The sequence below is a fragment of the Vidua macroura genome, chromosome 1, assembly GCF_024509145.1.
Source record: "Vidua macroura isolate BioBank_ID:100142 chromosome 1, ASM2450914v1, whole genome shotgun sequence".
Lineage (NCBI taxonomy): Eukaryota > Metazoa > Chordata > Aves > Passeriformes > Viduidae > Vidua > Vidua macroura.
Window position 1 is genome coordinate 96,356,844 of NC_071571.1, and position 71,635 is coordinate 96,428,478.

At 39.7% G+C, this 71,635-nt stretch overlaps 2 protein-coding genes across 10 annotated transcripts; one reads left to right on the forward strand and one right to left on the reverse strand.

Annotated features, from left to right (window-relative positions):
* Window positions 1-17,208: 17,208 nt before the first annotated feature.
* On the reverse strand, window positions 17,209-38,801 carry C1H18orf63 (chromosome 1 C18orf63 homolog). 8 transcript variants are annotated; one of them, XR_008437593.1, is made up of 16 exons: window positions 38,588-38,801; window positions 36,358-36,521; window positions 35,801-35,879; window positions 33,690-33,746; window positions 32,243-32,354; window positions 31,253-31,294; window positions 30,224-30,300; window positions 28,718-28,827; window positions 27,978-28,074; window positions 27,795-27,880; window positions 27,040-27,223; window positions 24,667-25,743; window positions 23,561-23,677; window positions 21,909-21,999; window positions 18,513-18,649; window positions 17,209-17,686 (listed from the first exon to the last, which is right to left on the reverse strand). XR_008437593.1 is itself a non-coding variant. In XM_053980750.1 (15 exons), exons 2-14 carry the CDS (start codon window positions 36,489-36,491, stop codon window positions 21,940-21,942), a joined length of 2,229 nt encoding a protein of 742 aa, XP_053836725.1. In that variant the 5' UTR covers window positions 36,492-36,521; window positions 38,588-38,801; the 3' UTR covers window positions 17,209-18,649; window positions 21,909-21,939. The 8 variants fall into 8 exon arrangements, 7 of the variants coding, with proteins under 7 accessions (XP_053836725.1, XP_053836708.1, XP_053836715.1 ...); XM_053980750.1 differs by having other exon boundaries at window positions 17,209-18,649; window positions 21,909-21,996; XM_053980733.1 differs by having other exon boundaries at window positions 17,209-18,649.
* Window positions 38,802-40,114: 1,313 nt separating this feature from the next.
* On the forward strand, window positions 40,115-54,529 carry LOC128811682 (cytochrome b5). Of its 2 annotated transcripts, none has more exons than XM_053985487.1 (5): window positions 40,115-40,315; window positions 49,701-49,829; window positions 51,522-51,551; window positions 52,538-52,572; window positions 53,433-54,529. In XM_053985487.1, the coding sequence occupies exons 1-5, from the start codon at window positions 40,172-40,174 to the stop codon at window positions 53,509-53,511; spliced, it is 417 nt and encodes a 138-aa protein (XP_053841462.1). In that variant the 5' UTR covers window positions 40,115-40,171; the 3' UTR covers window positions 53,512-54,529. The 2 variants fall into 2 exon arrangements, with proteins under 2 accessions (XP_053841462.1, XP_053841472.1); XM_053985497.1 differs by lacking the exon at window positions 40,115-40,315 and adding an exon at window positions 48,190-48,420.
* The last annotated feature ends 17,106 nt before the right edge of the window (window positions 54,530-71,635 follow it).

Consider the following 71,635-nt stretch of genomic DNA (forward strand, 5'->3'; position numbering starts at 1 on the left):
TACACCTGTCTGGGCACTTGGATGAAAGTCTGGTAGCTGGAGTGTGCAACTACAGAGCTATAAATATTTAAACTGGCTGCTCTGAGTGCATGCTCTCAAGCTGCAAAGATGCTGGAAAGCAGAGCACAGCTGGAGCAATGCCAAATCAATAGGTATGGGCTTTTAAAGGGTGCTTGTATGGATCTCTGCAGATACTTCTGGTACTGTGAAATGCTTGCTATTAAAAGCAGAAGACAACAGTGGCTTTTCATTACAAGAAGCAAGCCCTACAAAAAAAATCACATCCTCTTGCATAGAAGCATGGAACATTGTTATGAGGAGAGGCTGAGAGGACTGGGCTTGTTTAGCTTTAAGCAGTGACTCCTGTGTACAGCTAATGGAGGCATGTACAGGAGATGGAGCCAAACTCTCCTTGGAAGTGCACAATAGCAGGACAAGAGACAACAGGCACAAGCAGGAACACAGGAAATTCCAGCTTGGTATTAAGAAAAGGTTTTATACAGTGAAAAGTCTCAAGAACTGGAACAGTGTTCCAAAGAAGTTGTAGAGTGTATGTCCTCGGAGATATCTAAGCTTGACTGGACAAAACCCTAAGAAATCCAGTCTAACTGGTCCACCTCTGAGCAAGAGCTTGGGCTGGGTGGCTTTTATGCCTCAGTGCCAGCATGGAGCCTTTCAAAAATGTTAAACACAGTTTGAAAATCAGAGAAACATAATGGCCTTTGCAAAGTATTGTTACTCAAAATACCTAAATGTTTCTTTTAACTTTGGCTCTTATTCATGTGAAGAAGCCAAAAGCATGTATTTGGTCTCCATCTAACAGGTGGCCCATCCAGTTTGCAGGCAATCTTCTTCAACAGATTTCATACTCTGGCCTAGCCAAAGCCAACTCAAGCTAGCTGAGGAAGCTGAGGAATGGGAAGAACAAGGGCTTTGTGAATGCCAAGGAACAGCAGAGTTGCATTGCTAATAGGATGAATCCTCTGCAAAATTCTTGAATCCCAAAACAATCTCCATCTGAACTTCTAGGAAAATATGATCATGGTTTAAATATTTTGGTATCTGTCCCAGGCCAATTGGATAAGGGCCTGACTGTGCCAGGGGCTGAACAAGACCAGGGTAATAAGCAATGCCTGAATTTGCATTCATATTTGGGCTTCTCTGGCCCTTCAGAGCTGCAAGTTGATATCAGTATAATCTATGTCCACTGCAACACCTGAACATGAGGAAAAAATCAGAATAATGCCAAATAGTTTGGTGTATTCTTTTATGTGGCTTAGATTCTCTCCCAAGCAGAACCTCAGTCCTGAGAAAAAGCCAGTACTCCTCCTTTATCCCAAGCAGAATTGCAAGAAAAAAAAAAAAAAAAAAAAAAACAAAAAAAAAAACAGCCAAACACTGGAGGTACAAAAATTTTAAAAAGTAGCTGTCACATTACTAGCAGAGAATTATGAAATGACTTCTGTAGGAATATGAAAATAAATGACCTTTAGTTGTTCAGATGAATAAAACATAGCACAATTCTAAATAATGTATCATTGAAGTTATAAGCTTTGATAGTATTGCCTTTTTTCCCCAAAGAAGCACTATATGTTGCAGATACAAAAGGGTTGTTATTTTGTGTTTAGTGTTGGTTTTTTTAAAAACATTATGCCAAGTTTCTGTTTTCAAACACATGCCCATGCTGGGAAGAAATGGGCATGTATCCATCTTGCCTTCAGGCCAAACCATTTAACCAGAACTGGGAATACTGACAAACTTTCTCAACCCTTCTCTCTCTCTCCAGTGCAATTGTATAAAGTAACCCTTTTCAGAGCTCTCTATGAAAATGACCAGTATAAATATCACACACTGTGTTTCCATTTATCAAGTGGAAAATTATTTTTAACACACTTCTAGAGAAAGGTAACAGGTAAGTAGCCAATGTTCTTATAGCCATATTAAAGGGGAATGTGTCAGTCTATAAATCAATAGCTGGCTCGATGCCATTTGCTTCTGAATGTAAACCAACAATTTTTTGCAGAGCTCTGCTCACAGCAGCTGAGCATCAATGCTAAGTAATGTGTAGCTATTAGGGAAAACTGAGCATGACACACAAATCACGGAGCCCCTGATGAAGATTTCTGCACATGGCTGCTTCTTCTAATCACCAGCAGAATTTAATGAGACACCTGCAGTTTATACACACTCTTGTTCCAACATAAATTGCCCTGAGAACACAAAGTCTTCTTTTAAAAAATATACTTCAGTAAACCATAAACCACAGAGAGTTCATTGTCACTAATAACATACTCCTCATTAATTTATAATGGCATGAAATAATAGTCCTTCATACATAACCTACAACAGATCTGAAGATAAGGTTGAAGGGTGTTAAGATCTCCTAATTAGCAGTTTTCTACCATTTAGATTTTCATTAATAAAACAATGCTGAAGACCTCAAAATTGACCACCTGCAAGGCTGCAAAACCACTATTTCTTCATAAATCTGACCCATATGAGATGAGGTAGAGGGCTGGATGTGTCCCATGGGTCTCTAAATAGGAACAGGCTCAGGCAGCCTGGGATTCCTCCTCTGCTTGAAGCTGCAAGGGCATTCAGCTGTAGGCACAGATGCTCCAGCCTTGCCTTCATTCTCTCATTGTAGTGAGAGGGCAGCTTGGATTGCCAAAAAATCATTGAGGCAGTTCATCAGAAGGCCAGAAAGGATAAAGGCTAAGTATACCTTGTCAGAACTTATCAGATCTGTAGAGAGGGGGCAATAACCCCCTTGTTTTTTAATCAGCGCTGTGTTCTTTGCCGCTTGGAGGGGGAAACAGAGAACAGTGTCTGCTAAAAGCAAAACCAAATCTGACTCCTTTGAGTCAGTGGGCTCAGAGAGAGAGTAAAAGCTTGTTGCTGAGAATTAGGGATATTGTCATCCACCAAGTCAGCAGCTGGAAATTGCTGGCAGGAATTGCTGAATCTCTGGGGCACCCTGGGGTTTTAGTGTCATGAATCAGAACTTGAAGTGGCCATAGCACAGAAGCCTATCAAACTCTCTTCAGCAGGTGCACAGGCTTCACAGGAATTCTGATACAAGCTGTTTTGTGACCATTGACAACAGCATTTTGACTTTTTAACATCCAGGATGAATACATGAGGATCTTTGGTGTAATTTTGTTGCAAATATCTGAGTGTTACTTTAGGATCCTCCTCAGAAGGCCCCTCAGAAATTGTGAGCACATTATAAACTGTGATGCCAGCCTGCTGCTTGTAGGAGGAAAAAGATTTGCGGCATTAGTTAGTGAATCAGCATTTAATAGCAATATTGAAAAAAAGTGATGGGAATTTCACTCTGCTCCACTTCTGTGGTCAGAAATAATCTATTTGTCAGTGGCTGCCTGTCTGGCATTTCCTATCCCCTTCCCTCCTTGGACAATAGCTGCGTTTCCCACTGTGCCAGCTGATATAAATAGACACATCTCCAATGAAGTTAATGGAGCTGGGGCTTTTCACATGGTCTAAGGACCTGGTGCTGAACATTTAAAACTGGCTGTGCAGTTGCATCAGTTATCAAATGAGACATGTCAGCAACTCTCGAGTCAGACAAAAGAGTTGAAACAGCCCTGCTATCAGAAAAACCACAAATGCTGTCACAAAAACAGTTCTGGTGAAACTGGTATCTTTTCCAATATGTTACTTATGGAATAAAAAAAGGGCAGTGCATTTTTATTCTTCTCACGTTATTCAGAGATTTTCTCATCACCAGAACAAGAAAGTGTCAGAGTAAGTGCATTTGAAAAACGATTTTTTAATAAAGTAAATGAAGCCTTCTTTGGGAATGGGAGTGAAAGAGAATAATGTTCATGGAATTTTCATTAAAGAAAACTTCTTTGCAAAATAGTACATACCATTGGGAGAGAAAAATTAGCAGTCAGATCCTCACTGGTTGCAATCTGGCATGGTTCTAGTGACAGACTAACATCTCGTCTAGTGTTGCAAGTGAAATTACACAGTCAAGTTGTGCTCTGAGACATGCATTTGTTATGAACTACCTCATATTTGTTACTGATTACCTCAGGGCAGAGAAGTAAATTCATTTTTATTAATGAGAAATGTGCAGGTAACATCTAGGAGTGAACTCCTCGAGGGTTTGGCCTTCCCTAAAAAAAACCCCAAAAAAAAACAGCCTACAAAAAATACAGGAAGAAAAGCATCCTTGACCTTTGGGACAGCATCTTCACCCTGAAGCTGCGAGCATTACCATGTCTTGCCTTGCCGCCCTGGGCTGGCATCCTGCCTGCCCAGCAAAGCACAGCCCAAGGTAGTGCTGGCATTGACAGCTCTAAAGCCCCAACCATGTCCATGGTCTGCAGCACTGGAAAGAAATCAGGTGGTGGGGATCTCCGTGGAGATGTCTGTGCCTCTCTCCTTCACTCTTTTCGGAAGGGGGAAGAGGAGTTGCAGCAAACCCTCCACTAGAGCTGCAGGGACTGGAGGTGACATAGGGTGGCTCAGGCACCCAGAACAGCCTCCCTGGGGTCAGGAGCAGGCTCATTGCCAGCTCATTCCCTTTCCTTTGCAGGCTGGAAAGGTGAGGTGACATCTGGCAGTGTTCCAGAGGGAAGCAGATGATGAAATGTGTTGAAACATATATGCAACAAACAGAGAAACAGGTGAATAGACATCAAATACAAAGAATAGAAACCCTTTTTCCTATCAGCTAAATCACAGCTGAGGGGCACAAATTAATTCCATTAGGAACCCCAGAATGCCTGAGAAACATGGGAAAAATTTGAAACTGAGCAGAAAATCTATTCAGGGTGAAGCCATTGAGAGAGCTGGGGACAGAAATTACTCCAAGGTGTGGAGCAGAGCCAGGGAAAACAGAAAACAGTTGATCAAACCCTACAGAAGCCTTTGGGGATAAATTGCTCTAGAGAAGTGCAGTGCTCATGAGGATTGGATTCAAGAGTGCTTCAGTATCTTTTCTAGTGTAAAGCCTCCTCAGCCAGCTGCTTGGGAATGTTTTAGCACCTTTTTAAAGAATGAGAAATACAAATTAATCAAAGCAAATACTTTGAAAAAAAAAGTATCTGCTTTGAAAAATATCCACAAGAATACAAAAATTGCATGGAACTAGTACATTTTTTTGTCCAAATTACCTACTATGCTTAATGTCTAGAATCTGTTGATCTGTGGCTTCTCAGCAAAAGGAGCAGTCCTGCAAATGCCTAAATTTTAATACATAAGAATAGCCCCAGTTTGTGAGCTGCCTCAAAGCATAATTTCCCCACAGTTTCAAAAACTGTTTTGCAAAACTGGCATTGTAGTAGTCCCAACTCAAATAATGATTTACAGAGAACAGACCCATCATTTGGGAGCTGGATATTTTGAGCAAAGGGGGACTTTGAGATAAACTCTCCATAACACTGGGGATTCCTCTGTTGCTGTGAATGACATCACAGCAAAATGACATTTATGCATTATGCTGCATAAAACAAACTTCTAATTTTTGTGTCACTCTTTAAGGCATTTACAAATACTTACATGCTCTACATTAACAGAGTTTAATAGCTTTAAAATATTTTTAATAAACAAAATCTTCACATTTTTCAGTACTGAGATCAAAGCATAAGCAATTCCTATAAGCATTTTATTTGAACCAGCGTTAGAAACCAATTTGGCATTTGTTGTACCATTTGCCTCATTCTTATGTAGAAGCCTCCTATTCTGTTTTGTATATAATTTTATTTATTACTGTAATTTTGGCTGCAACTAATCACACACATTAAAAATCATCTAACTTTGAATAAGTCTTTATAAAATTTTTGATGCTCTGTGCTGCTCATTCTTGATAACTGATGTATTAATGTGCACCTGATTTAAAATGCATAGTGCAAATACAAAGTGCTAATTACAGCAATCCAAACTGCAATCAAGGTTTTCATGGCTCTGCAGTGAGTGGCATGGCATTCACCAGCTGTAGCCTAGGCTACATATAAGCCCTTGTTCCCTAATGTATTCCCAGGGAACAGCTTCCCTGGGAGCAGGGCAGGAGGCTTACTGTGTTCCCTGAGAATAAATGGCACTGCAAGACCATAAGAACTCAAATCTTGATGTCTACTTTCTCACCAACCTGAGTCTTAAACAACCCCTCAAGACAAGTACACCCTCTACCCTCCAAAAATACATCAGGCCATCCTCTTGCTAAATGATACTAAATTTTCCTACAATTGAGATATATATATTTAGATACACAATTAGATATGGCCCATAATTGCAGATTCAGAGCCTTCTTAGTCCTCTGAGATGCCTGATCCCCCGTGTCCTTGGGAAGTGCTCTGCAGCCTTTGAATCAAGCCTGGGATTTCCCCAGCGTAGCTGGCACAGCTCTGTAAGCTTATGCTTGGAAGCAATTGCTAGATCAGATCCTTAATTTGTACTTGACAATGTTCAACTCATACACACAGTAGGTGGATGGGGGAGTTTGAGGGCTTTCAAATTGTGTGGAGGAAAGGAAAAAATAGACTTTGTTCTGTATTTAGCATTTGAAAATGATAAATCTCTTATATTCCCTAAGTTGCAACATGGATGTGGAGTGAGAGAGATTTAGATCTTAATCTTTTTACTGAAGCAAAATAATTAAAAGGGTTTCACAAACTCATTTATTTCTACATGAAATATTCTATTTCAGGAATGCTTGAGAAAGTGTTTCAGAAGTTAGCGATTTAATGCAAGCAGCTGCATACTGATAACAGGCACTGCAGTTTTAGATCACAGGAATCCACGCAGCAAAGGAACCAATTCTTCTAATTTTGAAAAACAACAAAACCCCACTGGCTAGAGTGCTTGCCTGAAATTAAAGCATGCATCTACTTATTTTGCTAGAGAAAGTTAAAAAATGGGTTGAAAGAGATGAAGCTCTTTTAATATCGCGCAGATTATAATTTATTGCTAGGAGAAGAGCCACTGAATTCTTCCTCCTCTAATTACTATTAATTTGTGAGTTTTGGGCAGAAGATGTACCACGGTTCGTGTAGATATTTGAAATACTGACATTTTTCTTACTATCCAAGCTGTTCCCACAGAGGGGTGATTGGATTACTTGTGCTCCCCACCCTCGCTGCAGCACCAACCAGGGCAGTCCTGAGGGGTGTCTGTTGACTGAACTCAGAGCACAGACTCCACCACCACAAACATCTGATGAAATAAGTGTGTGGAATTAAATCTTTGCCATGTGGTAACCTGTTCTTGCACTTTAAACCTTGACGGCTCAGTTTTATCAAATGATAAAATGCTTTTATCACACGAGTCAATGCTTAGATGGAAAATGTGATTGGGAGAACTGGTGATAGCTTACCAGTCAGTTTGCTCAATCCATTTTTCTGTCCTTAGACTTGTCAAGCATGAAGACAATCAAATCCTGGCAGCATTTGCATTTGATGTCCATCCAGACCAACTTACTGAGTAATAGAATTATCTTGGTCTGACATTTGAGGTCACCAAAAGGGTTTCTGGGCCAAAGACGCCACCATTAAAACATCTCAGTCGAGTTGGCTCCTTGATGGCCCATCAGGATAAAAACAGCTTCTTTCTGCTGTGAGGAGTTTTCACCTACAGATGTCTATTGTAACATGTGGGCCCATGATTTTCTTGGCAACTTTTCAAAACTGGCCTTTTTGAAAATTATTTCCATACTCACTGAATAGTTGGATGTTCAGTTTGGCAGAGTTGAAGAAAAAATATCTGTGAAAGGGAATTCAGAGTTCAGAAAGCCACACTCATGTTATCAGTATTTTAATTTGCCCCAAGCTCAGGCTTAAATCCAGAAGGAATTGTTGAATATTGTAATCTTCTGTAGATCACAGGCTTTAATACAGTTACCCTTTGATAAGCCTCAAAATTGTTTGTTTGATTAGTAATTTCTTCCATGTGAGATTGCATTGTTGATTTGAAGACATCCAGACGTGGAAAGCCCTTCACTTCTCTTCCCAGTTTGTTCCAGTGGCTAATCACCCTTACTTGTTTCTCAGTTAAGTCTGCCTGATGCTGGCTTCCAGCCTCCTATTCTTCCAGTGTCTTTCTCATGAAGTAAGACAGCTTTGGCTAAGGCAGGGTCAGGCACTGGCATGCTATGTCCACTCAAGCAAAATGCTCTGCAAGAATGCTTGTTGGCATTTTTAATTGAAAAACTCTTTGCATATTTATTTAAATGAATTGAAATTTTAAAAACCCAGAAAAACAAACCACAGCAGATTAGTGTTTTATACAGAATTTTAAAAGGCATTGTGCTCTATAAACATGTGGTTTTATTTTAATGTTTCTCTAGGCAGGTATTACTGAGAACTGACAAAATAAAAAAAACCCTATGTATTTGCTCTTCTGCTTTCTGTGATGAACATCTGCATTCTCTTCTACCTCAAGTGTCTGTTTATGAAGTTAGAGAAATCCTCTACATAAGCAGTAGGCCAGAACGGTACTGAAATCCCAAAAGAAACTCCAGATGACAGTCTGACTAAAGAGAATGAAATAAAGCTCAAAGCTTCACCTATCTCTAATAAAACTCATTCCAAAAAAAACCCTTAAAGACCCAGCCATAGCATTAAATAACTATATTTTTATTAGAAAGCTGTTTCCTCTCTGCAAAATTTACTCTGAAATCAGGATGGACAGAGAAGCTTAGTCCTCAGATACCCAGAAAAAATAGGAATGACTCAAAAATACTAAACATACAGTAGATAGAAGAATTAAAAAATTTGTGTCTGCATCAGCTGGAACTGATGGAAGTTTTGCTCTCAGTGCAAAGACATGCTTTACTACTTTGAAATATTTCTGTTTCACAGTCCCCTGAGATTCAAGGACTGTCAATGTCACCCCCTGTCAACACCACTGTTGTGGGGTGGATCCACTGGCTCTGTGTTTGCAGGCTGGGTTGAGAAGGATGGCAAGATAAGGACATGCCAACAATCGAAGACAATCCACCAACCTCAGAGCCCACAGAGATGCTAAATAAGGCAGAGCCCAGGGGCAAGGGCAGGAAAAGTAAAAATATTTAAAAAGCCTCCAAACAGGGTTTAGCCTCCCAAGAACTACTCTTGAAAGTTATTGTCATCTTTCTAACTCAAGTTTCAAAGACCCCTACAAACCAGACTGGCCAAGATCTCTTTTAATAACTGATTCAATAGTCTAACTTCTTGTTTTTGTTCTCCACGATGGAAGAACAACACTGCACTTAAGCAATTGTTGTGAATGAATCAATTACACAATTACCATTAGTGCAGTTGTCCAATTAAGCCTTTTCACAGAGCTAAAGGAAATCAAAGACAATCCACGCACATTAATATGCTGTACCTTTTCTGCAGGATGCTCTGGCATTGCATTAAGTGCTATTTCCAAAGACTGCCTGCAGCAGATTTTAACTCTAGTTGCGTTGAATAAAGAAAAGATAATGTTACTTCAACCTCTTACAGTCATCTGGGTTTTGTTTTCATCATATTTCAGAAATATTCACATGCTTTCCATACATTCTGTAAGGGTATTTTTGTAACATAAAGTTATCTTTTCTAAGGTCATTTATTTTCATTTTGATGTAGTCATGCTGATGAATGGGAGACAAAGGGGCATGAGAACTTCCCCATTTAATCACAAACTATAAGCAATAAAATGTCCTCCCCAAGTACTAAGAATAGTTTGTGTCCAAATTTTATGTATGGAAACCTAGCTGCTTGCAGGGCTACTGATGAGTGTCAGTCATAGATCCAGCTCCTCTGGGATTTTTAAGCCTTTGATGCCCTCTGTGCACCTGCTCTCTGGGCAGGTCTGGTACTGCCTAAAGCTGTGCAGGCAGCACAGCCACCACAAACCTTCCTGTTAAGATGGTTTCTGTGTCAGCTCTAGCTCTGGCAGGGATGGGGAGGTTGTGCTGGCATGTCACCTCATCTTGGGATGCTAGAGGATCTGTTTCCAGATATCCAAATGCACAACTGGAGGAACATACATTTTGGCAGTGATCACAGATCATTGTGCATGAAAGGCTGTAGGAGCTGTAAGAAAGGTAGTGGTGCAGTCAAGGGAAGAACATCATCTGTCTGAAATCAGCAGCACATTCCCTTAATCTTGCATGCTGAAAAAATCACTGCTCTAAAAGACATGCCTCAAACTCCCTCTTTCAAAGGTCTTTTCAAAGTAAATACCAAAAGTGTAAAAAACTGGAAAACTTCTTGGAGATCCTCCCTGGATCTTTGTTTGGACAGATACAATTATGGAAGTCAAGTCAGGGGTAAGAAAACACTGATTAGTGACAGAGATTTCTGTCTGGGAAAGTATGAAAACATCAAGCTGGAGTAAGACTGTGAGAGAGACCAAGCCTTGTGGGAGAAGTCGGCACTGTCTGGTTTTCTGGGACGCACAGGGCTGCTCATAAATAGACTTCTGGCATGTACTCACAGACAGAATTAGCTGGTCCTGGGCCCTTCCTGGCCTGGGAGGGAATCATCTCCATGTAACTCATGTAGCAGCATCAACCAAACTGCATCACTTGAAGCCTGTGATGGGGAAATGGAGGGATGGGCATCAGAACATTATGGGAGGCATCCTGCTGTCCAGAGCCGGGGTACCAAGTGGGATCAGCACTTTAGAGCAAAAAATTTGCATTCAAACAAAGACCATTTCTGTTAAGATCTTTTCTCATACTGTATGCAAGGGGAGTCCGAGGCACAGAAGGCAGAGTCCTGCTGTCAGACCAGGCCTGCAGCTGTGTCACACTGCCTGAGAGCCCTCCATCCCAGGGATGTCCACCTCAGGAGATGATGGTGTTGGTACTGCATAGCTGGGCTGACACTCCTGGCCAGAGAGATGCTGGCAGGCACAGAGACACCCTGGAGCAGGTACAGGGACACCTTGGGCAGGGACACCCCGAGGAGCTGCAGCTGTGGGTGATGCACTTGGGAAGAGAGCAGGAGGAAAAGCAGTGAGCAGCAAAACGTCATCACAAATGGGAGTTGGCAGCTTTGTGAGACAACACACTGTAAGCACAAGCAAGAAGCAATAGAAGTTGGTGCAAAAAGACCAAGGAAAAAAAAGACATGTACAAAGACATGAGCAAATACATGTGCTGAATACCTATGCTCACAGTTTTGTTTTAAGTCAAAATATTTTTTTTCCCTCCAAGAAAAAATGTTAGAAGGAAAAGATAAAAGAAATCGAATGTGTTTGGTGATGAACAAAACCCCTCAATCTCAAAAAGTTAGATTTCCTTTTTAAAAGACACCTGGCTCGGATGCTCTGAATGCATTTAATCACAACTGTTTTATTAAGCAAGATTGAGCAACCTAAACCATATGAAAATTGTTACTGGCCCAAACATGATGCACTAGGAATGAGAGCCAGTCCCATTAATTATGTCCTGTAGAGCATTCCCAAATGTGCATTATTCACACTGTAGTTCTAAGCACGTTGTAGCTCATGAGGCAGAGGTGGGAAGACCCTCATTTGGATGGAGGCAGAGAACTGCACCTTTGGACTGAGCAAGCATAAACTCGTGGGAGAGAGGAGTGACAAAAATTACACAGAATTCAGTAAGACTGATTAATTGCCTTTAATGCAAGTACCACCATAATCATAAAGGGAGATCTGATTAAATGTGCAGGGAGCTGGATGGGAACTGTGACACAGAACCAGTTGTAAATTTTGATACTCACCAGCTCTCTGTTTCTGTCCATAGTTTGTGCCTCCAAAAATGTCTGTCCTGCTTGAGTATAAGCTCATCAGAACTGCAAGTACCACATCCACTGATGCTCTATGACTCTTAAATTTTTACAGACTTTCTGAGCTTATGTGACTGTTATACCTGAAAATGAAAATGCAACATATTATATCTTGATAAAATAGTGGGTTATTGAATAAGTGTTTTAGCCTAAGTTCATAAAAATACAAAAAAAAATCCCTGGTGCACTGTAAACTTTTTTTTTTTTTTTTTTTTTTTTTTTTTTTTTTTTTTTTTTTTTTTGTAATGAACATGTTAAAAGGCTACTGCTATTATTCTGAATTATTTAAAATACTTGCCCTGATTATGCAGTAGCAGGCATGTGCAGTTGATCTGAAGGAGCTAAACTTTGCATCAAATTCCCCCTGGGTGCTGTGTGAAACTGCACAATAAATGAGTGTTGCTGTAACTTAAACAGATACTGACTCTCAGAGACAGGAAAATAAAAATATTCTGGTGTTAAAACATGGCCCTGACAGGTCTATTACACTCTTCACAAAGTCTGATCGTTTTCCTCTAACAGTAGCTCTCTTAAAAAGTAATGATGCATACTTTCCATGCTATCTTATTACTGATGCACAACTCAGTGTGTTCAGATGAGATTCCAGCTAGGCAGGTACTCAGTCAGGGGGGCGTATTTCCCCTCGGCAGGGAATGGGCTTAGATCACCAAAAAACTTTCCTTCTCTTCACCTTTTTCTGTTTAATCTACAGGAACTTTCTCTGAGCTCTCTCTTTTCCTTTCCAGTTGTCAATATGACTGTGTTAGATCTGCATCTTGGGTTTAAAATTCCATATAATAGCATAAAAATATTTTTTTTTAAACTGAAGTTTGGAAAAAGCCCAGATATTTCAAAAGAAATCTTTTTCTATAGCACATGTTAAAATTTCCATTAATAATTAAAAAGATCCCAGTAGATGAGAACTTTTCTCCATAAAGGTGCAAAAGTTAAGGCATTCAGAGTATTGAAACTTCCAGCATAATTGTTACAACAAATTCCCTCAGGCTTATTATCACTAACTAAAAATGCAGCAAATAAGTAGCTTTTAGCCTTTTAATATAAGTCATTTAAAATAAATTGATCTCTGTACTTGTATATCAAACATGTAAATCAGCTTTCTAAAGGAGAGTCTCTGTGATTTAACTCAACTTCTTGCCCACTCCCACCCAGCTGGCTCCCTCCAGCCCATAAAAGGGCCTAGGAAAATAGGTAAAATTAGCATTCTGGTACAAAGGACAGCAGATCTGGCTGTGCCAGGGGAGTGCAGGTTACAAGGGAGTGTGGTTCAGGACCCTTCACCCAGCTGTAGCCTCAGACTTCAGTAGATGCAGGCATGCCAGTGGCCAAGGGATGTGTGCTTATCCAGTATTCCCAGTGCACATGATATCCCCAAACTGGTGTTGTTTTTCCCTCTACAGCTGAATGGTGGCTCATACTGTGTGCACTTATACTGCTAACATCAACTGACTTATCTCTAAATGGGAATTAATGAATATGTATGATTAATGCCAAGCTGGGCTGGCTGGGTGCCCAGGTATTGGGAGCTATGTGTTTTCCATTACTGGAATGCATTTATTTTCACTGGATGGGCAGATTTGGATTTTATTGTTAATCTTTCTAAATTAAAAAAAAACAAAAAACAAAAAAAAAACCAAAAAAACAAAAAAAAAAACAAACAAACAAAAAAAAAACACCTGCAGAGGCAGAGTATTCAACGAGTAGTATGAGACTGAAAAATAATAACCTGGGACAATGTGTTCACTTTGAGTGGCATTTTACTTAGGGCATTCCTACAGGAGCTGCAAAATCTGATATACAATGAAAAGACTTTGTCAGTCTTCAAAGCATCCAAACTCCCAGAAACCACAACCTTATGGAACTGAACCTTACTTAAATCTGTCTTGCAATACAAGGAGAGCTACAGAATTGTCCTGGTTAACAAATGTTTGAATTTACACATACTTCAGTACTTTACAGTGCCGGCCACACACATTAAGAGCTGCACAGTAAGCTGCAGAATGTTATCTGCTTTACCAGGGTTCCATTTTAATTCTTCACATATTATTTTCCATTTATACAATGGAAGTTGATGAAGTTAATGTTCTGATTTTTTTTTTTTATTTTGAAGACTAAGAACTACATGTTATGATCTTGAATTATGATTTACCACCCCTTTTTCCCTCTTCAGCAGAGGTTTAATTTAGTTTCATTTACCTCATGTGCTTTGAAATATCCCAGAGACGTGAAGCTTCAGTTGCAATAAAAATATTTCTGCTGCATAATGTAATAAAAAAGGTGACATAAAAAATTAAATCGGTACCTTTCTTTTTTGGATGTGTGGAAATAGGGGTTTCTTGCTTGCACTTCCCAGGAGAATAACCCTTCTTATTTTTATTCTGGAAAACACTTTGGCATTGAGCAGTTTTAGCTGATTTGATAAAATAATGGAATGTTTTGAAAAGGGCCATAAAGATCGTTCCAACGCCTTCTCTCATGGGCAGGGACACCTTCCACTAGACCAGGTTGCTCAGGGCCCCTTCCAACCTGGCCTTGAACACTTCCAGGGATGGGGCACCCACAGCTTCTCTGGGAAGCTCACTCCAGTGCCTCACCATGCTCACAGTAACATCTCCTAACATCTGATCCAAACCTGCCTCTTTCAGTTTAATGCCATTACTCTGTGTCCTATCACTCTGTGTCCTTGTAAACAGCCCCTCTCCTGCACTCTTGTACCCTTTGGCTGCAAAGCTGCTGTGAGGAACCCCCAGAGCCTTCTCTCCTCCAGCCTGAATAACCACAGCTCCCTCAGCCTGTCCCCATAGCAGAGATGCTCCAGTGCTCTGATCATCCTCGGGGCCCTACTCTGGAACTGCTTCAAAAGGTCCACTTGCTTCTTGTGTTGGTAGGCTCAGAGCTGGATGCAGCACTCCAGGTGAGGTCTCATGGGAGCAGAGGGGGATAATCCCCTCCCTCAACCTGCTGGTCACCATTCCCTGGTACTCACTGGCTGCACTGAGACAGGTGGCCAACTGCTTTGCAAGACAAATGTTCCTTCTTGCCAAAATCTGTGCTGTGATACTATGCATAATTAAGGGAAATGCATTTTATTGGCCTGTGGAAGCTGAGAAGCACGTAACAACATGCTCTGTGTTTATTTATATTGAAGTTCAGCTTTGGGTCATCCACCCAGGTGACCACTTTCAACTCCCAGGTACCTGCTTTGCACAGACCAGTGTTGGACCAGGTAGGTCCTGACACACAGAGAAGAGTCAAAGTTTTACCTTCACTACTGAGTTGGCATCACCCAAGATTTCATGCCATAACCATGCTGCAATCTGCAGCTATCAGCACACTTCTCTTACTGTTGATTTATTTAGATACCAGCTGATGGTTTAATAGTATTTAATTAAGCTCAGTACAGTTAAACTTTTTTTTTTTTTTTTTTTTTTTTTTTTTTTTTTTTTTTTTTGGCTAAGCTTTGACAGCCACTCCTGTCATTGCAAATTGAGTTTTGTATTGTGGACAAGGGAATCAGGGAAACAAGATGAAAATTATTCCTCTTGCACCACCCCCTGGTACTTGGCAACAGGGAACTTCCTAATGGTGCTGCCCAATCTGAACTGTCTGTACTAGAATAATATTTTTCACATGACACACATTCAGTATATTTTTTAAACATCTCTAATGAAGCACAGCCATATGTATGTATGTGCATATTCACACGTGCTCTAATACACACAGATGTGTGTGCATGTTTATGTATAAACATACACACATATTTAGCTGTTAACACCACGGAACAGAAGTGTCTCTCTGAAAGTGATTATTTAATCCCAGACAAAGAGCTTCCTGCAAGAAGATCAGACATATTAGCCTTCAATACTTTTGAACTTCTCCCGCTGGAACAAGCTTAAATCTCTTCTACATATTGGGTTAAATAAGGAATTTGTGGTCACTGTTTTGAACAATAAGAAATGGTTGCAAGAATCTGTGTGTGTTCCTGGTGGATCTGTAAGCTCTTTGAAAACAGTTTTCACATATTTTCCAGCAAAGTTGGACTGCCTTGTTCCAGAGTCTAACACTACCCTGGGGGGATAAGATGTACACTGTTTGCATTGAGTTCTGCACAGATCCAAGGGAAAACAGACTTGCTCATCCTGGCTGCAAATTTTTAAGTGAGAGGTTGAGCTGCTACTCTGTGCTGTGCATGGGTCAACAGAACCACTCAGATTTGCAGAGACAGAAGAATACTGTATGGTTTTTAGGGTTAGGATAAGATGATTTCCTGAGCTAGTTCAGTATATGCCACAATTCTTCAGTACTTGGTTTTCCATGAAGGTAGGATGATCATGCTGGTGCAACAAAACATGCAGCCCAAAGTTCTTAAAGTGCTGTATTTGCTAAGTTACTTTGTGATACAGTGACATAATACTTCCAGAGATCTTAATCTGTGGAATTTTTTAAAACCATCTGGTTTGAACCACAAGCTGGTATGAAGCTGGCACCAAAGGAACTAAACAGCAAGCTTCCCTGCAGTTGTAAGCACCTATAAGATAATCTGTAAACTTTTAAATTGAGATTTGACAGAAGGCTTGAGCGTACGCCAATTTGAAGTATATAAAAATTCCCTCTGGCTTACATCTGTGAAGACGAGGGAGGATAAGAACAGTGTCAGCTTAGGAATACACTTGAGGAAAAATCACTCTCTGGAAATGCATGTTTACTAAATATTGTGAACTCATCATGAATACTTCAACTCAACAAATATTTGCTGAATCCTCTAATACAGAGGCCAAAGAAAGCTTTGGCAAATGTAAATCTGAATTGACTTAGATATAGAATCAGATGATTTGAGAACTGATGGCGAAGCTATAAAACACTATAAAACCCATCAAATGTCAATGGGCAAGTGATAATTTTTGCCAGTTGACCTCTTCACCAGCTTCTCATACATGGGAATTGTTTTAACCTTTTACATTTTCATTTGTTCCTATGTACATTTATATATTTTGGGACCTGTGGAGTAGTCTGTTTTGAGAAACTAAGCATGCAGATATCACATGTGGAAGCTCCATGTGATCCTGGATGTTGAGGGTTCCTGTGCTTTGACAGGTTCTGGCTCCTGCCAGAAGTGAGGGTGTTCTGCCCAGTTAGTGAGAACTGATTAAAAGCAGAAACTGTGGTGGGCTCTTACATATAAACAGTGGAGAGTATCACCAAATCCTCCCAAGGCACTCACAGCACTAATCCTTCCTTCCCACTAGTGGCATTTCCACCAACACCACTCCTGCACCCAGCGCAGTTCCGCTCACTATCAACACCTTCCCATGCATTTACAAGGAGTGGGTGGGTGGGGTGGAGTAACAAGGTTCTTCCCCACAGTTTAGACCAGGAAGTAGCTGGCAATTTTGCACAGAGGAGTAACTCTATAGTTTATTTAAGTGGAACACACTCGAGCTGAGATAAATAAATTCTTCTATATTTTCAGTTTTATAACAGATAACACAAAATGTAGTAAACATTTAAAAATGCAAAAACAGTACAAAATTACTTCTGTGATAATACAAGACAAATGCTGGCAACCAGCAGCATTTTAAAAGCAACAATAGGAAACAGATCAGGAAAAGCACTAATTTATATAGCATGGCAGAAATGCAACTAATCTACAGGCTTTTCCATGTAAGACAGGAAAAAGATCAGTTACATACAGTTAAACCTATGAAAGGTGACTAAACCAGAGCATTTGAAAAGTAGCCTTGCATACCAGCTTCTAGACAAAAGGTAAATATAATTTGATTTCTTGCTGAGCATATTGCACTAACTTCTTTTCTTATTTGTCTTGGCTTGATTTTTTTCTTTTTTGTATTATGTATGAGAAAATGACATGTTGCTGAAGAGCTCACTTCCTTGTAAACAGTGGCACCATGAAATTAGAGCTATGTTGACAGTCACCGTTCAAGAAAAAAAACAAAATAAAAGAAAAATTGTCATAGTAGTAGGACAAAATCCAACTTGGAAAAATGAAGTGAAGAGAAATACAGCTGTTGCAACATAAACCTAAAAAAAAAAGTTAAATGAAGGGCATAAAGTCCCATTGTATCAAGCCCTTTAGAAAAAAAAGATTTGCAAATGTATGTCTAAAACAAGTGTTAAACTATAGTTCTGTAACATCTGAGTTTAGGAGCTAGTGTGACATTGGATTCTTATTTTCTATAAGAGTATGGAACATACCATAATAGTATGCACTTCAAAGCAGTGATTATGAGGCAACAATCTTATATACATGTATATATTTGTTTCTGCATGTTGAAGTAGGTCACTGAAGTCACACTTATAGCAATAAAATTACTCAAAGGGCACCTACAGGTTCTCTATGAGCTCCTGAAGAATGGGGTTGTCAATTAAACTTTAAAAAATCTTTTACAGAGCAGTTTAATATCTGAAAAGTCATCAAAAAAATACAACAAAAATTAATGCAGCTTGAGTCAAATCCAGTCTTTAAATTATTCCCGTAGGAATAAAGTTGTTTATTTTTCAAATCATTTGACTTGACAAGGGAAACTTATTTGGGAACTGATGAATCAAACTGGCCCAGATACTGTAACAAAGAATTAAATATTTTATCTTTAAAAACACGACTAGAAACAACAAAATAATTTGGAAGAATGATTAACTGTGTAAGCAAGCAGCAGGACATACATAATGTGATTTAAAAACTAAACAATTTAGTTAAATTTTCAAAAGCATTAGAGGCTTATTAACCTGAACTGTCTGAAGAAGTTGATGGTATTTGACTGTATTTAACCCTCATTTTTTTTTCCAGAAACAGCTACCAATGACAAACAACAAAATACATGAAGTTCAGAGATTCTCAAGTGTGTTACTGCCCTCTTGGGAACCTGAAAGGAGGAAAGCATAGAAAAAATTTACATCATAGAAGAAAACAAAAGCTGAGAACTCTATGGCTAATATGAAGGAAAAAATATTGCTGTATTCCCACATCTGTATTTGCATTCTTTTTACAAAGTTTATGTTCAGGGCATTCAAATTAAATGTCTGCATTTTTATACAGAACAAGAAAGAATTCTCTTCATCATAAATATGTGGTATTATGCACATATATGTACACATATATGCATAAAGGATATTTATCCTTTCTCTTAGATCTTGTTTTTTTAGATTTAAACCCCTCAAAATATCACAGTCAGTTGTGGTGTTGGAAGAAGGAACTTCTGTTGCAGAAGTCTATTCACACCTTTTTAAACTTTGGCTGAGGTCAGGCAGCTAAACTACATTCTTAACTCTACGAGAAAGTAAGAGATGGAATCTTAAGATATCATTCTTTAGCATTTATAAATGGTCAACCATGCAATAAATTAAGTATTGACCTGAATCAACCCCATAGAAATGGAAAATGGACCGGATAACAGAAAAAAAAAAATCATAATAGCAACTTTTTTTGGGTACTGAGGTACCCACAACCTACTGATGTACACAGTCCAAAGGTTATTTCTGCTACTAGATCTGATTAGGATATTTTCCCCCATCATAAAATAAATTGCTTTTTCATTGCAAGATTGAACATTTTCAGAATCCTTTTTTTAATGAAGACAAATATTTTCACTACATAGGAAAGATACTATTTTAGCCTACTATTTCACATGAAGAAAGCATTTAAAAGATAGCTTTGTTGAAATTTCTGCAGAATAGCCTTCGAATTATAAGATAAATTCCTAAATGTAGGCTTGAAGGATGCACCTTTTGGAAGAAACAGTCCAATAGATCTCAGCCCAAGACTGCTGAGAATTTTTTATATAATTCCAATTGTGTGGACCTCCTACCTTACTATTATATTCACACAATATCCTTACAGTAATAGCAGCAAATACTTTCAGGTGAAATCCTGCTATTATTGTCTGTGATGAATTTGTGTCTTCTCGTTTGCTAAATGAAATTTGGCAACTGAAACAAAGGCCAGTAGTATCTCACTACAACACAGGAGCAGAACAACAGGAAGAGTTTTGCAGATCAGTAGAAAAAGCTTGGAAGCTTCAGAGCTGACATTTTTAATGTCTGTTCTTCCACCAACAATTGCAATGCTGCAAATGCTTTTTTAAAAAACATTTTTCTGTAGTAGTATGTGCTGTGCTTTGGAAGCTCTGCTCTTTTGATTTGTCATAGAAAACAAATTTCGCTTTCACAGTAGTTCGTGACCTTGAAAATGATAAGGTGACTTTTATTAATAAGGAACTAGGCTTGGAGACTGTTAGTGTTAGAATAAAATGTTCAGCTTAAAATGTTAAATACTTCTCTCACATTGCTTTATTAACACACTCCAACAAAACAAAGAAAAAAATTAGGAATATACTGTGATTTCCTGGATAAGTCAAGAGGCTGTGCAACTTGGCACATAAGTCATAAAAACTAACCCTTTTTGTAAGATAATTGTAAAAAATGTTTTTTTTGTCATGAATTATAGAACAAAGTCCTTTCTGCTGACTACATCACTGAATTCCAGTGTTAAGGACTTCTCACACATAAATCTCGCTACGCAGTAAATTGGAAAACTCACAAGTAATTCCCAAGCGTTCAAATGAAAACATGCACTCTGAATGCATGTGTAGTAGTACATAATATAGGAATTTAGAGTCCAGCTTTACAGAACCAAAACTGTAGGCAAGAGTCCAACAGCAGAAGTTGTTTTAGCTCTAGTTTTCTTTTTAAATCATCAGCACTAATGAAGAACCCTTACCAGTGGGATTCTTGGAAATCATATTTTAAACACTGTATGGAAAACACTGTTTTCTCTCAGGGGTTTAAGCACTGTCTACCATGATCAACTTGATGCTGTGGCATTTAACTCATAAATAAGAAAAAAATCAGAGTTAACAAAAGTAAAGTTCTGACCATTCACAGAGACACCACTTCTGCTCATCAGTCCTCAGTGAAAGTCACAGACTTTGGACCTGTGGCATATCTGTGCTGATCACTAGAATAGATCACCTCTGAAGAAGGATCATGCCTGAACTGCCTGGCTTGAAGCAGGAGAGATGGAATGCTAAACCCAGGGATGGAATACGCTGAATACCAAAGTGTGAAGGCCAAAGATGGAAAGCTTCCATCCATACCAGAGACTTTCTTTCTTTAGGAAAAGCAGACAACTGATATATTTGTTCACTGGAGGAAATATATCCCACAAAGGAAAGGAAGGACATAAAGTGCATCTCTGAGACAAAATGCACATTTGGCTACTTGTTATCACTTCCATTAAAGCTAAAAGCCAGGTTCAAACATGCACAGTTTATATTTTGCATCTTTATTGCTCTGTCTTTCTATATGCTTTGTATAATATACATTTTTTGTGCTGTTCTGTCTGTGTGACCATCTTGCTTACATCAATATTTTAATCTGAATAAATATACTTCCATTTACCTCTGAAACAGTTAACTGTATAGGCTACCCTTTCCTGCACATTTTATTACTGATAACTTGTGATAGGCATTCGGTCCTTCAACCTGGTGAGCTTCTCATGCTATGTCCTAATGCTGTATTCTTGATATTCAAAGGAACATTCAAAGGACAAGCTTGTTTTATCCTGCAAGACTATTATTGACAACCACCCACAATGTGGGTTGAAATATCTTGTAACAAAACTAAATTTATTCAGTTTTTATGACAGAAAATTTTGTCCTGTGATTAGATCTCAGCAACACAAGAGCATTTAGACACATTTCTTGTAATGATATCAAATAATATACACAGCTCCACTTTAATGGTTTTTGGTTTTAACTTCAGCTCAGATTCAAGGGAAACTTTGAAGCCCAAAAACCAGGTTTATTTTAATCTGAGAGAAAAATGAGCCACTCAAAAATGGTTTGACAAATTTATGTCAAACTCTAAGTTCTAGGAAGTACAAAATGCCTTTTTTTAAACATAGTTTGTTTCACAAAAAAAGTACAATGTTTTATTTGCTAGTGTCCTTTGCAATTTAGTTACCTCAGTTACCTCATCAGTTTGCTCTAGAAGCCATTTCTATAGTAAAGTGATTCTTTTGTAGACAGCTGATACCATCATCATGATCCAAAAGCGCAGGAACTATTACAGACATGCGATACTGTTTTAAAAAAAGAAAATATTTTAAATTTCTAATAAACATACCCAGAGTTTTCTCTCAATGCTCCAGAACACCTTAAGTAGAAGTTTTACTTCTTCTGGCTCTCTTTAACTTTGAATAACCTTCTTCTTTCTGCTTACAAAAACAAGATAAACAGAAAAGGGCAAAAGCCAATAAAGCAAATGAAGCAGCAATACTAAGCTAAAAGTTCAACTAAAAAAAGTTGTTTCTGATTGAAATTCTTATTTGAATAAGAAGCAATTAATAAAAATTTCTGTTTTCTAATATAAATAATTTGAAGTATGTTTATAAGTACAGTGGCTAAATAATTAGGAACATGGCTACTTTGAAAATACCCTTTATATGTTGGCAACCATGACTTTCAAAACCAGCTGTCATTTCTGATGATCAGTAATGACAAAGGCTTTTTCTTCAGAGATGTGTTTAGCAGTCTCCCCATTTAGCACCATTATATTTTAATAGGGGGACAGGAGGAATCAGCCCAATAAGCATCAGAGAGTCCATCCCGACCCCAATTAACAGACAAGCCTCTTTTCTTTTCCTGACACACCAACGAAACTTCCTGAGAGCTGTGCATCCACCTCTCTTGAGTCCAGCAATGGCAGCACTGCAGTGGCAGCGTGACAGTGAGAACTTGCTGCGTCCTGACACTTCCCAAAAGTAGCTTGCAGGGCTCAGGCAGGTACCTGTGCTACTCACAGCCTGCCTGGAGAGCGAGGAATGCATGGGGCACTTCTGACTCCTGACTAGGACAGGGCAGAGCCCCTTCCCCATTCCAACAGTGCTGCCAGAGCAGCTACAAGCTCTCCAAGCTCACAAGCCCTGGTGTGTCTGAGTCATTCCCAGCAGCAGGCAAAGGACTTCATTAATTCATATTGTGGTGAAAGTCTCCCCTCAAAACCCAGACCCCTGGAGCTGTTATTCCTATAAACAGCTATTTTTAGTTGCTGTTTTTCTTCTCTTTGTGAGAGTGACTCTACTGCTGTAGCACTGCAGTGCTGGGCCTGTAACCACTGACTCAGTTGTGGCCCTGTGGAAGGGCCTTTCCCAGCTGCAGTTGGATGGGGCCAGCTTAGAGCAGCTGGGCTGGCTCTTCCCACACAGACTCCTCTCTTCCTTGCTGCAGCTCAAGCTCTGGGGTATGAGTGTGTTCCTGCAGGAGGCCCCTGGGGTTGCTGCACTGGCCTTTTCTGATCTGCACGGAGAGCACAGACTGTGTTCCTTTAATTACAGTTAAAACATCCTGAATTGCCCTGTACTTGGCTTTAAAAGCATAACTAAACAAAAAGTAATTTCTACAGAATGTTGCTAAAGTCCTTGAGATGAAAATCTCACAGAGCCACTGAAAATGCCCAGAGTTATATTGGGCAGGATAGAACTTTTCTGTAGAATCAGAAAATCTGTTTCAGAAATAGTGACATCATTAAACATTTCAGTAGCATCTTTTGCTGGAGACAAACATTTTAAATGAACTCTTCAAGTGACAGTCTCATACCCAATGGTTACTGTTACTTTTATCCTGGTTAAGGTTAATTTTATCCAGATAGGTCAGTAAGATTTCTTAGCCTGCCCATTTTAATTGGAACATACAAAAAATTTTTAAATATTTTTTTTGTCTCTTAATTCAGGTCCTTCTGGACTAGATTATGGAGTGTATGTGTGTGGGGAGGTTTACCTGTCTTCTTCTGGCACAACTTTTCTTTACAGATGCTTCCATGTTGCTCTCCTTGACTGGCAAAGTCGGTTTTGAGGTCAGTGTTTCACAGGTCAGATACTTGTTCCCTGTAATCATCTTAAAGCACAGAAGTTTATACCTTCATTAGAAAAACACCCCACAACATTTTGAACAAGATCTCTAACTTTTAAAATTACCTGCTTTTTCAAAAGGTGCCCTCATCACACAAAGCTGAGATAACCCACTAAATTACATTGTATAGATGAAAAACATGATAAGCCCAAGACATTTCATCCAGGTACCAAATGTATGGAATATCATCCTTGTAAAAATTACACTGAAATCAGCTCAACTATTTTTTTAATTGAAATGCAGGGAGAAGCACAGAAAAATTAGGTGGTAAAGTACTTCTAGCTGTCACCTAATCATAACTCTTACTCAAAATAGAGCTAACTTCAAAGATAGATCACCTTGCTTTGGGTCCCATTCAGTCAAGTTCTGAGAAAATGGAAGGCTAGCAAACTCAAAAACCTCTCTCTGCAACTTGTTCTAGTAGCTGACTAGCTGTTCTCACACTGAGGATTTTTTTCCTCATGTCCAGAGGGATTTTTTTCCTGTTGCAACTTGTGCTTTTTGTGAAATTATAATTAAACTTGTATTTGCAAAACTTACATGTTTGTCTAACAGCACAATGCCTTACACACAACTGCTGTCAGCACTACACAATTGATGAGGTTTGAGATTCATTCCAGGAGGAAGGAAATATTCCATTATTGTGGTTTTATATGGAGACTGAACACCAAAAAAATGTCACCATGTTAACCTCACACAGACCTGGATAAACTGTCTAAAACAAAGGAAAACTAATTACACCACCATAAAAGTCTCAAATTAAAGACGTGTTTATTTCAAAAAACACAGCAAATCATCTTCCCTTTCAGGGAAAAAAAAAAAACCAGCAGTGGCTGAAAACATTAAGTTATATGGTAGAATTTTAGGAAACTATATTGAGAGTGATGGTAGAACATGATGAAAGTCATGCTCTTTATTGCTTAACGTTGTTTTTGAATTTGTGGGAAGCAGTGAGAATGAGCCCTTTACTCTACCTGTTCAAAGTTAGGTTTGGAATTATGACTGGTTGTCTCAGCAGTACAGTCCTTAGAGTGGCATGCTGCTTTGTTTTCTTCACTTTTAGCCATGCACACTGTATCTTTGAAGACAGATTCATGAATATTTAACCTAGATCCTTTATTTGATCTCTTTGTTTGTTGCAGGGACAAACTGGAATTTGTCATTTCACTGTCTAATTTACAAATCTGCAAATGCACTTCCGTCGACTGGTGTTGTTCCTCAAGAAATTGAGCAGTATTTTGACTTGTAAACTTTTTCCCCCTTCTTGCACTGGAAGTAAAAGATTCATGTGTATTCAGACATGGACTGGTGTTTGATTTCTGAAGCACTGGCCCAACATTCTTAAGAAAGAATGGAGAATTTGCCTTTTTGTGATTGACTTCACTTGGATTCCCACCTGAAGCTGAGTTTTCAGAAAAGTCAGAGTTAGCCATTTGTCCCCTAGACTGGGTTTTCCATCGGAATATGGGTGTACCATGTTTTGTGTGTGTCTTCATGTTCTTTATCTGAAGCACGCTGTTGTCAGTAGGAGTTTTGACTGGCATATTTTGGATGTGTTTGAAAATCTGAGTTATGCTGGATTTTTGCACAGACTGCAGAGAAGACGAAACACCCACACTTTTTATTGGTGAATACCTTTCAGCATTTTCCTTTTTCTTCCTATCTGTTTGATTTGTGATCTTTCCATTCATTTGCATCAACTTTCCTTTGAAAATTGGTATAATTTTGCTGACTTTTGGGAGCGTGGCTTCAACAGCTGAGTTTACAGGTGTTCCTGAAGATTTTGCAGTTGGTAACTGTGGAATACCTGGTATTTGCTTATTGCTTACTGATTTCTCTGTTGCTTCAATGCTAACCCCTCCTGTACTGTTACTGCTGCTGGAAAAACTGTTTGCTCCTGGCTCTTTGATCAAACGCTCCATCCAGTGGCTGTTTTCCGTACTGCACGGTGAAGGAATTCCAGGCAAAGTAGGTTTTCTTGGAGGAGCCTGCGTTAGAGATACTACACAAACCATCTCACCGTCCAGTTTTGTATGCTTAGGTTTTATTTCCTGCAACACATCAAGAGCTGCTAAATTGAATAAACTGCATTTAACGATCTGATAGTGCCACCTAATGCATTGCTATATGGTATCAACCTAATCGACGTCACAACATATAAGAATACAATTTTGTGTTTTGGATTAGAATGACTATATTTTATAACAATATTAGTTGTCACTATAAATTAAGGGGTTTTTTTTATCCTCCCCGAGTCTGGTGTTTACAAACTATGCTAGAATATCGTATTTCTCAGAAGGAAAGATTTAAATTACAGTAATTATCTTGGTTTAGTGCTTTCCAACTGGAAAATGTCTACCCCTTTTGAGAAGTTCTACAGAGGGTCTGACTGACAGGGCTCCTCATCTCTTAAGACTTCTAAGAGCATCTGTATTCTGAGCAAAAGGCAGTTTGGATGTCTATAAAACTGCAGATGACACAGAGGACCCATTCTAGCTTTGATCACTGGAGAGACATAAACAGAAACTGCTTTCTGAAAGAGGATTATAGTATTTTAGAACCTCTGCAACTTCTGTCACTATTATTTGTTCAGAATTAATTACTTCATTTCTTCTTTCACACACTACCACCAAAGAAATTTGAGCCTTAGCCTTTGTCACAACCTCAAATTATAGGAGTTTTGATTGCTTGCCTCCTTTTCATCACCAGATGTGGAGTAAATCTTACAGCTTGAGTGTTTTAAAATGCTTATGTCCACACAGTCCTCTTTTTATTTTTAAATAAATTGTAATACTGCTACTCTGCTAGTAATAATAATAATAGAATCATGAATGGTTTGGGTTGGAAGGGACCTGACAGATCATCTAGTTCCAGCCCCACTGCCATAGGCATAGACAACTTTGACCAGACCAGGTTGCTCAAAGCCCCATCCAGCCTGGCCTTGAACACTTTCAGAGATGGAGAATCTACATCTTTGGGCAACCTGTTCCAGTGCCTCACCTCTTATTATTGTTGTTATTACTGTTGTTTTTATTACTGTGGAAGAGATTTGAGAAAGTTCCGGTTATCCAAATGTAAAAAAAAAAAAAAAAATCTACAGAATTGCAAATACTGATAGCAACTAATTAACACCAAGTCAGTTTTTTAAATGTACTTATAATGTTAATAACAACTTTAGAATGGCAAATACTGTAGCTTTTACTTACATCATAATTAAAAGTTACAGGACTGATAGTTTGTTGTGAAAAGCATAGATATATACTCTTACTGTGCTCTGAATATGATAAAGACCACTTCATGCAATGAAAAAGTATGTGCCATTAATATGTTTCTAAAGAAAGCCTTACATGCACTGAAGCCCTGGAGAGTTCCTTTGTAGCATAAAGTGCTTTACTTGTCATCTTTACTGGAAATCCACACAGCTGTGAAAAATTGCTCTTTATGTCCGAAAGAAAAGAGCTCACTACACTTTCTGCATCTGTTCTGGGGAAATACTGCACTGGCTGACTTCGGATGCAACTTAAAGGGTACCTGAGTAAGTGTTCAAGTATACATAACAAGTTTCTTTATATTTCTATAGTTATTAATCATCTTGGTTGAGAAGAAAACATGAGTTTGTCTAAATGTTTTTTAAAAAGGTGAACAAAAGCACTTAATTCCTTATGGGCCTGAAGTTTATAAAGTTACAGGACTTCAGCACAATTATACCACGCTAACCTATAACAGCAAAGATTACTCAATATAAGTAACCCTTATTCTAGTGATTCCTGGCAGAAAAATTCTCTTTACAAGCAATTTTTCTTGGTCACATTTTTACACAATTTGACTTTCTTTTACACCACTTCCTTTTACATCACATTTAAACTGGCATTATCACATTTATGGAAGCCGTGAAATAAATTGCTCTATTTGACTTCTGATTATTCAATACTGGGACAGAGATTTGACTAAACATTTTGTTTCTATTTGTCTATTAAAACACCTCTCTAGTGACTACTACGAAATTATGAAAGAAGGAAATCTGGCACGCTCAAAAATGAAAAGCAGAGCTTTGCTAGAATTGTAGGAGAGGAAACATAACAAATATATTCTGAAAGGATACGTGAAGAACCTCTCCCCTATTGGTTTGAAGTAAACACTCAAGTATATTTTTGTCTCTTCAAGATCCTCAGGAAGAATATATCCATACTTAGATAAACCAAATAAAAACAGGTATTACAAGGACAAACTCAATAGATAAACAAAAAAGGGAGGGAAAAATGAAAGCAGTGTATGTGTTTCTTACCAGACTCTTCCAGTGCATCTGAAAATCCTTATATGAATGGAAAGGAGATTCTGGAGGAATTATGTGGCTGATGTTTATGATCTGACCCATTTTCATGCTGTGCACAGATAAAGAAGGGCTGCTTAGAAAGGCTGTCATAAAATCCAGTTGAAAATATATTGGTTTTTTGGGGAAAAAAAATCTTATTTTTGGCATTCAAAGTATTTAGAGATTATTTTTATATTTTGAAGACTAATACCTTTAGCTCATAAGTTCATGACATAACAATAGCAATATTTTCTGAAGTATGGTAAAGAATAAAGTGACAACTACAAGTGACATTTCTCTTCAACACTCGCTGGCAGTGAATGTAGAATAAAAGCAAATATCATCATTACTTCTAAATTTAATGATGAAAAATATTAGATAAAAATGAAGGTAGTTCATGGCAAAGATTGAAATACTTTTTCTTTAAATTGACTTTCTGGTAAAACTGTATTTGAGAAAAACTAATGCTCTTGCATACCATATAAGTATCAGAAAGATCAGTAAATTGAAATAGCATTTAAATGTGTAATTTATGATTTGTTGATTAATTTTTCTTATTTTCCTTAACAATGAGATAATAAAAACAACAAATGCCTGAATTTAAAACAGATTGCAAAACAGAAGTGTTCTTATCATTATCATCAAATTCACAATTTGTAGGGCAAACATTTCAAGAAATATTTATTTCTGCTGAAATGTGAACAGATTCCTACCTTGGCAAAACATAGCACCAGTTACTTAGTATGGAATGTTGCTGAATAACTGTGTTTTCATTGCTGTCAAACAGCTTTACGGTGTTTGCTGAAATATCAAAATCTCCCAGCTTTAAACAGAAAAGAAAGTTTATTTGCAAATAATTCTACAGCAGTACAAATTTAAAATCTTCAAAAATAATTGTGTATCTTGAGACACTGAAACTTGATATATTATCATTCTTTCATCAGTTCTCATAGATTGATTATTTCAGAAGATATTTCCATTATCAAATTGCACACTATCTCATGTTAGAGCCTACACTTCCACAAGCCATGCAAGTACAAAGTTTAAAGTTTATTGAAATCAGAGAGATTAAACCTTTATTTGAAATTGTTTAATAAGAGTATAGAAGGAATTTCTCAAACTGAGAGCTGTCTCACCCCCACACACATTTTTAAAAAGTTCAAATCAGATACCCATGCTCGACATTCTAGTAACTGTGTGTGTCATTTTGCCTAAACATGTGCAAGTATCCAAGTAACAGAATTAATGGGACATGTAGTTTCATCCTCTGAGAAGTCAAAAACCACCACACTTTTTCACAATGTCAGAATTTGACTGTAGGGAACAATCAAAGACAGATATTTGAGAAACATTTTATCTTTCTATAATCTGTGATGGTTTTCATTTATTCACTAAGAAGAAAATCTGACCATTTCTGTTTTAGAAAAGTATTGAAAGGATCAAACTGGTAATAAAGCCACATCATGATCTTTTCCATCATTGGTCTATATAATTCAGGAACTGGCTTCTTATAGATAGCTTTAAGATTTATGCTGTCCCAAGCAGGTCTCAGAAGAAATCCTATTTTTCTAATTCAACAAAAAAAAAAAATCTTGGATCAGAAATATTTATTTTAGAAGAAACCAGCAAGCCTGATAAATATGCCCTGCCTGCATGTATGGATATACTCACCACAGGTGGCATGGCCATCAAAAAAGGATAATAAGTTTTCAACCTCAACCATGACTTCTTAAACAATGTATAAATTAAACTTACAAGCAGCATAGTCCCAGCTGCTCCAATATTTTGGATGCAGATTCCATAATAACTATATAAAGGGACCTTGAACATGGCGCCAACAACTCACCTGTAGTTGCTCTGTTTTTATTCAAAACTGTCTGTGTACTACAGTGTGACTGAAAGCTTTCTAGAAAACACTGCTAGAAGGAAATCTAGAGTCACAAAGAAACGTCACTGCTATATTCTGTTAGCATTTTTGAAAGCTCTCTTAGCCTTTAATCTCAGTTTTACAATGCTTGCTAGAATGCGTCAATACAGATGCAATATGGATGTTATGCTTTTATAAACTGTGCAGATAGTCAGGGAATATGGTTAATGTCTCAATGCAATCAGAAATAAGCACTTCTATGCCCATCATGCCAACTGGAAGTCACCTAACAGAAAAGAAGATAAGGACTAATAAAACAAACACAGTCATAGAAAATATAACTGGCTTATACCTCAGGGGGTGGCAGCCGAATTGAGCAAGGCTCCACACTGATGCAAAGCTGTCTCTCTGACACATTGAGGTCTATAACTAAATTGGAAAAAAAAAAAAAAGCACAATGTCCTATTTTGAATTGCAGCTCATCTCTTAGGCAGAAAGCTTACCCAAATATTTATTTAAGGTAATTGTTAGTTGAAATGCTGTGTTTGAAAATCAAAAGGCTAGACTTTCTCAGCACAGAAATTAAAAGTAGGTGCATTTTAACTGTGAAAAATAAAAATACTAATGAATTAGTGTCATATAGTAACTCAGAAACTTAAGGCTGGCTGTGCAACTGTGTGCTTGATCCTCATATCCTTGACAAACAAACACCCATTTTCAAAGCAAATGTAGTTCATATAACCATTTGCTGCACTGAGTCATTCAGCACAGTATTTTCCATCCAGGAGCTGTCAATAGGAAAGACTAAATGAGCAAGGCAAGCATTTATGGACACACCTGCAGAACTTTCACTCAGTTCTGAGTTCTTCAACATATATCTCTGCTACAAATTTAGGCTCCAATATTACCAAATGTAAGCTTTAACTTTTATACTGGAATAAAAATACTACTTTGTAATTTTTGCAATAGCTAACCAGCATGCTTTGTGACTTCACTTTTGTGAACAGCAAACAGTACATAATGGACAGTCACCATAGCTCATTTTCCTATCTATTATTATAGAACTTTCACATCACTTGCAAGACTCTTAATTTAAGGCAAGTGCATTTAATTGCAATAATTATAACTTCAAAATGGCAAATGTCAGTCTATATCTGTAGATTAATAGTATAAAAATTATCTACTTTGTGAGTAATTTTTCAGCTGAGCTGACAACTATTACAGACAGAACATTACCTGCCACCAAGAGTATTTTGACAGAAGTTATTTCAGAATGAAAACCAAAGACCCTGTGCTGGTAATACCAAGATTATGGCAGTAGGAAAGTGCTTGACTTTACCTTGCTCTCTCAACTTTGCCATTATCAGAATATTGTACTTACCAACAGCATTTTGCCTTCCTGAATGAGACAAAAAGTCTTTCCCTTAATAAATAGAATAGACAGACATTATTTTCTAAACCATATGTCTAAAGTCTTTATGTGAAAAAAAAAAAGGAGAAATCACAGTTTTGTTTGTGTCTATTACAAATGCTGAAAGTGTGTTCCTTTTAAGGAGATAAAATCCTTCTATCAATTAACTTTTCACTGATTCATTAACATCTATAAAAAGATAGATATGTAAAGGTATATTAGTGGGTAGCAATCTATACATCACTTTTTCCTCCTAACCCTCTACTTCAGTCACTACTCCTGAATCAGCTGATTTCAATCTGATACCCATATATTTTGAAGATCATGAGAACAGGATACTGTTGTTATTGTGGCTGTAAATAAGATAACAACACACACACTTTTCTCAGCACATATTTGTAATGATGTATACAACTGCTCTAATTATTATGAGCACACTACAGTTTTTTATAGTTTGGTAATTCACATTTATACTACGCAGGAGTTAGCAGAGATGTCAGGCAAAGCAACTATGATCCAAAAAAGACAGAGCTTGGTAGAAGGAGAGGGTCTGACAGAAAACTAATTCTGTTTAGAAGAGCCTACAAATCATGTGCAGAAGTGTTATTGCTGAAAGCATGAGTCCATAAAACCAGCCAAATTTTTAGAAGACATTCTCTGTCCAACAATATTTGGGTTCATCTGTTACATTGCATACAGTTGACATAATTATTTGATCTATACAAAGATAAAGAAGAAGACGAAAAGGTGAATGTCATGTCCATTCAGAATATTGAGTCATTTAACTTGGATAACACAACAATAAAAATTCAAATAAAGAAAAAAAGTAATATGATAAAGGAATGACACAATTTATTAAAATGAATGAAATAATTATGGAATTTAAATGATGGAAAATAAATGCTACAATAAAGAACTGGAAACTAAATGCTTGATCCCTGACCCAAGCGAGTCAAATACCTTGCACCAAGAGATGACCAGCCTTGTTCCATCTGGGTGCAAGCCTGGCTGTAAGTGTGTAGGAGAGGCAGGTTTGGAGAAGGGCTGGAGTAACTGTTTGCAGTGCTTCCAGCTAATAAAAACAGTGACAAAAAGAAACATACATTTTTAATAATTTAACAGATTTTTTTAAAGGCATCAGTCAAAATTTAAGCAAATATACTGCTACTTCATCTTGGAGCCAAATCCTAGTATGTGCCACACATGTTTAGCTTTCATCTACTTCACTTCAAGAGGAAGGTAGCACAGTATTTGATGTCGGCATTTGGATTTCATGTGCCATTAAAGTGAGGTGCATGACAGTTCCTAGAATGCTTTCACAGGGCTGCTAATAGACTTGGGGAAAAGATTAATTGAACCCTCTGGAGTACTTTACTAGATATGCAACTCCCTCCAGGCAACAGGCACATCTAAAGCTGACGTTACCATTGCTGTCAGAGTCAAGACCAGAGACATTTTCTGGCAATCACAGTAGATAAACGCAGCTTTGCTCACCCTACAGCTCTACTTGCCTGCCTGTCCTGAAGAGCTTTCTCTTGATCATCACCATTAGTCAAGAAACTATCTACAGCAGGTTAAAAAGAGTTAAGTAATACACCTCCAGAAGGATGTTTCTAATGAATCCTGCAAGGAACTGCTTGGTGTTGGAAAACCTAACAATGACACATCACCTACACATATCAACATAAAGCAGTTCTGTAAGGTAAGAATATTTGAACAGTGTATGTCTTACTAATCTGCATATGCATTTGCACTATTTGGAACAAATTAAGATACACCCAGCTGGCTGTGCAAATGAATTATGAGAGCTACTGGCTTTGGTTACAATCAGTCTTCTGACTCACCAATTTTAGTGCATCCACATGTACATTCATAAACTCCATAGATGTTGCATACTAGAAGATAGTAAATCATATGCATAATGGTCTAAAAATCTATCAGCTGTTAAGCTCAGGGATTCCATTTCTTCTCTGTGCTTTTGTTTGGTTTCCCTGAGACTGTCCTGTACAGGCTGGGTAAACCCAAAGGTGAATGGGGAGACAGTTCAGCTGCCTGAACATTCCCGCTGGATGAAGGGCATGACACCAGCAGGAGAGCTGCAGGACTGTGGCCCAAAGGATGTCTTGAGGTCAGTCCCCAGTGCCTCTGAGCAGGAGCAGGATGCCACTGCAGCAGAGAAATCTAGAGGTATTGCTCACAAACTTCTTAAAACTATTGAGTCTGACAAAGTATATTTACCATGCCCCAATTCACAGGACACATTTTGTCTATTGGGCAGAATTCTTAACCCTGAAACTCGGTTTCTGTAGTGCAAAGTGCAGGGCCTATGACAAACACTCATCTCTGGCAACAGCAATTGCAGACAAGTGTAACAGCCTAAAGAACTTTGTCATGTTTCAGCACTTACAGTAGCTCCATGTCTCTCTACATAGGCTTGACATATTCCTGATTCATAAAATGGTATCTAAAAATAACAATAAAAATAAATCAAGGTTTTGGCATTAAGCATAAATTAAATTCTGGTACAACAGTAACTTTGCCTTTGAAAATCATGCAAGGGAATAGTTAAGCAAACATTTTATCCTGTGTTTTAAAGGAGAAAACTAAAATCAGCTCAGGGATTTGTCATCATGTAATCTCATTTCTAGCTAAAGATACATTCACAAGCAAGACAAGTGAGCCAAAGACTGCCCAAAACAAAGCTGCAGCACTCTGCACCTGCTTCTCATCTTGTGAATTGGGTGGTACCTTACCAGTTGAGTCCATTTCAAGCCACAGATTGGTTCATCATCTAAAATGGCCATTTCATCAAAAAAGTAATGGACTTAAGTTGCCCTACACCACTAATGCACACAAAAAAAAGTCTGCTTTAAATGAAATATTTTTACTTATTCTTGCTCCTCAAACAAAACACTTCTTAGAGAAACATAACATGTATGTGTGACAAATACAACTGACCCCTAGACATACTTTGGTTCAGACTGACCAAGAAGCAACAGGCCTCACATCTTTGGGATGAACTTGCAAGCTGGAAAGTCCCTGGCTCATCTACAGAGGAGTGAAGGTGTCTTGAAAAATATTTCAAAAGGTGTTTTCGAAACCCGAAAGTACAAGATAACCAAAGTACAGAAAGAGCTATCAGCACTAAATCAAAGACACCTGTCTTGCCTATACTATTGATAAAGAGCCAACTACTTCACCCTTTAATTTTAAAATCAGGATGGGCCCAATCTGAGCACTCCCTGAATGCCAGACTACGATAGCTGGCCTGCATGGCAGGTGACTCTGTTTTGAGCAGGGACTCTTCTCAAGTTAAAAGATTCATACTGGATATTAAGAGAACCTTCCTTACAAAAGGTCAAAAGACCCCTTACCTGTGATCTGCAGTTAGTGACTGAGAGCATGCTGAATTCATCCTATGAAGAATTACTAATCCATGCAGCTACTCAGATACTATAAACATTGTAGGGATAATTCCATTAGGCATGAACTGTTGCCCAATGTTGTATTGTGTTTGGTTATACCTATGTTTTATGAATGGTTTATCCCTGTACCCCCTCTTTACCTCTATGGTCCAACTCCTGTCAATCCTCCCTGAGTCTGCCCCCTGACGCAGCATAGATGCTGAGTCACTCCTGTGTCCCCTCCCTGGTGCCTTGTCTGCCATCCAACATCCCATCCCAACCGTCTGGAAGCTTCTGTCAAGGGTGTCGAGTGATTGGACGAGGACCAGGGGTCCCTCCCCTGATCTTCCCTAATACGTTGTTACTGCTATCAATCATCCCGGGAACCACTCCCCAAGTTTACCCTATTGGTCATTGAGACTTCCCTCCCCTTTCCACTCTTCCGTTTATAAGCTGTTGTTGAGACCCTCTCACGGCTCTTGCTGGTTGGTGTTCCTGGAAGCAGTTTGGGCTCGTAAGAGTCCCAAATAAACTTCTGGATTTTTACCCCCAACAAGAGTCAGCCTCTTTAATTCAGTGGACTTGCTATCCATTGCTCCTCTGGAGGCACTACCTGGAGACCTGCACTGCTCGTCGCACCCCTCTAGCCGGGCTGCTCGGACGGACTCCGAATGCACGCAACAGCAGACCAAGTCTGAGACAAAGATTGGATACAGCCGCCACACACAGGCTCCAAAAAGGAATTCCAAAAAGGGATCCACTCTGAATCTCATGTCTCCATAGAATTTGACATCTCTTTACTCTTTGCACCTCTGGTCTCTCTCTGAGTCATTCTAACTCAGTTTTCCTTTTCATGGTTATTCCATGTGTAATTATTAAGGTAAACCTTGGCATCAAACTTTCTGTTTTATGAACAGGAACACTGTTAAAACCTTGCTAACTTAACAGAACACTGTTAAAACCTTGCCAAATTCCATCAGACGCATCAAACTCCACCAAATTATTATTTTACCTCAATAAAACATAGTGCTGCTTCTCTCTTTTAAGTGAGGTGCACTCTGCTCATCTGCAGCAGTCTGTAACTACAGATACTTATTTACACAGTGATACTGACCGCCATCACAACTGAAATTTGATTCAGTGTCCCCGTAACAGGTGCAGAAAGGATCTCTTGATACAGGAATAACAATTGTCTATGAAAAAGGTGAGAAAGAAATTAAAAATGTTTTATTTTCTCAGCCTAAATTTATTTTCCTTCCCTTTTGCAAACACAATACATTCCACTTCTAATCAGTTTCCATTGGTTCAGTATAATAAATTGGATTAGTCCAAGTTACTTGCTGTAGATGACCCACAATGGTCTAAGACAAAGATTACAGGCCTTTGGCACACAAATGGAGCTCTCCAAAAGTGTTCCTTTTGGCAGAATTTCTCATTTCTCCCCTTTTCTTTTAAAGGGAATTTAAAACATAAATAGAAATTTTGTTTTTGTTCCCCAATAGCAAGCAAGTCCCCTGCCCAAGAAAAAAAAACTATTTTAAACAATTTTGTACTCTTGCCATTAATAAGAATTTTGCTATTTTATTACAGTTAATTCTAGTACAGCTAATAAAATATTTGAATAACAACCACTAGCAGCTTCTGGAAATAATAGTCCTCAAAACTCTTTACCTGCAAGTCTTTATCTGTATAGTCCTTGCCTCAGTTTCTGGTATTTGAGAACTCAGTGTTACTGTAGCAGCACAGAGTTTTTGCAGCTCAGGCAGACTGACAAAGAACAGAGACTGGTGTCTGGTGCTATTCATGGTATGTTGTTGATTGCCCCGATGCAACACCTGGGTATTAAAAATAAAAAAATTAATTCATTTTTGTAAAGCAGGTAGGTATTTGTTTACAGAATTTTATATGTTATTAGGTAAATGAATAATCAATTATCTCTTGATTAAGAATATAGAGAAAATACAACATAATTTGGTCAGCTAAAACAGCTGAATATCCTTTTTGTATATATAATGCATTATACTTGAAAAAATAATTATTTGCAAGAGTCAAAATATTCAGAGTAAAGACAAGGACAAAAGAATACAGAGTACATGTATGATCCTTGCCATATTAACTGAGCACATGCAATGGAATTCTGTCATTTTTGGAACTTCATAAAAACCAATGAAAAGAACCCAAAGAACCAGAATTTCAGACTAAGAATATGATTCTTTGATGCAGTACTAACAAATTACATGTGAATGGGAATAGCATTAATTCATATTGCCCATCTTGAGTGCCTGTGGTGTGCTCCTTTGCCCTGCAGCAGAGCCCAGGCACAGTGAAATGATGTAGAATATTCATTACAGAAAAAAATCTAACATTTCATTACTTGAAGAAAAATACACCTTTTAACTGGAGCATCTTTTTCAATCAAAGTATTTCAAAGAAAGGTAGTTAGAAAGCCAGGAATGAACACTGCACACCAGAAAAAGCTGGTTTAATATTTTTCCCCTCTCCAAACCCTAAAACAATTTTAGGAAATTATCTCACCAGCACAGTGAGGACAGCAATAAATATTTTGATCCCAAATTTTATGAACTCACCAGGTACTCACCTGAAAAGCAATTTTGTAAATTGTGATAAAACAATTATGAACTGGAAGTGTATTTTGAGGAACAATGTCAAAGATAACTTTGCTGTTCTGATTTTGCTTCGCTTTCTTTACAGTGTAACACTTTAAACAGATTAACCTCCATCATATCCAAGAAAAATCACAAGGTGAGTGTTTTATAACTATCATTTAAAAGAAAATAATGCTTTCTTCTTTCTTACCCTTATAGGAAAACACATTTCATTTTTCTTTCGTCAGTCATGAAAAGTAGGGTTTTTTTAAATGCCAGGCAAGACTATCACTTCATCAGAGAATTCCAAAAGCTACAGCTCAAGGGAAAGCTCACTTTTAAACAAATGAGAAAAAATTTCGTCCTTTTGCAACCATGGAAAAGAAAGCCTGAGTCCGAGGCTTTCATAATGTTTATTGGGGGTTTTTGTGGCAGATATTGTAAAACACATGCTGCAATGCTCCAGTGCCCTGCTTACTGTTTGAGGATGACTCCCCTGTGGAAACACCTTGCTGTATTAAGCCTAAGTTAAATCTTCCCAGACATCTTAAAAGCTAATGGGACAGAGTGCTTGCAAAAGGCTTCTCCCTTCAGGGGTGAGGATAAAGAGAAAAGTAGCAGTTAACACAGAGCTGCCAGTTAAGAAAGAAGTACTGGTTATAAATCCTCGGAAATGAACACAACCGCCCTCTGAACAAGAGGACTTTATGTGTGTGGGAGAAATTGGACCTTTACACGCCAATAATCACAGCACGTGAACCTGAAACCTGAGCTCCTGCTAAGCTGAACAGAACATCTGTCAGGGAATGGCTATCCCTGTCTTTTCTGTCTGAACAGGCAACTAAAGCCCAGAGCTTGGCAGCAGTATTTGCAATTTTCAGTAACAACCTGGAAGTCGGAATGAAGAACCTCCTTATGAAAGCTGGGAACAACACCAATCGGAGGGAGAGTAGCCACTCTTCATGTCAGGCTGACTGAAAAGTTGAGGCAGGATCTGAAGATGGTGGTGACATTCAATGAAGTACAAAGCTGTCCTGCACTCGGGCTCAGGGAGCAGAAGTTAAGCACCAGCTTTCAGGAAGGGTGACAGGTCACGCTGGGTAACTTTTGCGCTACAAAAAAACCCCACAAATCCAGCCTATAATCACGCCTCAGTGTGTCCATGGGGTTATTGCTGCTGAGGCACCCAAGTTGTGTATGGCCGTGACAGGGGGATGTGGGGACCCACACTGGCCTGAAATGCAGACAAAGCCATCGCACGCATCTGAGATCAGAGCAAAGGAAACATATTTTACCTCAGCCAAAACTGCAGGGAAACAGGATGCTGGACTGGTGACAGAGCCTCGCCGAGAGAAGGGGAAGGCACTGCTCCCTGTGCCCTCAGCCCACCTGGCAGCAAAGCAGGGCAGTGCCACAGGGAAGCCTCGCTCCAAGTCCCGCGGGGGAGCTCTCCCTAGGCGGGGCGAGGGACTCGTGCGACAACCGGGAGGTTTTGAGGAGCTGCGTGGAAGCACCTGTGGCAGGGGCGCTCCCGCCGGGATCTCCTCACGGGCTGCGCGGGAAAAGCGGCAGCCGCGCGCCTCCCGCCTTCGGGCACTGCCGCCCGCCGGGATCAGCGAGGGTGTGTGACTGCCCGGGCAGCCCCTGCCGGCTGGGACACCGGCAGGAGAGGGCAGCGTGCTAGGGCGGTCACAGCACCGGCCAGAGCCCCGGCAGAGCCACGTTGTGTCCGGGTGTAACTCAGCCCGCGCTCCGTGTGCCCATGGCAAGAGCGCTTTAGCCGGGCACAGGCAGCTCTTCGCCGAGCCGGGGCGCCAGCCGGCTTTACCACAGCGGAACGAGGATAATTCAGCTTAGATGTTAGGGAAAAAAAATCTTTACTGCGAGAGTGCTGAGGCACTGGAACAGGCTGCCCAGGGAGCCTGAATCGCAGAATCACAGATTGTTAGGGCTGGAGGGGACCTCTGGACATCATCTAGTCCAACGCCCCTGCCGAGGCAGGGTCACCTGGAGCTGGCTTCACAGGAACACGTCCAGGTCGGTTTTGAATGTCTCCAGAGAGAGGGACTCCACGACCTCCCTGGGCGGCCCCACCCGGCCCATCTGTGCCACTCTCAATGTAAACGTGTTCATGTTAAAGTGAAACTTCTTGTTTTTTGGTTTATGGCGATTGCCTCTCGTTCTGTCTCACTGAAAAGAATGTGACAGCTCCCTGAGTCTCTTCCCATAGAAGTGCTGTAGACTCCTAAACATCTTTGTGGCCCTGTGCTGTACACTCTCCAGCAGTTCCTTATCTTTCTTGAACTGGAAGTGTTCAAGGTCAGGCTGGATCGGACTTTGAACAATCTTGTCTAGCGGTCCCCATATCGGGGGAATTGGAACTATGTGACCTAAACGGTCCCTTTCAACCCAAACCATTCCAGTGCGTTTCTACATTGCAAATCGGCGATTAGCTCGTCGCAGGGCACACCGGCAGGCACAGCGGCAGCCCCGCAGCCCGCGGCTGCCAAAGGTGGCGAACGCTGGGGTGACTATCACCCCAGGGCGTGCACAGTAGAGCAGCTGCGATTCGGGCGCCCCGCACCGCCGGAGGCCCGACCGAACCGAGCGGGGACTGCCCCGGCCCCGGCCCGCCCCGCCCGCGGCCGGTCACGTGGGACGGCGGGGAGGCGGGAGCGGGCGGGGCACGACGCCAAAAGTCCCGCCCCGGCCGCCGCCAGGCTGCCCGTCTGCTTTGAGTGGCACCGCCCTCCGCCAATGAGAAGCCGGCAGGGCGGGAGGGGCGGGGCGGTGGCGGGCGGTGATAGGGCCTGCGGCGGGGTATTGGCGGTGTGCGCGGTATCGGCCTGTGGCGAGTGCGGTGCGGGACAGCGCAGGAGATGGCGGGCTCCAGCGAGACCGGGAAAGAGCCGTGGCGGGGCCGCTACTACCGGCTGGAGGAGGTGCAGAAGCACAACAACAGCCAGAGCACCTGGATCATCATCCACAACCGCATCTACGATGTCACCAAGTTCCTGGACGAGGTGGGTGCCCGCGTTGCCGGGACGCTGAGGGCACCGGAGCCTCAGGGGCGGGCTCGCTGGCGGCTCCTCGGCTCCCCGCGCTGTGCCCCTGGCGCGCTCCCCTCCGCCTGCTGCGGCCCGCGGGTGCGGCACGGCGGGAGCCGCCCTCGGGGCCGCGATAGCACCCTGGAGGGAGAGCCGCGGGGCGGGCCCGGGCTCCGGGCGCCTCTCGGGCAGGAGAAACCCGCGAGTGCTGTGCACGCCGGCTGCGCTACCGTGTCATCCGCTGTGCGCCCGCCTGAGCCTTCCGGATTTGAATTTCCAGTAAATAAGGACAAGGAGAAAAAACTGGAGTCAGTGTTGAGGGCTGAGATAGGCGGGCTGGCTGTGTGAATCTTGGGTACCAAGAGTGCGGCTGAATCCATCTGCTTTGGTGTGCCAGCTGAAAACAGAATTAAAAGTGAAGACTCAGCTGGGACCCAGAGCCATATTATCTTGTGAACTGAAAGGTCAGCAACTCCTCTCTTCACACTACTGTAGTGTGTGTTGTATTATGGAATAGGAAAGAAACTTCACAAAGTGAAAGGAAAGTACCACAACATGCAGAATATCACAGATCTTGGGGTTACTCTAATAGTCACAGAATCATAAAATTGTTTGGATTGGAAGAGGCGTTAGAGCTCATCTCATTCCAGCCCACTGCCAAGGGCAGAGACACCTTCTACTAGACCAGTTTACTCCCAGCCTCTGTCCTTGAACACATCCAGGGCTGGGACATTCCCAATTTCTCTGTGCAACCTCTGCCAATACCTCACTCCTGTCACTGTAAAAAAATTCTTCCTCATATCCAGTCCTTGGTAAAGCCTCTTGGTCACAGTGGCTTGTGCTCCTATCTGCCAAATTCGTGCATCCTGGGTAGCCTTAAGCCCTGGGTGGTCTTTTTTTGCAGGACATGGCAGACGTGGCATGTCATACAGGCAGTCAGGTTCAGAAAATTAGGGTGGCTCACACTGCTGCCCTAATCTGCTCTTTGCGGGGATGCTGTGTGGTGCTGCAAAGCTGCACCAGTTCCAGCTCTAGTGTAGTGCACTAGAGGAAAGTTCAATTCCTTTGGCTGTGTTTTGTTAGGCTTTTTTTCTTCCCAGTTAGTGGTTGATGTTTTTGATCTCTGGCAGACAGCAGTTGATGTAATCACTGATAGTCATGGTTAATAAAGAAGCATTTTAGTTATTGGACTAAAACCTAATTCAGTGGAAATGCAGAAATAAAACTACCATTTTTTTTTCCAGTAATTGAATGGCACTGGGATTTAGATACTTTGAGTTTTCTCCCTTGCTCTATATTCCCAGTTAGCAAAGATAGACTCACAGGATCAATTGGTAGTTGGAAAAGACCTCTGAGATCTCGTCCAGTCCTTGACCAAACACCACTGTGTCAATTAGACCATGGTAGTAAGTGCCACATCCAGTCTTTCTTTAAAACTGTCAGGGACAGTGACTGCCACCTCTTTTGGCAGCCCATTTCAATGTCTAATCAGTCTTTCTGTGAAGAAATTCTTCCTAAAAGCAACCAATTAAAAAGAGTATGGTAGACTCACATTAATTTCTTAAGGAATACAGTTTAGATGGGTAGAGACATGATGGATTTTAAGCATCAGTAGTTCTGTAGCCCCGTCTTGATTTCCGTGCTTGTAAACTTCCGATTCAAGGGAGAAACTGAGCATTTTCCAAAGGAGGGTTGACAAGCAATTTTTCAAAGGCAGTGTTGACACAGGTAGTATTTCATTCTTAAGCTGTGTGTCAATGCAAATTGTTTGGCTTTTCAGCAAGGCAGATTATGAAACTGATCTACTGACTCTTCCTTCATTATTTCTCATCTAGCTGTGCACCTGGTCATCTTCATCCATTAGTTATGGACATCACTGTATTGTTATGCAGTCAAGGCCAATTTAATTATAGGAGCTCTGGAGGAGAATGCAGCTTTTTGTCTAGTCTGCAAAACTGAATTAACTTTTGGGAACTTGATCAGTTTTGATTGATACATATTTTTATTGTTTGTACATATTGTCCAGATTGAGGAGGTAGAAACAAAAAGACACACCTTAGAAAAACCCTAAATCTAACCCCACCCAAGAAAAAAAACATTTGACAAAAAAAAAAAAAATCCAGGATCTAATGAGCTTTTGAGTTTAAATAGTTGCACAGCCTCTTCCTTCAGTACATATGGTGAAATTGGTAAATATTAAGTGGCATCACCTTTTGTAAATTTCTCCAAGAAAACCTCATTTTCACCCTTCAGGCCATCGCTGATAATTTGGTAGCATATCAAAAGAATTCAGTTTGGAAGTATTTAAATAGTTGGGTTTTGAACAATGTAGGGGATGTCTTGAGACCCTCTGGTATGCATAAGTCAGACTTCAGCCTCACACTAAACAGCTTCCAATAGAACATGGCTGTTTTTGAGCTGGAATTTTGAAGGCATTCTGAGATAATCACTGAGATTGTTGGAAACAGTTACCCAAAATATTTTAAGTGAAGCTACAGTCCTAGGGAAAGTTCTTTAACATTTTAATATTGATTGTGTTGGTGATTTTTGTTATGGAACTCTTCAATTAAGATACTTTGTAGGGCACTTTTTTAACCTTTTTTTTGAATGCTTTTGGTACTTAGTTTATCAAGTGTTATGCTAATTCTTTTGATAGTGTCAGACACCCTGAGACACTTACATGTGACAGCTGAGGAGAAATTGAAGCTTGCCTCTTGCTGGTTTATTGCAGAATCCAGTAAACCCTACTCAAAGTGGGGATTATGTTAGCTGTTTCAATAGTATTATTGGTTAAACTTAGGTTTATTTCTTGCAGTTCCTTTCAGAAGTAGAAAAGCTTAACATATTTTATGACTTAAATGTAGGCCACTGAAATTTGAGTCCAATAGTATTAAAAAGGGTAGACTGCTAAAGCATCACCTCACTCATGCTCTTCCCAAGCAGTACATAAGTATCAGTTTACTGGGGAGTGAAGAGCTGGGAGAAGCAGCGAAGCTCACCTGTCCTATTTCTTAAACCAATAAGCCATCTTTTCAGCTACTGCATTAATCTATGTAAATATTTTCTTATTAATGATGAAGTTGAAAACTTTATGTGCTTCAATCTTGAAGTCGCCTTGGATGCTCTTGTGCTTAATAAGTGAAAGTGTGGTGCTGTTTTTCACTCCATTACAGTAGTTACAGGGTGTACTCCCTCTGTCCAGCTGTTGTGTCTTCATGGAGCTTGTAGATGTTTAGTGGAACTTGTTTGGCTTTGGGGAACAATCAGCCTGTGTGAACATTTGATTGAAGTTAGATAGGAAATGGGCTGGGGATGGTGACATGTCCGTGTTGGGAGTGGAGGCATCGCATGGTGTGACCCATAGTAGCTTGGCTTCCTACAGGACAAGGCTTAAAAAAGATCATATGAAATACAGAAAAACTGCTGAATGAGGAAACAATTGTGTGCTTTGATATCTTATCTATGGGGTTAATGGAGATTCCAGCAACTGCTTTTTTTTAGTCAGTTTGATTTTTTTTCTTTGGTTTTTTTTTTTTTTTGATTTTTTTCTTTTTGTTTTTTTTTAGTGGCAGATGTTGGGGAAAATTCATAGCTTGAATATTCATTTCTGAATTTTCTTTTATTTTCCAAGTTTGGGAGAAGAAATCAAGAGACCTCGGCTTTCAGAATGCATTATTTAAAAGGTCTTGGCAAGAAAGAGTGTTCTTGAAACCAGAAGCTTTGTTGTTTGTCATTAAAGGCTGTCAGACCTGTGTTGCAGAAGAATTGGGAAACCTTTTCCTTAGCTTCAGGTCTTGTGGTTTATCCCCACAAAGTACCCATGTACGACACAGTGGCTCACTCACCTTCCTGCCAGTGCATGGGGAGGAGAATCAGAAAAAGGTCAATATAAGAACAGTTTAATAACTCAAAGTAAATGTAACAATAATGGTAATGATTAAGAGTAAGAGAGAAGTATAAAACCCAATGGGAACAAATGATGCAGCGTGTATGTGTTCTCCACTCACTGACCGATGCCCAGCCTGCTCCTGAGCAATGATTGATGGCTCACAGACAACTCCTCCCAGTTTATGGATGGAGTGTGACATTTTGTGGTATGGAATATCTCTTTGCCCGTTTTGGGTCAGCTGTCCTGGCTGTGCTTCCTCACTGGCAGAGCATGGGACACTGAAAAGTCCTTGACTTAGGTGAGCACTACTTGGCTGCAATCAAATTATCAGTTCATTAACAACATTATTCTCATGCTGAATCCAAAGCACTGTAGTGTACCAGCTACTAAGAAGAAAATGAACTGTATCTCAGCTTAAACCAGGATATGGTCCTATGTCATTTAAAGGAAAATAGCTACTAGAAATGCATGTGTACTCACAGCAGGATGTCATGGCTATATCTGTATTGTAGATAATTACATATATGAGGAGTTTCTTGTTCTGGAAACCAACTATGGCATTCATTTAATATTAATCTAATACAGATTTATTTAGGTTAATTCAATTGTTAGTGGTCTAAGAATTCAGCAAAAACATTATTGGTAAATATATTTTTTTTCATATGGTATGAACTTGTGCATCCATAATGCTTTTCCTAAACTTCTAGAATTGATAGCTGCCACTAAATGTGTTTTGTAATCCTGGTCAAGTAAAGTGCAAAAGCAAATATTGTTCTATTGTGTCAGGATGAAAAATGTTCTCTCTCCTATGTGGCAATAAGTTAGATTCATGCAGTGTGATGGTGTTGTAGAGGAGTAGCATAATGCCTTCCATGTTTAAAGTCATGATCAGCTTGCACTGGAAGATGCCTTTATTGGCACATTTGGAATCTGCTAGTGAACCATGGGAACTGTTCCTGCAGAACCTTGCAGTCTGAGCGTTAAATACAGTGTTCAACTGTGGTTCAACTTCTTAAGCTCTGATGAAGCTTGCAGGAGAATTTGAAAATGTTTCAAGAAATAGCACTTCTTAGCACTTATATGTGAAACTCTGCAAGTTGTAACTGTTTAGTAAGTCGGGAAATGGGCACTGTTGTGGTTTAACCTCAGTGCCCTGCAGCCCCTTGTTCACTGCTCCCCACAGCCCTTTGGTGGGATGGGAAAGGGAATTAGGGAAAAAAGATATAATGTGTGGGTTGAGATAAGAGCAGTTTAATAACTGAAATAAAATAATATAACAATTGCAACAAAAAGAGATGCTAACCCATGCCCAGCCCACTGCCAAGCAGCAAACTGCTGCCCCCACCCAGCTCCTTGCAGTTGGTATACTGGGCATGATGTTCTGTTGTATGGAATACCCCTTTGGCAAGTTCAGATCAGCTGTCCTGGCTGTGCTCCTTCCTGGCTTCTTGTGCACCTTCTTGCTGGCAGAGCATGGGACACTGAGAAGTCCTTGAATTAGGGTAAGTGCTACTTAGCAACAACTGCAGCATCAGTGTGTTATCACTGATTATTCTCATATATCACTGAATCATAAGCACTCATATCACTGAATCCAAAGCACAGCATTGTACCAGCCTCCAAGACGAAAATGCAACTCTATCCCAGCTGAAATCAGGGCAGGCACCAAACTACTGGGTATTTCATTTGCACTTTATCTAAAAGCCTAATGATAGTTTTCAAAAATACACTTTCAGAGAGAGATCTTCTTTCCTAGGCTCCTGACGTTCTACATGAGCTGTCAGTTTGTCTTGAAACTTAAATAGATGATAGAAATAATTTGGAGGACTCTTTTCAGGCTACATGAAAATGCCCTTGGAATAAGCAAGCATTTGTCTGTCTGTCCTGCATAATAGAGCTGAGGTTCTCTGGGTGTTCCCTGGCTCTGTCACTGCCCCCTTTCTGCTTTTCATTCCTGTAGTGCAGAAAGGGAAATGTGAGTTTATGAGACTGCCACTAATGGAGACCTTTGCTGATCTACTTGAAAGTTAAATTGGACCCTAGATTTCATTCCCTCGCTGTAGGAAGGGAGAGGGCACAGGAGTTGCAAATTAAGGTAGTTACGATTTAATAGAGTCTTGAACTATGACACTGAGAAATCTGCATGACTGTAGCAAAGGGGAGAGAAGGTGGTATTCAAGATGAGGTGAGTTGGACTTTTGACCCAGATGAGAGCAGCAAGGTTAACTGCATATTTGCCTTATCTAAAACTTTCTAATGTGCTGCTGTTAGGAATCCGTCTGTGCTCTGTGGTAGCGTTGGCTCTGTATTGGTATTTGTTAGACATATAGCTTAGATTATTTATTATAAAGGGAATGTCCTAGGAATGAGCTAGGCTGTCTTAATTTATCATCAAATTTCCCCTGAACTACAGTTTTACCTGCAAGAACTCTGATTACTTTTATCAACAGGATTTTGGTTTAGGGGTCACTATCTCTATAGCCCTGTGGGCTTTCCAGTTCCAGGGTCTATCCAGAGGATCTTCATTAAAGTAGCAGTTCTGGTAGCAGGCTTTGTTTACCAGGCAGAATCATGAACAAAAGCCTTGTATAAACAAGCTTTGGAAAACTCATCCAGCCATGAAAGATGCTCATTTTTTGATAGAAGAGTCAGTTCTTGCCCTTTGTATGAGACATTACAGTTGCTCTCTTTCATTAGGGGAGGTGAAATCTTTTCATTAATTGCGTGTATTATGTGCTAGTTACTTACAGAGGGTTTGTAAGTTCATATTATTAAGCAGAGGTGGCATCTAAAAGCAAAGTGTTTAGCTTCAAAGTACTTCTTCCATCAGTGTCTAGTAGGTTATAATTAACATTGTCTGCTAGATGGCTTAAGTTTGGGATTCTGTGTGTGATTCTCCGTACTTAGCCTTGCTCATGTCATAAAAAAAAATTACCAGTTTTCCAGCTGTAGTGGCAGAGGTCAGGGTGAATTTGTACTCTTCAGCTGACCTGTCATAGTCAATCAGAGGGTTGGTAGAAAGGATTGGTTGCAGTCACTGTCTTGATACTAATATTGTGGTTTTGTAGACAGAGGGATCAGTTGCTAATTAGACACAAAACTAGTTTGACAGAGAAAAGCTGGAGTGCCTCTGTGGTGCTGCCCATACTGCTACGTGATTGCTTTGTAGTGGCACAAGGGAGGGATTTGGGAGCACAAGTTAGTACCTGATCCTTCTGTAGCTGGCAACCGGCAAGTAGTTTGTTAAAGTACTCCATGAAGTAATTTTAATGCAGGTGCAGTTATGTTGGTAGGTATCCACTTGTTTGGCTGGATGGTGGATTTTTTTTTTTTTTTTTTTTTTGGTGAAGCAATGTAAACCATGTGATCTTTATGACTTGCTGGAGTAACTGGTATTTTATGTACTTGTATGAGTGGGGTTTGGGTTCATTGCAATGCATGAGTAGGAGTTTACATGCTGCTTATGCTGCTGGTGCTTTTTGGGTGGTTTAACTTTGGAGCCTTTTGCTGCTTGTTGATACTTTGTTTGTCAGGCAAACCAAGGAGCTGTGCCACCTTTTCTGCTGAAGTTGGTCACATATGTTTTTCTGTCTGGAGGGGCAAAATTCTTTAGCATGGTGTTAAAAAACCCAAACCCACATTGCTGAAGAAATTCCATGAAGATTTAGTTGAGGTAATGTCTTGGAGTGCTGGTTAGACCCAAGTTCAGCTTCTTAAGTACCATTTCAAGGCATTGAACTTGAGTGCTCCCTCAACTTTAGTCTATTCCTTTCCCTGAATACTTACCAGAATGGATTCAAGGACAAGATTTTGGTGAGCATGCCATATTTGCAGGTTGTTTGCGTAATCTTTAGTCTGCTTGTACTCTGCTGACCTTTTTTGGCTCAGCTGCTGTGTCTAATCTCTCTATCAGTTGCTTAATCTTGCTTTTGCTTAGTCATGGTAGGGATCCTTTACACTAATAACTATGGTATCTTGGCTCTTTAAAAAGTGTTGTGTTGGGCTTTTTTTTTTGTTTTTTCTCTTCAACTTCTTTAATCTGTTTAAATAAATGTCTGTGTTTAATATGAAGATTGAAGTTATGGAGTTCTGGTACTGCTGGAAATTCATAGTAGTATGGTTCAACTGTATGATTAAATACTGGTTTTGTCAGAAGAGAAGTTTTGATATGAGATTAATAGGAGGATTTGAAGTAAGTGCTAACCTGAATTCCCTAGACTAGTAGAAATGCCATTTCTTTAACCTGTGGGCTTTTTGGTAAGCTGTTCTCCCTACAAGATGACCCTAAATTGTGGAAATTTTGCCTATTTTCCATAATGTTGTATCTTGTACTCAGAAGCATTAAAAACTGAATTCAGCTTCAAAAGCCTTCTATCTTCTCTATTACTGGTAAAGTGCTAATGTCTATTCCATGCTTGCCTTAATCCAAGGCAGTACTAGTAAGTGCTTGTAACTTGTTTACCTAATCGTTCCCAAAGTTTATGTAATACTTTCCTGCTTGAAAGTTGAGTGGTGAATTTCTGTGGCATGTTACCTGTTACATGAATAAGTGACTGGGAGCTGAGGAAATGCACTGAACTAGAAGATATGATAGATCTTGCAGTATATTCAGGCAGAGTTATTTGATAGATAAAAATGTACTTCATAAAAATTTCATAAAACCCCCAAAGTGCATCCTGGGGAAGAATAAAAGTTAATGGAGAACAGAGGTTTATGTTAAGGGAATGGTGATGGATTGAGGTATTAGAAGATCCCGGGAGATGACTTCTCTGTATCTCACAGGGGTTTTATCAACAATGTGGTTTTGGGATTCCATAGTCTGTGAAAACCAAATTGCTATTCTAGGGTCTTGAGTGAGTTTTCAGTTGTGCTTAATCACTTCCAAAGGAGCTGTCTTACTTGATATTTGTACCATAATTTGTTTTGGAAAGGACCCTTAAACTTACCTGGCCCACCTCCCTGCTCAAACTAGCATTAACTAGAAGGTCAGATTCCTTAGCACCTTGCCAGCTTGTTTTGCCAATGCTTGATTCACATCTTGTGAACAGATTTTTTGTCTTCCTGGAATGTTCTTGCTGCAGCTAATACTTTTTTGGCTTTTATCCTTCTGCTGTATAAAGCATTGCTTGGATAAAAATACACATTTCCTAAAGAAGTGAAAACACAGAATGTAACTTCTGTGCTGTTAAAACACAGACTGATTCCCACACAACTTTCTAAATGCTTTAATTGCAAGGGGTAATGCCTCTTACTGCTTCTTTGCCAATGAAATAGAGACTTAGCTTCCTTGGTTTTGGCTTCAGAGAGTACATAAAGCTCTCTAGTTATTCAGAAAGGCTTATGTTTACTCTAGAAAGTCTAGCTGCTGATTTTTGCTGTTTTTTAATTTTAGAAATGTAAAAATGCAGAATTTCCATTTCTAGAATGTGAAATGTATTTCAGTAATAAATTTAAACTCATTAAAAATTACAGCACCCAGGAGGTGAAGAGGTCCTTAGGGAGCAAGCTGGGGGAGATGCTACTGAGAACTTTGAAGATGTTGGCCATTCCACAGATGCAAGGACACTGTCAGAATCCTTTATTGTTGGGGAACTTCATCCCGTGAGTATATGAGCGTATCCTTACTTTTGTATTTACTATACTGCTTTTGCATCCAGTTATTTTTCTGGTAATTACTTCAAAATCAAGAACTGCTCGTTTGGTTGGATGCCAGTCCTGCAGCTGTTTGTGGATGGATCTAGGTTTGAGATCGTTCCCCCAGTGTGAAGGGATTTGATTAGTGTAGCATAAGGATAATCACATCTTTTCGTGATTTAAATTGTCTTACAGCTTAGTTCTTGAATAAACTGAACATGGAATCGTGTCATTTCTGGTATATGCTGTCAGCTTTGTCATGAAACTCTGTAACCCCTGAAGGTGGTATGTCAGAATGTCTAGACCTTTTCTTATGCCACTATGCAGAGTGACTACTGAACAACCACTTTCATGCCTTCACCATTGTAAATACCTATCTGCCAGGCTCCCACCTGCATCGAAAGGTGCAATCCTGGCTCTTTGAATATATGTCTAGAAAATGGTTATTTTGTACTTCTGGTAGTACATTGTACTTCTGGTTTCTTGCTCTGTCTTCCCCTCTCTGTCTCCTGCCATTTTTAGCTGTGTCATGGTTCCCTACTTGTGGTTGTCAGAGTTGTTTATGATCAGTTCCCACTGTATCATCTGTCACGTCCTCTTTTTTTATACTGTCCATCCCATTTCTTGTACTTTTAATGAGCACCATTCTGCTGTCTTAAGTTTTGAAGTATTTCTTTCTAGCTACAGAGCTGCTGCTTTGGCTTCCTTCAGCTAGGCCATAGTTAAACTCTCCTGCATCTTAATAGTTGAAAACCACTCTTTGGAGGTTTAGGTTGCTAGTGTGCCCATCTGCTCTACTTTGCTGCCCACTCCTGCCTCTTCTCTTTTCCTCTTGTTTCATGTATGTCTTGTCTTGCATTTGGGTAAAAATCACTGTTGTGAGTAGCCTATTTCACAGTAAGATTCCCGATCTTGTTTGTCTCTTTTGTCTCAGGTCATCTCTTGAAAAATATTATTAATGTAGCTTGTCCTAATAAGAAGTGATTTGGCTCTGATGCACATTTGTGCATTTGTGGCTTTGTCTATTTCTGATGCCACTAACGTTGTTCTTAACCTGGCTATCAGTCCAGTTCTTCCTTGTTTGGCAAGTGCCTGTTTTCACTTGATATAAAGCAAACAGCTTGGTAGTGTAATGTACAAATACAGCACTGTCAGGATTATATACTGTTGGGCTTTTTTGTAATGAGTGTGACTGTGCCAAGCAGAGCTTTGAGTTTATGAAAGATCCCTAGATTTTGGAACCTTTGTTCCAGTGGACATTGGCACAACCAGTTAGTTGACTTTACCTGATAGTACAAGTACAGTAAGCAGAATCAATATGATTGCAGTCAATGTATAAGCTAAGGTTATGAACTCTCCAGAGACAAAGGAAAGGTGAAAACATGGCCAAAAAGAATAATGAAATTTTTTGTAGGCTCAGGTTTCACTTCTATCATTGCATACTGGGGAATATTATTTAAGGAAGTGATCTTGTTTATGTTAGCTCAAAATCAATCACTGACATCTGCTCTCTTGCAAGTCTGTTTTTACTTAGGGAAAAATACTTACATATTAACAGAATGAATAGCAAACTGAATTTAGTGATAAATTGTATGAGTTTGGTTTTGTTTTCAATGCTTCAGATTTTGTCTAAATGTTCCTTGCTCTTTTCTCTGGCAGGATGATAGATCCAAGCTTCAGAAACCAACAGTAAGTGTGTTTCTTGAAATGCCACATTGTTTCTTTTGGGCATAACAGACAGTGTCCTAGTGTTTGTGTGTGAATGGTATACCCCCAGAAAAAGAAATAATTCCGTTTAAGTGCAGTGTTTCAGGTTTTAAATCTTAGACCTGTTGATACTGCTTCAAATGGTTCTTTCCCTTAACCGTTATTTTCTTTGTGTGGCTTCATACCAGGGGGTTTCTAAGTGTGATAGCATTATACTATAGCTAAATCCTTCATTCTTTAAATTGATTGCAAATGTTCTGGTACCAGAGCAGGTAATTTTGCAGTGATGGATCTTGCATCATTAAATTTAGGTAGGGTTTTAATGCTTGGATTTTTAAAATAAACTTTAGGGTCATACACAGTAGAGTTACTCAAATTAATAAGTCTTCATGTAAATTGTGTACATATACCCAACTGGCATTTGACCTTGTAGTGCTGCTTTTTCTGTAGAAACAGAACAAGAAGTCCAAATCAGTATCAGGAACAGCTATAACAATTTGATTCTTACACAATCTGAAACACCACACTAAGACCCCTGACTTTAATAAGCTTTGTAGATGTAAATTAGTAGCTTTCTTTATGTAGTTTTGATATAAAAAATATTTGTGAATTAATTCCAAGTTTTTTCAATTTGATTTTAGTCAATGAAAGGATTTTTGTCTTACAGATGACTGAAACTTTTCAAATGTAACCCAAGGTTGAAGTCAGCTTCATAGAAAACTTGCAGCAAAATTCTTGTTGATAATGTTTTAGGAACTTGATGGCATGTTAGCTATAGAAACTGCTACTAGTTAGCTTGTAATACAGCAGAACTGCTGTAGAAATTAGTAGAAAATGCTTCCCAAATGCATGCACTGAGTTGTTTCTGAATTAGTCTCATTTGATGAGTTTTGAGAAACTCTGGGGCTCGTTAAGGTGGAGAAGATTGTCTTCCTGAAGTAAATATCTTCTTATGCTTTGTTTTCCAGGAAACTCTTATTACCACTGTTCAGTCTACTACCAGGTACAGTATGACATCTGATGTCAAACTTGAAGCTCCTCATGATTTTCTGAAGCTTAAAAAGCTGAATAGCTTTTATCTGCTGGAAGCTGAGATATCAGGGGGTGGTGCATGAAAATTTCTGTTCTGTGTGAAGCCCAAGTTGGCATCTGTGCACTACTTTACAAGTGTGTTAGCTTACTAGGTAGATATTTTTCTCATATTGGCAGGTGTCAGTATCTACCAAATGGTTTGATTTGCACAGGCCTTTATTTCTGGAGTCTACCACGTGAAGGGAAGACTTAGTGCCATTGCCAACTATTTTACTGACATGGGTGCCATGCTTTTGAAATTTGCTACTGGTGTTGCATCTAAGGGAAATAAGAGGATTCTGTGTATAAGAAGGAAGATATGTCAGAATTGGGAGGGGGTTGAAAAACACTTTGGAATACCACTGAACCAAAAACTTTTTAAAGTTGTATCCTGCTGACAATTGCCTACTGCTGAAACCTCAGAGGACTCTTCTATGACCCTCTGGGTGGGGAGTTTGGGTGTTTAGAAGTGTCATGTGATGCTGCTACTTAAATAGCTTTTGAATGAATGACATTCTGGGCAGCACACCATGACTTTAAATGTGCCTAGGGTTTTGCTCTTCTCTAATAAGCAAACTTCTTGTAAGTTTTAGTACAAAACTTTACTGTACAAGCTTCTTCCCTTGTCTGGAGTATTAATTACTGGCCAATCCAGGTGTTCGTTGCCCTGAATTTGAGGTATTTGTTGGAGTGGGTAGAAAGGACTTCTTTAAGCAATGACTTTTTCTTTTTTCTTTTTATAACTTGCTGGTTGTCACTTCTAAACTGCCTTTTTCAAAAACTTCCCTTTAGTTCGTGGTCCAACTGGGTGATCCCAGCAATAGCAGCAATTATCGTGGCCCTGATGTATCGTTCCTACATGTCAGAGTAAACGCCTTACTGAGAATTAATGCAAGAAGAGACCACATTCTCTGGAAGAAAATATAAGCAGTCCTAACCCAATATGTTCCTGGAGAAACGCCTGATGTCTGAAGAAATATTCAAGTTTTTCAGAAAATGAAACAATTCTTTTTCTGCTGTGCACTTTTCTTAATGTTGCCTTCTTATATGCTGCTGTGAAGTGATAAAAAGGCACCATTTCTCTTTTTATATAACACTTTTATTCTCTAATTAATTACTTATGATAACTGTATTGCTCTCTGTGGTAGAATATTATTTTGTATGTAACACTGATTCTGGTTATTTCTCTTTAATCTGTAATAGGGTCATTAGGACTCTCTTTACTTACACATTTTACAGCTTTAAAAAACTACCAAAACTGTGTACATGTACACAACCTAACTTAAAAACATCATGCTGTCTTTTTAAATGTAGTATGAATGCAATGCAAGTTAAATGTAATGAATGAAACTGAGTGGAGTTACAGGTGCCTGGAAGTGGGTTGGGCCTAACCAATCAGCTATGATGAGCTGGGGTTTTTTCCATTTTTTTGACAATTGCTCTTATAGTTGTTGTAGGTACTTGTATAGCAAACTGTTCTGTTTGTCTCCCATTGAAAAATTCAGGTGAAATATGAAACTCAATGTTTGGCCCAATTATGTCTGTCTCATTTTTGTCAAAAATTGCTCTTTTGTTCAAAAAAGGCAGAAAAAAGTAACTGCTACTAAATAGTACTGTTCCTGCCGAACACTCAGGTGACTGTAGAATTTGTTCTGGAACTTTTAGCCTTTGATAAAACCTTCAACTTTGTCATGTACATTGTACATTGAGGGGAAAAACTGATAAATTGAATCTATTTCTGACTCTTCTGTTAGGTGCTTTGGTGCTTTATTATGAAGAGGCAACTGTTTTCACTGCAAGTGAATACAAGATAACTGCAAGTTTGCATTTTGTGGTGAACATTTTTAGTCATATGTAAATGATCATGAATAAAAGTTTAATTGGTTACACCTGCTGGCTCAAACGCCTTCATTTCCAAATTCTTTGGGGGCCTTGAAAGGGATATCCTATTGGGGCACTTCTCAGAAATGCACTTACAGTAGCTCCCATCAACTTCATATCAAGCACTCACTTGTCCATATTTGTCCACAGCTTTCCCTCTGAATGTGGTGAAACAGAGTTTAAAACTTCAAGCTTTATTGGTATTTTTATATATAACCTTTAAAAAGGATATAATAACTCGGAGTTAGTATTTAGAATCACAAATCAAGTTTAATTTTTAAAACAACACTTGAGTCCATATATCTAGGTAAGGCAAAAAAAAAAAAAAAGGCAACTTTAGAAAGCATAGCTTTCCCCTTCCCAAGAATTTCAGACAGATAAGTATGTCCACATCAGCAGATAGAGCAGTGCAATTAAAGTGGATCTGTAATGTGGAACACTTGCTGTGAAATGCTTTTTTCCCATGCTGTGTATGTTGGAGTTTTAATATGATGTAGCTCTATTTTGGGCCTGTATAGTGGATATTTGTGCAATTCCCTGGAGTAACTATGGAAGCTCAGTCCCATCTAAAAGTATTCAAGCTGGCATGTGCAGGGAATTTCCACAATGTGAACTAGAAACATGGTGAGTGAAGATGAGTAGGCAGTGCTTCAATAACTGATACAAGTAAAAATGCAAATGTAGATGTGCACTCCCCTCCACTGGTGTGAATACAAGTTATTCCTCAGAGATATACATTCCTTTCAGGTTTTTAAATGCAAACGGAGATAGATCTAAACTAGAAAAATGATTTGGCTTATTTTCCTTTTTAATAATCTTAAGGTTAGAGCTGCTTTCCTTAGAGGTGTCATATAGATGACTTTAGCTTTTGAGAATGAATAGGAGAAGAGAAAATATATATGGTGTGGTGAGGAATGAACGACTGTGCAATTGTAAAAGCAAGTGAATTAAGAGTAGTCAATGTTTTTACAATCTGAAAACAAAAAGAAAATAATTGACAGTCTGCTTTCTTCTCAGAACAAAATCCTTTGTCCACAGATCCAATCTGAAAGTATTTGTTCTATTTGATAGTAAATACTAATTTTTTAAAGAGGCTTGCTTTAGTGGTTGATGCTTTAAATCACTAGTCATTTTTTATTGTTTACTTGTACAACCTTGAAATATTTACACTGCCTTAAATTATTTGGGCATTGCATTTTTGGCCTTTATTTGCCTGTCCTCTGTTCATAAGAATGCACAGTGATGGGGAGCTCCCCCTTAAATGGAGATGGCCTTGGCTGCTTCTTGGTGTCTGTGGAGTAAAGCCAGCACAGCTTGTTCACTTGCTCCCTCTGAGATGACAAGGAAAAAATAGTGTGCTGTTCCTTTCTCTGGCTTGCTTGCTCCATCACGCTGGTCCAATACCTTTCCCTAGCCATCATGCTGCAGTCAGGATTTTGCAGAATGCTAGAGGGAAGCTGGCAAGCTAGGTAAATGGAAGCTGATCACAAATTTTCTTCAGAGACAAAAAAATGCAAAGGTGCTATTTTTTATTGTCTGTATGTTTGACTACTGAGGGTAAAACAGTGTTTATAAATTCATGGGCATTTGAAGCAAAACTGTTCCTGTATTTTTTGCAAAGCTGGTAATGACTTAACTGAAACTCAGTGGGAATGAATGAGCTATATCAGTGTGCACAAAACACACAGAAGATTAATAGTATTACAGCATTTTTTCTTGAATATAGAAAAGGATTTCAGAATTGGCATAGATGGAACAAGAAGCAGGAGGAAACTCATGCTCCTGTATGCTTAACTCTAATGCCTGTCCACATCTATGGGGAAGCTAGTAACTGATGGATGACATATTTGAATTCCACTTTACTTTCATACTTCATTACATTCCTTCCTGTGATTTATTCATTATGTGTTGAAATACTTTGAGGTTTTAAGTAGGTGGGCAGACAAGCACATGAATTAATGAGAAAATGTTGGAACATTGGATCTTGGTAGATGATTAATGCTGGATTTTCTGTTCTTTCTAAAAACGAGTTAGACTTGTTCTTAATCTTCTTACATGTAGGAGTGTGCATAAAGCAATCCTGGACATTTTCTTCGCAAGTTTTTTAAAAGTGGGAACATAAAATGTGACTTTCTAAAAGTGGGAACATGCAGTGGTCCATATAGATGCTGCTAAAACAAAGCTCAGAATAAACACAATTACACTGCAGTCTCATGTGTAAGGGAGTAGATTTTTACTTTTATCCTGTGTAGTGTAATTTCTGTGCCTGTACTTAAACTGTTTGCTGCACTTAGGTGGACACAGCCTAAGTACTGCCCATGGCAGTCAGTTCTGCTCACTCAAAGTAGCACTGTCAGGCTAGAAGAGTTATGCATAGGAAAGCCTCAGGGAAGGTTTTTTGGTGAACACCAGAGAACTCCTGCAGACCTCCAGAGTCCAGGAACTGTACCCAGTAGCACAACTACCACAGAATTTTTCACTTTTTTCCACAGACCCTGGTCTGTGGATAAACCTGATTGATCCTGTTGCAGGGTGAGAGCACTCTACTGTGTCTCTGGAGTCCCACCTATTTAGGTCTTGGATAAAAACAGCCATGTATTGTTTGAAATTAATAGGTGTTTTACCTGTCAGTGGTGGGAAATGTGTTCTGGAAACTTCTTCAAGGTTTAGGAGGGCATGAATAGAGAAAAAAAGGTAAGCCAAGCTAGAGGTGTGCTTTCCTAAGTGACTTTTTTTGAAAAAGGAAGCATCATTCTCTTGTCACAGATTTCTGAAGGCAGTTGATGCTTTTAGTATCACTCGTCTTAATGTGGCTTGCAGAGATACCCATAAGAGGTGTGTTTTCTGCATAGGTGCTTGAGGATAGGAAAGAAGAGTTTAACCTGCTGCTTTAGAAACCTTAGAAGCAGGGTGGTAGGCTGGTCCCTGGAAACAGAAAAATACATACTTTCATTTATAAACTGAGTGGATTCACAACTTGTACTTATTTGGATCCATTTTCAGAGTAGTGTTGCAGTTGATAACATTCTCTGTATCAGTCTGAGGAGGACAAGCAATTTAAAAACACTCAAGGGAAGTTTGTATTTGAGTAGTCACAGCTTCCAGGGTCAGAATGAGAAAACCTTGGTTTATTTTTAGGTGATTCTGTTGAACTACTTTTTGACCCAATGGAAGTCACAAAGACATTTGAGAATGCAGGTTATTATATATTTTGTTGTCATGGTGAGATCTTCAGGCATGAGGATATGGATGAACAAGTTACTAGAGTACAAATGGGGGTGTGCAGTCTTAGGGCTAACTAGCTGCTCTCAGGCAGCTCCTGGTGGTGGGCTGCTCTTAGTCTTGGTTGCATGCAAGATAATTTATTGCACCTTTGCGGAAGGCAAGACAATCACAGGCTTGAGAAGCTCAACCTCTATTGGATGTGCCAGCCTGGGCAGACAAGATTATCCTGCCCCATGGTCCCAGGAGAGTCTTGATCTGGGATTGTCAGATCAGATTGTCTCAGATCACATATAACACACATCTACAGGATCAGACTCTTCAAAACAAATTAAGCTTTTTCATTTAATAAATTGGTGTCTTCAAATGTCAGCAAGTGAGGAAGAGCAGGAAGGGTGGCTGAAGAAGAGAGAAACAGCCTGTGAAACAAGGACTGTTGTCCACAATTTTCTTTCCAAGCTCTGTGAGCAAACTGCTAAGTGCAGAGATTTTTACTCTCTCGCCTCTGCTATGAATCCAGCATTGTTGTTTCTACTGGAACGGATGGACTGATTGCATATTTATCCTGGTTCTTGGACAAAGTTTTACAGCTTGGGCAGACTCTGGCCTAGTTTAGAGTGAGTTTGGATATGTCTGCATCATTCCTGTAAGCGTAACCTTGCTAGTTTCTGCTGGGCCTCACTTCTGGTTTGCCTGAAGCAAGAGAATGCAGCTCCAGACTTGTCACACACTTTCCTGTGGGAACCTTTCCATTTGTTCTTGAAGTCATCACAAGCTCATTATGAATCCCTTAAAAAAAGATGGCCTTCCTACTTCCAACTGCTGTTATGCAATTAAAAAAAAATAACAAAGCAGCATAGGGTTAAAAAAACAAGTCACCAAACTATGCTCCTTTTGTACTTTAAAAATCCACATATTTTAAATCCGTTGTTGCAGGGACTTCACTCTCATGTGTGAAAGAAAACCCTGGGCAAACAGATTCCGATTTTGTTTGGAATGCTCAGAAGTTCCAGTAACACTGTTGAAAAAGGTGTCAGCAATGCAGCTTGCAAGCAAACAGATGAGTGTAAATTCCCTCATAAGTACAAATTTGTACATCTGTTAGACTTGCTTTTGTTTACAAAGTAAACTACCAGCACAATTAAAAATGGGAAGTATGGAATGAATTAAGACAACAAGCTTTGTCTTGAAGCTAAGCAGGGACTGAGCCCCGGCGTGTGAGCGCTGTGAAGCACTGCAGCTGTGTGCTGTGCTGTGATATTGAAAAGCAAGCCGGGGGACTATGTGTCAGCATCCCATTTCTTCTGGCACACAACACTCTGGTAATTTTGGGAAATGTCTTCTGGGAAAACTTCCCTTAATACTCTCATTTTGAATCTGCTAGCACAATGCTATTAGAAGAAGGCTAAATTTACTTTAATACTTGTTTTATTAATATAATGAAAAAGGCCTTACAGATTTTGAAAATGTCATACAAATATCATGATTTCTATTATTCATTGGTCATATCCTGGCTCAGATGTTAACTCTGGAGATCAGTGACTAGGAATATCATGAAGGAAACAGGATTTCCACAAAAATATATCCAAAGTATATCATAAATATACTTTCTCTATTTTTAATTTAAAACTTCAAAGAAAGTTTAAACTCAGGCAGCAGTGTTCATTTTAGAGGGATCAACCCCATCTATGCAACAAAGTGCCATCAAAATGCCCTGAAAAAGAACAGTCTTCTTCCAGAAGCACATTTGCTTAGGTATATGTATTTTTAGCATCTTGTGTGAATCAGTCATGTGCAGGCCACAGATCCTTGTAGGATGTGTAGGCCACAAGCAGCTGCTCAGCATATGACAAATTCTGTCTCCTATATGTACAACAAAATTAGTCTATCTTTGTCAATATGCTACACTATAAACAGCATAAACAGAAAATAGTATCAAACCAGGTTGTGGTGGCTTTTGTTTAGGTGGCTCAGACCTTAGTGGAAGGTACACCATATACCCTGGTTACCATCCTTCTCCCAGTTCTTCCATATGATTAAACAGTGTGAGCCTTCTTATTACAATTTCATGTGCCCAAGTCAGAGTATATGCATTTTGTATCTCTGCCCTAGTAACACAAATTTCATGGAGTACATCGTATGACTTTGCAAGGTGAGAACTTGATTTGATTTCCACTCTAAAGACTAAAGGAAGGTTTGCCAACACTTCAAATACTGAGGTTTACATCCAAAAGGTCCTCTAGTTTTTAATTATATTATGAGTTAACACGTCACCAGACAGTTCAGCAATTAGAATTATGATAGCAAAATAGAAAAGTGCACGGGACTCACCAGGGCTCTTTAAATTGCTGACAATAGAAAAGGAAAAAAAAAAAAAAAAAAAAGTGCAATTTTAACAGTTTTTAATTGGTAAAATGAAAGTAAGTTTTGCTCCAGGCAATGCGCATCAAAGACAAAGATCATGGATTTGAAAACTCCTAGAAGCTCTTCTCAATAAATAGGAGTTGCTTTTCTTATGCCACTTTCTGAGTGTTCTCACTGGTGCTGATTTTCAATTTCAGAGGGTCTCTAAAGTTATCTTTGGGTAGTGACAGATTTCCTGTCTGACTGCTCCCTCCCGTGTTGCTGCGGTACTGAGCTAAGCCACCATGCTCCAGCCGCTGCAGCCTCCTCAGACTTCAGGGTACATCCTCATGCTCAGCATTTTGGCACTGCTTTGTTGCATTGACCAGACTGGTCCCTCTGAAATGGGCACCATTGGCTCAGTTTAAAGATATTTTGTACCAGTGAAGCTGCATTCATGAGATGCCTTGTGCTGGTAAAACAAGGTCACCTTCACCCCCTTTCTTCCATTTATACTCCAGCCTTCTTGAGACCCAGTGCCAAGGTAGCTGCACTTCTTGGAGACACAGACATGAAAGAAAGACAGTATTTATTAGAAACACTTGAGCAAAGTAAACAGATTCACTGAGCTAAGGTCAGTCCTAATGCTTAATGCCAAAGCCTGGCTGGATTATTGTTCTGTGCTGCTGAAATCTGGCCAATTGTTTATCTAGCTGCATATATGGAGATATATGTTAACAACTGAAAAATGGGAAGCTCTCATTATAAATCAAATTCTTAGCTGCTTATCTCTGGGTACTGAGCACTGAACAGTTATTTTCTTTTTGAAAACTTCTGTTCATACACTTTTACTTAAGAATGATTAGCTCTCTTCCACATTTTTTTGAGTCCTTAATGCCTTCTCCTGTGGAGCAAAAACTGTGTCTGGGTTTTGTAGCTGTGCCAAAATATAGCCAAGACAAAGAGCTCGACCCAAACATAGAGCTGTTCTGTGGCCAGACAATGTGAGCAGTAAGGAACAAAAGATTTTCTAAGAGGTTGAGCTGATTCATTAATTTTTTTTCCTTCACATCTATACCATATGGGATTACATGGCTTTTGTGAGTTCTGCTGCAGTGTTTTTTTCTTTCAAAGCTTTTCTGTCCCCCACAGGGTGATGCAGAGCATGCCATGGGCAGGGGTAACTGAGGGATCTGTATAAACACCCCACTCAGTCCCACTTCCCCAGTTTTGCTGTGCCTTTAATTGAAAGTTAGGCAGAGGCAGAAGGAAATTGCCATTAACAAATGTTGGTCAAAATGCTTCTTGACCATAAGTTCAGGCTAACTCCCTCTCACCTTGCTGAAATAACAGGGCTCTGAGCCATGGAGGGGCTTGGTCTGCATCCAGGGGAGTTTTTGGAAGATGCTTACATTCCTAGTGGATTTTATTGTTTTTAAGTAGCTATGGTTCAGAGGAGGAAAAAGCGCTGCACACCCACCACAGAAGATTTATATCATGTACTGTGTGTTTTCACAATGCTTGCCAGCGCTGGTGTGTTGGCTGAAGGCATTTGCTGACTTCTCTGTGGCCAAGGATTTAAAAGCTACAGCTGAAGGTTTTTAAACTCGCCGGGCTGTAGTGGGTTGGGTCACAAGGGTGATGGCCCAGGGGTGCCCCCTTGTGTGTCTCTAACTCTTCCTTTTCTGCTAGTGTGGCTTTATTTGCAAGACTCCTTCCACAGGCACCTCTGAAGGCTGCCAAGCTCTCAGAGCAAACACTTCCCTGAGGGCTTTGAGGGGCTCTTTTGAAGATGTGCCAGGATCAGCTGCCTCACGCAAATAGATGTTAATGAGGAGAAATTCAGTGACCTTAGAAGCAGGGCATCACGAAGTTGTGCTAAGGGAGCATATGCTGGGATCCTTGCAGGAGTCTTGTTAAGTTGATTAACTGTCGAAAAGGTTTTCCATGGGGATGAGGAATATAGTTATGTCAGGCTGTGGGCTTAACTGCAGAGACATAATGAAATTAACATTTTGAATCACAGTACTGTTGCCTTTTCTTCTGTAAAAAATTACTATTTACTAAAGCATTTAATGAAAAAAAGGTGTAATAAGCCCTTAAGATATATTTTTTTTTCAGTGTAATGATAGGTCAAAAAAAGTTTTAATCTTCTAAAATTACTTTTAAACCTGAAGAGTATAAACAGAAAAGAATATAAGGTGATTGATCTTTTTTAAAGTAAGCATGGTCTTTACATTTGGTTTTGATTTCTTTTTAAAAAAAGAAGAAATTATAAGAAACTTTTCCCTTCTGCATTCAATAAATTTTTTAACTCAGTGTCTGTGTGCTGATTAATTGTCATATAAATACAAGTGAAAAAAAGCTTTGTTCTTGTCTTTTCTATCTTTTGTCATCACAAAACTTGGATAAACCTCTTATCCTTTCTCTATCCCTGCACTAGTAGCAACAATCAATCTTTTTATGGTTATCCAGGCAGTTTAATTTATCTTTCCTGTCCTTCTCAGTTGCCCAAGCAGACCAATAATCTTTTGTTTACTTGAACTTTGTGTCCTTCTGGACTATGTGAAGGCAACAGTCTCGGGACAGAGTCCAAGGCAAAAGAGTTAAATTGACCCTGTTGCATGACAACCCCATTCAGAAGTTCACAGCTTAATTAACTATTTCTGTTGCCTAAGAGCCATTGTCACGCTCCAGTATCCAAACTGGAAGGAAAAATGTTCAGAGTTATGTATTCCTTCAGACCTAATTCAAGTTCAGAGACACTAGAGAGCAGGAAGCCCAAGGGAAAACTGAGACTGCTTTGGGGACAGTGAGCTGTTCTGGGGTCTCCATGGGAAACCTCTCTCCATTTCCTTGCCTGTTGGCCCAGCATCAGCCTTTACTAAGCTCCAAGCCTCCAGATTTAGGCAGAAGCAGCAGAGCAGCTGGGAAGCTGTGGGAGGGCTGGTGGTACCAGTTAGACTCAGGTCCAGCCTACTGCTACTTAACAGGTGTGTGCAAGCCTGAGCCATCATCTTACCTGCAGCCTGGCCACTGCTGGAATTTGGGACATACCAAGGTAACTAATAAATTAAAAAAGGTGGTGGTAGGTTAAGTTGTCAGCTGATGCCTGCAAGGGTCACTGAGCTTTGCCTCTGCACAGGGTCACTGAACAGGGATCAATGCTTTTGTTGGAGTTAGGGATGCAAAAACATAGCTACAGATGTGGAGGGATTACAGTGAATGACATGGGTTTAGCACAACCACACCTGACAGCCCTTTTGCAGCCCAAGCTCTGGAAAAACCCCCTCCAAACCTGAGCTATGAATCCAGCCTTAAACCAAATTCTGACTCCAGCTTTAGCCAAGAATTTAGCATTAGTGTAACTTATCAGACTAATACAAAAGTTGTTATTCTGTAAGTTTGTTTGTTTTTCAAAATTATTTATGGAAAGCCTCAGTAATAATAGTACAGTCAAAACTATTGTGCACACGCCCTTTCCTCTGATGTCCAACTCACTCTTCCACTGTTCCTCTGGGCTAATGGCTTCAACCTGGGGGGACTGGGTATGCACTCATATCCACAGCAACAGCATTCCGAGTCCTTCAGTGGGATAAGTATGGTGAGGGTGGTGGTGGTTTCTTCCTCCTCCTTCTCTTCCTCCTCCTCTAGGATCCACTTAAGGTCATATTCATATTTCCCAACACCTTTTGTGCTTTTTTCTTCCTTCATGGTCTGCAGTTCGATGTTACATCTGAATTTACAATATATGGTACATTACTCCTAAGATGGGTGTGGTTCAGCTTCCAGGTCAGCACTTCTGTTGCTCACCCCTGGTGTGCTGGTTATAGGTCTGCAGTGCTCAGCATCAGCCCATGACCTGTCTCCAACATCCTGTGCCTGTACTCCTCTACAGCACCTCTTAGGAGCCCACCTTTGCAGCCTCTTCTCTCATACCAGGCCAGCATTGCATTATTCTGCAAGGACTGTAAAAGTTTCACGCTCCACACAAAAGCTGCATGTTGCTACTCTCTGTATAAAAGCCATGGTTATACCTTTGGAAGGCGAACAATGCAAGTTCATTGTAGCTACTTGGTCATTAGAAAAATGTCTGTTAGAGCAAAAAATCAAACCAATTAAAAGGAAAGCCTCGTGCAGATCTAGGCAAATCTAGGCAAAGCAAAACTTCCATCCCAAAGCTCTGCAGAGCCAAAGCAAAGCCTTGTGTCCTGTTACCTGCAGGAGCTGTGCTGGCTTTAAGGGGCTGCAGCCTGCAGGGTGTGCTGGACAACAAGTTTTTTTAAACCTGGGTACTCATGCTGTCCTGAAAAATTATCCCAAACCTAATCCTGGTCTAGGCATCCTGTGTAGCCTTAAGTGCTGAAATGTTTTGATACTAATTACAGAGAGCAGCCCACAGCTCAGCCCAGCAAAGCCTGGCCAGCTCAGTCACCTTCCTGCACTGGGCTTTGCAGGGTCTGATACCCAGCTTAAGTCCATGGCTCCACATGCATGTATTCTCAGGTTCTTCCTGGAGCTCCACCATACTCTTGGGATGAGCCCCTGACCCAGCAAACCATCCCCCATGGATGGTTGGTGTGGGAGCCCTCGCAAGAGAGCGAGTCCAAGCTTGTCCAGAGAACCGTGCAGGTGCCAGCCTGCTGGTTAGCCCCTGGTGCCTTCTCAACAGCTTCGAGTTATGGCTCTGTAACCTCATCCCTTGTCCTGTCCTTGGCACTGGGACAGTGGCCTCCCACCGTGGTGGAGGTCCTGCCTGAAGCCAGACCTTCACTGTAGCCTCAGGTCCATACTTAAAGCCCCAACCCTTTTGGCTCTCCTGTGTCAGGAGCCATCAAATCATGGTCCTCAAAGAGAGGCAGAGAGAGCTGGAACTGTTTTGAAAAATTCTGGCCTCTGTCAGAGGTAGCCAGATGAATTTTGCTCTGGCAATACCAGATAATGCTCTTTTCTCAGTGTTTTGGCCTAAGTTCAGCTTGGGTCACATGCCAGGATCCCCTTCCCATGTCAACTTTGTAAAAAAGCATGGGATCCTTTTTGGGTTTGATGACCAAGTTTTTGCAGAAAGTAAATTTTAATATGGTTGGGCAAGAGGGAAAAATTCATTAATTTCATAACAATCTTAGCTATTGTTTCAGTAACTTGTATTCTTAACTTTATCCCATTTCATTTCTTGATCGACCCAATTTCTAAGTGGGGGATATTTTGGTAAGATTATGACTGATGCTGCATTTGTGGTTTTAGCTTTAGGAAGCTAGAGACTGAGCACAGGACAAATGCTTTGGTGGGTCATAGCTGAATTCTCATGTCCCAAGAGGAAAATGGAATGCAAACAGCTTGAGGACAGTATGGCACAGACTGAGCTAAGGCTAGGATTAGGTTCAGATGAAGTGCTGCCTTTATTCAGGTAAATAAGAAATGAGGCCTTGTTAAAGGATGGATTTAGGATCAGGCTTCTCAGTGTAGTGATGTGTTGATGTGCTGATATTCTGCCTGGAAGGCAGGACAAGAGGAGCTGATTGCAATCTCAATTCACAAGAGGCCCAGGCCAGCAGAGAGAAGCCAGCTGGGGTTACAGAAGCGACTTCCCTGGCTTGTGGTCATCTCATCATGAAGCTGTCTTGCTTGACCACTGCTCCATGGAGTGAGCAAGGAGTGAGCACTCCATGGAGTGAGCACTCCATGGAGTGCTGTGTCAGAGGGCAGTGACCTCCTTGGATATGCTCATTCTCTGTAGGTAGTCTGGCTGCTGCTGTGGATGTAGTGCCACCCACAACCCTTGAGATGACCAGAGCTAGGTCTGTGCAGTGGAAGCCTGAGCCTTGATCCTCTTTTATTTCCTGCTGCTGATGTGCTGTTGCTGAGGGTGTCAGAAGCCAGACAAAAGTATTGCCCAATGTCCAAAACTAAAGGTCCTAAAAGCCATGCCCAAATGCTGCCTCTAATAGCCACAAAAAACCTTTCCCATCTGACTTCAGTTTTCTGAAAGGCTGCTGTAGCATCTATATGTGTTTCCAGAGAATTCCCAGGAATTAACCAGGCTGAGCAGATTGACACCTGGATTACAGGAACCATAAAATAGATGTTCTTCTGTGTAAAGTTCCTGAGGGCATGATCTGGCAGGAATGGCCTTGGTATAAACTTGGCTAAACTTTTCTTCTAAGAGAAGAGAGGCAGGTAAAAGGAGAAGGAATCATTTCATTTGGGGAAAAATGCTCTAAAGCATACTGCTGATCCTAATAGCTCTGAAAGACACAGACTGGTGGATTTAGCCCCATTCTGCTGGAGGTGTCAGCTTTGTGCCAGGTTAGTATATAGCCCAGTTTACTAAGTAGCACATTAGTACAAGCCCATCTTCATAGGTGAGAATTTTGCAGTGGCCATGACTGTGATGGATGAAGAATGGGTACAGGACAATGTCTCCATGGGCTCAGCAATCTTCACTAGTGAACAGAGAGACTTTTAGCAGGATAAAGAAGATCTGAAATTACTTTGACATAAGTTACAGCAGCCTTTGTTTTCCAGTCTCATCCTATATTTTACTTGGGTTCTACCTATCTGAAAACATTAACATAGCTATTCAATATTTTGCATGTTTAAAACATTGTCTGTGCTAGTTTTTTTCTCAAAACAATTATATTTTAAAGTAATGATATTTTATAATGTAAAGTATCAACGTTTTGCACAGCTTTCCAAAATAAATGTGGAACTGATCAAATGCCACATTTTGAAACTTACCTTGAAATAAACATATATTTTCACCAATTTATTTTATTATTTTGCTTACTGATAACTCTGAGGTGGCAAAAAAAGACTTTTTTCCCCAGGTAATTTATTAAAAAGCCTAACTAATTACTTTTATAGCTCTCTGAAAAGGTTCATCATTAAAAAAGTGCAAAAGAGTTCAGTCCTGCCAATAAAACTTTGGACTGTTTGATTGCCAGAATCTATTAATCAGTAAAAGAAGCATTTTAGCGTCTGTGGGTGAGAGAGAACCTAAAAGGAAATGTCTTGATACAATTTTAAGCTTAACCCTTAAATTGCATGCAATGTAATTAATTTTTTCTCCTAAGTGGAAAAATACCTACGATTTTTGTGATATTAGGATGAGTGTAAAACACCGCAATAGAAAAACCAAAATTAATCATCAGAGCAGTAGTTTATAATTGAAACCCAGGTCTGAGTCTAGTGAATGGCATGAAGTGTCTATGCTTTTACACGATCCCTTACACTAGTGTCCTTAATTTGTTTTGCAGATAAATCCCAAAAGGTTAAGTCCTTGAGCTGTCTGTGCTCTAGATCTAAGCCACTTGTTTATTATGGAAAGAGCATATATCTCCATCCTTGGAGATAATCAGAACTTGACTAGACATGACCCTGAGCGACCCAATCTAATTTTAACATTGACTCTAACTTCAAGGTTGGCCCTGCTTTGAGCAGGGATCAGACTAGATGAGATCAGGAAGATCCCTCCGACTGAGTTTCTTCTAGGAGTTTGTGTACATGTACACATGTGTATGCAAACAATACTGAAAGAGGCTCCAGGCTAAGGATGTAAGTTTCATACCGAAAGCATCACTGTGAAATTTGTCATAGGGCACTTTGGCTAAATCAGTGAGTAGAGAAAATTATTTATCTCACTATTCTAGAGCATTTAGATTTTAAATTCTGAATTCAATTCTAAAACATTGAAAGCAATTAAATCAGCTACAGAGCAGCCAACCTATGTGAGTAAAGGGCCACTATTCTAAGATTTCTGAAAGTTAAATTTCTTTTTCCCAATATACTTATTTTTTGGAGGGAAAAAAAATCTAGAAACAGTCCTGAATTCTTTTTTTTTTTTTTTAATTATTATTTCTCACTCCAAAACAGGCAAATTGAGAAGTCCTGCCTGCCTGCACAGCAAAAAGGGACACACAGCAACAAGACAGAGGTAGTGGCCTAAGCCAGTGTGGAGGCAGGTTGTTGGTGTCTCCACCAGCGTGACTTGGTCAACTGTTGCTGGTAACCTGATTACAATCTCCCTAGTGTTTTTTATTTTCCTCCCTCTATTCCTGTTTTCCTTCATCTTGGTCTTCTCTCTGCTACTTGCTGTTATCTAGGAATAGAATCTAAAACCCATCTAAGCCATTTTTATATGTCCATAATATGTCTGCTGAAGTATTTTTTCCTAGGAGATGAAACACCATTAGGAGAAAAAGCCTCCTAGGACACATGATGTATTACTGTGTGCTGGTTTTTCAACATGCAAACACAGAGCTACTCCAGTTTTTTGGAACAGAATAAGAAACTTTGAAAGTTGGATGGATTTTGACAGCTGTTCAAAGCTAGAATTATAGCAAGTGTTTCTTCAGTCTGATCTCTGAGGGTTTAATGGGGCTTAGGTTCAGGCAGTCATCTGTGAAGCCTGAAAATTTTGTAATCTAATCCTCAACTGCATTCAAAGAAAGTTGTGTAAGAAGATGAAAATCACTTTGCAGTGGGTTAAAGGAACAATATAATTGGGAAATGATATAGAAGCCTGATCAGAGTTTAGGGTGATCCCAGTATAAGTCAATGTAAACCTGTGTCAATCCAAAGATTTATTCCATCTTTCTGCATCTGTGAGTAGGATGCCAGAGCAGCAAAGTAGTTACTGGTATGTTGTACTGCAACAGAGAGGAGAGCAAAGCAAAACAAAAACTCTGAAAGCATGGATGGAAAAGTAAGGATTTGTCTATCAAGAAATCACTCAGAAATCTCTTTTTTATTTCTTTCATTCATAGCATCAAGTTCAGGGTTTGAAATATCTTGATAATTTCATTAAATATTTGAAGGGTAAGGAACACAGAACTATTTAAGAAGGAAAAAAAAAGTAATAATTGAATTATGGCAACTTTCCCATTAAAAATGAGTATTTGACTGAATACCTAAATAATGCCAGATACATATGCGATACTTATTTCTGTAGTGCTTCACCTCAGAAGGTCATTGTAAAAACAATGTAAATGGTGTTTCTGGAGAGAGAAATCAAAATTAGCTTGAAATTAAACATTTACACTAGAAATTCTCTCATTGACTCACTTTGACCTCTACCAAATGAAGTCAAAGGTAAAATGTACTATAAATCCCAAAGAGACAGCACTGAAAATCAGGTTTGCTCCCTTGTTAGCATTTCTCTTTAATTTCTGTCTTTCTCGTAGGAATGTAGATCACCCTCAGGGATGTTAGGGCTGGAGCAGGGCCTGGGGCAGGTGCTGACTTTCTCATCCCAACTCAAACCTGCTGCACATTTTGCAACTCTAGAGAACAGTGTGCCTACCAGCATTGCTGAGAAGAGCACTGTAATGATTTCCCTCTAGTGCTGAAATATGTCAACTACAGATTATTGTACATATCTAAAGTGCTGGCACAGTACAAGTAGTTGTTTCTTCCTTCTTTTGAACAGACACTTTGGGAGGGGAAGAAAAGAGAATCAGAAGCTTATTGTTGTCTGGAAGTTAAAGTGAAAATAACAGCACTCTCTACCATGGGAAAAAATCCCAGCAACCAACCAAACCAACCAATTAAGCAAAAAAACCCCAAAACCACCCAAACAAAACAAAACAAATCCACACATCAACCATCAAAAAATCTACCCTCAAAGTAACTTTTAAAATTAGAAACAAAGTTTTGCACTAAATATACCTCTACATTTAGTTTGGTATTCTGGATAGAAAACAACTACCTCTTAAATTGAGTATCATAGCATATTTTTGGATGGAAAAGATAACTCTTTCATCAGTTGTTTTCCTAGTACTTAGAAAATATCTCATCTTTTCCAAGCCCGAGGCACTACTTTAAGAGTTCTTATTCTATGACAGGGCTTGAAATTATAGCAGAAACAGGAGTGGATTCATCTAATTTTTCTAAGCCAATGAAGAAATTATTTAACTAATGTGGGCCCAAAATTCCTTAACTAACCTTTTATTATTTTTTAAAGAATTGTCACTTTTGGCACCAGAAGTTTATATTATTCCCCCAAATAATTATGAAATTATTGGCTATTGTCAAATGAATTTGGCAGTGGGAAAAAGGTTTCAGAAATACTAAGTTTGACAATATTTGTAAAAATAACTAGATAGCTACTAAGGGAAATTCATTAGAAAATGCCCTGAAGGGTATCAGAGCACTAGTAGAGTCCGTGTGGACACAGAATGCCTGTGGGAGGCTGACATGGAGAGAATCCAGCCATACCTTCACTGGTGTCTCACACCAGAGAGAGAGCAGGTGATTTACACCTAGCTCAAGGTGTCTCTTACACGGATTTTCTTGGCCACAAGAAGATGTGGGCAGAGGGGAACAAGGTTAGAATTAAAAAATGCTGAGAAATTTGAGATAGGGATGACTTTTATCACAGTGATAGAAGAAAGATAGTACAGCTGAGCAGGAGTCACTGAGTACTATCACTGCACAGGGGAGGATCAGAGAACATCTGGGGACTGCAGGTCCAGCTATGCTGCAGTAACATTCCAAGGATATGAAGCAGTGGAAGAGCCTGCATGGGTGCTTGTGGAGCTATAACAACCAAAGGTCTTCAGGTTAGGCAGTTTATTTTTACATGTAATTTTCCCTGGCCTTGATGTGGGACCTAGACTTACTGACATCTTTAGGTCTTTTACTACCTTATGGCTGTACAAATTATATTTCCTGGGGTTAAATCACAAAGTTTGCTGCCTGAGGATGAGGTGATGGCATTGGGATCACAGAGTTTTTCATGTAAACAGTCAATCAAAAATGAAACATAAGGAAATGGGGCCTCTCTAGTCCTGGTTAATCTGACAAATGCGGAGAACGGAGTGATTACATGATTAGGTACCAAAATTTTTAATGAGATAAGTTAAGAATTGGTCACAATTTATTAAAGTGGAAACACTGGGTAGACAGCCTGGTTTGCATAAATGGCTTGTATTATCCTGGTTAAAACCACTTTCTTATATGTTTTCCTTAGTTTTGCAGGAAAGGCTTGATGCAAAGTGCTAAAGTGAGGTGAATGGTGGCAATTTTTTGGTTGATCCTGGTTTGTATGGTCACTTACCTCTGACAACCCCTGCCCTGTGTCTATCAGATATGAGGGACAAGAAAGGATAAGATGCTTTCAAATAGTCATTGGAGACATACCAAACACAGTTTTGGAGGGTTGCATTGCCATAACGTGCAGCTTTGGTAAGGGAGGTTCATGCCCAATGTGTCCAGCTTCTTGGAGGGGGGAAGCACGCCACTGCCTCCAGCCATCCAGGCTGTGGATGCATGCATGAAATTTGGTATGTGTGAGACAACTGATAATAGTTTAGGCATCCTGGCATTGATGATCCCCAGTTTTTCAAGATTTGACTGGACAAAGCCAGTAGCAGCTAAGTCTGACCTCAGGGCTGTGAGCAGGAGGTTGGGCTGAGACCTCCTGAATGGTGCTGTGAGCCTGTGGCCATGCTGGGCTGCTCTGCAACTACCTCCAGATGACATTGTTTCTACACCTTATCTTGTTCTCTCTTATCCTTTCCTTTTTGCTTTCTTGATCACCTTTTTAACTT

What these genes read in the sequence shown, in the direction of transcription:
- LOC128811682 (XM_053985487.1), top strand. Translation starts at nt 40,172, where the DNA reads ATGGCGGGCTCCAGCGAGACCGGGAAAGAGCCGTGGCGGGGCCGCTAC. An exon ending in TCACCAAGTTCCTGGACGAG is followed by an intron (nt 40,316 to 49,700) that starts GTGGGTGCCCGC and finishes TAAAAATTACAG; the next exon opens with CACCCAGGAGGTGAAGAGGT. An exon ending in CCAAGCTTCAGAAACCAACA is followed by an intron (nt 51,552 to 52,537) that starts GTAAGTGTGTTT and finishes TTTGTTTTCCAG; the next exon opens with GAAACTCTTATTACCACTGT.
- C1H18orf63 (XM_053980733.1), bottom strand. Translation starts at nt 36,491, where the DNA reads ATGAATAGCACCAGACACCAGTCTCTGTTCTTTGTCAGTCTGCCTGAG. An exon ending in ATACAGATAAAGACTTGCAG is followed by an intron (nt 35,880 to 36,357) that starts GTAAAGAGTTTT and finishes CCTTTTTCATAG; the next exon opens with ACAATTGTTATTCCTGTATC. An exon ending in TCTCCAGGGCTTCAGTGCAT is followed by an intron (nt 25,744 to 27,039) that starts GTAAGGCTTTCT and finishes GATGTGTTGCAG; the next exon opens with GAAATAAAACCTAAGCATAC.